The sequence below is a fragment of the Musa acuminata genome, chromosome BXJ2-3 (genome assembly GCF_036884655.1).
Source record: "Musa acuminata AAA Group cultivar baxijiao chromosome BXJ2-3, Cavendish_Baxijiao_AAA, whole genome shotgun sequence".
Lineage (NCBI taxonomy): Eukaryota > Viridiplantae > Streptophyta > Magnoliopsida > Zingiberales > Musaceae > Musa > Musa acuminata.
This window is the reverse complement of record NC_088340.1, coordinates 14523709-14595797: the sequence shown is the minus strand read 5'-3', so window position 1 is coordinate 14595797 and position 72089 is coordinate 14523709. Positions and strand designations below refer to the sequence as shown.

At 36.9% G+C, this 72089-nt stretch overlaps 3 protein-coding genes and 1 pseudogene across 3 annotated transcripts; 1 reads left to right on the top strand and 3 right to left on the bottom strand.

The window, feature by feature from the left end:
• Positions 1-20115: 20115 nt before the first annotated feature.
• LOC135607477 (DNA-directed RNA polymerase subunit beta''-like) lies at positions 20116-22719 on the bottom strand (annotated as a pseudogene).
• A 1627-nt stretch (positions 22720-24346) lies between these two features.
• Positions 24347-28182, top strand: LOC135607476 (ribulose bisphosphate carboxylase large chain-like). The gene has a single exon (XM_065099335.1). The coding sequence runs from the start codon at positions 24510-24512 to the stop codon at positions 25971-25973; it is 1464 nt and encodes a 487-aa protein (XP_064955407.1). The 5' UTR covers positions 24347-24509; the 3' UTR covers positions 25974-28182.
• A 36705-nt stretch (positions 28183-64887) lies between these two features.
• LOC135607475 (uncharacterized) lies at positions 64888-68296 on the bottom strand. Its single transcript, XM_065099334.1, has 4 exons — positions 68016-68296; positions 67655-67936; positions 67414-67573; positions 64888-65197 (listed from the first exon to the last, which is right to left on the bottom strand). Exons 1-4 carry the CDS (start codon positions 68244-68246, stop codon positions 65019-65021), a joined length of 852 nt encoding a protein of 283 aa, XP_064955406.1. The 5' UTR covers positions 68247-68296; the 3' UTR covers positions 64888-65018.
• Positions 68297-68595: 299 nt separating this feature from the next.
• LOC103978213 (ras-related protein RABA4d) lies at positions 68596-72061 on the bottom strand. The gene is made up of 2 exons (XM_009393928.3): positions 71676-72061; positions 68596-69220 (listed from the first exon to the last, which is right to left on the bottom strand). Exons 1-2 carry the CDS (start codon positions 71915-71917, stop codon positions 68758-68760), a joined length of 705 nt encoding a protein of 234 aa, XP_009392203.2. The 5' UTR covers positions 71918-72061; the 3' UTR covers positions 68596-68757.
• Positions 72062-72089: the final 28 nt, after the last annotated feature.

Here is a 72089-nt window from a genome sequence, read left to right as displayed (position 1 = left end):
AATCCTTTTAAACCAAGCTAGGGCCGATGGTGGAACCGACCCCAACTCACTCCCTTCCCCTCTTTACTCTTCCAAAGCTTCTCCACCTCCATTTCTCCCCTCTTAGCATCCCAAATACTCCTCATTTCGAAGCAAAAGATCAACAATCTCTCCTTCTCTTGAAGATCTCACTTAAGGTATTCTCTAAGAAGCCTCTAAATTTTGTTTTTGATTCATTTACTCTTGCTCATTACTATCCTCTTAAATAACAGTAGTTATGGGCTCTAGAAGATCCTCAAGGGACAAAGGGAAGAGGAGATTAGTGGAAACTTTGATCTTACCTTTTTCAATTCAAAATATCATGCTGAAAAATTTTCCTCTTTTGAATTTAGAAGTTCAATAAGGGAAAACATGTAGATTTAGATGAACTAAGAGACTTAGAGATAATCCAATGGTTTGCAAACCTAGATCTACTTCCTATTTTACAAATTAGTGAACCCATCTATCCAAGACTTGTTAGACTGTTTTACAACAATCTACAAGTAGATGAAGAAGAAAGAATGTCTACCTATCTCTTAGGACAACACATCTCCATTACGGATAAATTCATTTGCGACATAATAGGCATTCCCGTAAAAAAATAGAGGACTTTATTTTAGAGGATCGTGGGACAATGAAACAGTTGGGACAACATATGTTGAAGCCTTAGAAACAATTTTTGGTAATCCCAACTTAATGATAGTTCCTAAAAGCTATGAACATCTACTACCATTAAACACTAAAGTACTTCATCATATCCTAACTAGCATCATTCTCCCTAAACAATACCATCATGATGAAGTAAGTCAAATGGAATTAGGAACCATGTATTGGATCATGAAAGGACATAACATCTGTTTTGGATACCTTATCCAACAAAACATGATAGAACTATCTAAGAGAGACATGATGCTTCCATATGATGGTATAATCACTAGAATACTTAAAGCCTACGATATTCCAATCCCACCCGACGAAGAAGTGATGAAAGTAGATAGGTTTAGCATAATAAACAAAAATCTACATCACCGATTGAGATGTGTTTATAGAAACAGTAATTGGGTTAGAATGCCTAGAAGAACCGATCCCCCTCAACCTGAACCAGAACCCGAAACACCAGTCTTTAGGGGCACTCAATCTCCTCCGATCTATCCCTTTGAGGAAACACATCTATTTGAGCAAGCTCCTGCATCATCTATCGAAGACATTGGGATTCGGATGGACCGATTTGAACAAAGACAAGATTGGATTAAACACCGGCAAGATCAAATCCTATCTGAGCTGCAGCAAATTCATCGACAATTTGATTCCTTGTTTAGGCATTTTAATTTTCCATCTCCTGAATAAGCTTGTATATGTACATGTGGACGCTATCATCTCTTGTTGTAACAATTACGTTATTGTAAACTCTTTATAATCACAATGCCTTGATAGCTACTAATCTCTGATATGGTTACTTAATTGGTGAGAATATGCAGGGTTACTTTGAGATGTTTAAATCTCATTATCGGATTTCACGGTGAAATTAAATGTTTCTATAATGCCTACTTTAAAAACCTCGTGTCTTGGTAAATATGATATGAGAAACTAACATAGCAAGAAAATGATGAGAGTGGAGAAAGCTTCGATCAAAAAACTTATAGGGGTATGATAGGAAGTTTACTTTACCTCACTGCAACTAAACCAGATATCATGTTCAGTGTAGGACTTTGTGCTAGGTTTCAATCGAACCCTAAGATATCTCATCTCAAAGCGGTTAAAAGAATACTTAGATATCTTAAAGGTACCACAAATCTAGGATTATGGTATCCAAAATCCAAAAATTTTGAGTTAATTGCTTATGCTGATGCGGATTTTGCTAGGTGTAGACTAGATAGAAAAAGCACATCAGGAATATATCAATTTTTGGGACATTCCCTTGTTTCCTGGTCATCTAAGAAACAAAACTCGGTTGCACTATCAACAACCGAAGCTGAATATATTGCAGCTAGTGCATGCTGTGCACAAGTTGTGTAGATGAAAAACACCTTAGAAGATTATAAAGTCTATCTTAAAAATATTCCCATTAAATGTGATAACACGAGTGCAATATGTTTAACAAATAATCTCATTCAACACTCAAAAACAAAACATATTGATATTAGACATCACTTTATATGAGATCATGCTACTAATCATGATGTAATTATAGAGTTCATAGATACTAAGCATCAACTAGCTGATATTTTTACAAAACCTCTATGTAAAGAACAATTTGATTTTATAAGAAGAGAATTAGGAATGTTGATGTGTCCGAATACATAAACTTGTTAAAATTATTATTCGGACTTTATTGATTGAATGATCAAATCACTTAATTACCATTACATGCCTAAAATAACATGTTGGAAATTAATACAAAAATTTCCATAACAATGAGCATGTTTTCATGATTGTATAGTCTTGTCCGATTGCAAGAAAGTATTAAATTAAATTTTCAGTTCCAATCGGATTTCATGAATACCTTATTCTCTTTCAGACTTAATAAACATATGTCACATATAGTTTGATTCACATCATTGATTTTTGACAAATAGAATCATCTAGCAAATGTATATCTTTTAGACTTATCATGTGAAAAATATTCTCTTTGAGAAATAGATTTGATAATTCCTTCTTATAAAAGAAAGATATTTTTATGTGCAAGGATTTGATTCATATAAATATCCTAATCCTTATAAAGCATGCCTTAATATCCTATCGATTTGAACTACACAAATGGCTTTCCTCCTTCATGCAAAAAGATAATAACAAATAAAAAGGAAGAAGTTTTCACTCTATAATCTTCATGTCATGTTTTTCTTGAGATGTTTGTATAATTTATATCCTATCACTCTATATAGATAAATGACATGAACCTACTTATGGCATCGCACGTATATTTAAAAGTTATTTATATCGTTCTCTTTTTTGTTGATGACAAAGGGGGAGAAATATATGAATTGATGCTATAAATGTCATTATGTTGAAAAAAGCAGATATATGAATTGATGCTATGATTATGCCATGCTTGCATCATCGAAAATATATGACTTAATGATAACTATGATTGCCATATTAGCAATATGCCATGTTTGCATCATGTTAAGATATCAAGAATTTGCATCGTAGTCCTACGTGTTGATATCTTACCATGTGATGAAATGCTATGATTGCTAAAATACTTGAAATGTGTGCATCATGTTAAGATATCAAAATCTTACTTCGAAATTTTACATGTTGATATCTTACCATATGATGAATTGCTATCTTTATCATCATTCACATTTGAAATTTGAAAATGGATGTCAAGCCTTGACATCATACATCATTTTCAGAGAGATAATCATGATGGGAATCATGATGGGACTATTGATAAGGTTAAATGATTTTAACTTATCAATATGTCTCTTGAATTCAAAGGCTTTGAATTCAAGAATGACTTATCTCAATTATGGCACATAGATAGGGGGAGTTAAGGTTAACTCCGTTATCAATTAATTGTCATCATCAAAAAGGGGGAGATTGTTGAATCTCGGATTTTGATAATGACGTCAATTGTCATTTGTTATCTAATCCATATGTTGAGATAAGTGTGCAGGATTAACTATGATGAAAGTAAGACATGTAGTAGGAGTTACGTCGGAGTCAAGACTATGATCACGTTGGGGGTTCAAGAATTCGACGGAAGTTCGGACGGTCGTCGGAGGTTCTGCGGGAACAAATCCGAGAAGTCCAGAAGCTTGCCAAAGAAGCTCATCGGAACTTGCCAAGTGGATCGTCGCAAGTCCAAGAGTTTGTCGGAAGTCCGCAGGAGCATCACCGAGGGTTCATCGGATGATCGACGGAAGCTCACCGGAAGCTCGCCGAAAGAAGCGATTGATGCACCGAAGCAAGTTGCAGTAAATGTCTTAAGAAATTTGTAGTTAGCATGATGATTAAGTTAGAAATGGGAGGTGATCCCATTAACTTAATCTTGGAGCAATTAGGCCCTTGACAGACCCAAATTGGGTCGAATGGATCAGCCCATTCGGACCCAAATTACTTGGCCAGAGGTGGCATCGCCTGGGTCGGCGGTGGCACCACCCAGGGCTCAGTCTCCGAGCTCTGGCTAGGCGGTGCAACCGCCTCTGACAGAGGTGCAACCGCTTGAGCTAGGTCTTTGAGCTCTGGCTGGGCGGTGCAACTGCCCCAGTCAGGCGGTGGCACTGCCTGAGCTCGGTCTCCGAGCTCTGGCAGGAGGTGCAACCGCCCCTGACAAGAGGTGACATCGCCCAGAGGCTCAGTCTTCGAGCTCTGCCAAGCGGTGCAACCGCTAGACCCCGGAATTTCGGGAATTGACAATTTTAAGCTCGGAATTCAAACTGGGTTGGGGCCTATAAATACCCCACCCTTTCATTGCAACCAAAAACCACCGAAATCCTGATCTTACTCTGTGATTTTTAGAGCTCAAAAGTGTTGTATGAGTTAAAAGTTCTCCTTCCTCTTTTCTTCCAAGTTTTGATCTGTCAAGAGAGGAAAGAAAATTCTGTAAGGGTTGTCTCCTAAGCCCGTCAAAAGGAGTGAAACTGTAAAAAGATGGTTGGCCTTCGCCTATTGAAGGAAGGCCTCTAGTGGACGTCGGTGGAGGAAGCCAAAAGTGGATGTAGGTCAAGATTGACCGAACCACTCTAAATCTTGGTTTGCATTTACTTTGAGCATATTATCTTTACTGCAAACCTCCTCAATAACTTACTGCCTTCTGCGCATTTACGATCGTGTTTCAAAGTTCAGTATTTTTCGAATCGACGTTTAGACGTAAATCAGTTTTATCGTACGAACATCATATTTCAGTTTACACTTACATTCTAATTTCCATCATAACTGCAAACTGCCTTCATAGACTTGCTTTAACTGCATCTTGCTTGATCACAAGTTAAAGTGATTTACGAATCGGCTTTTCTACCGAAATCGCTCTTATCGTACGAACGCAGTTTTAATCGTCGAAAGTTTTCCGCTGCACTAATTCAAACCCCCCCCCCCTCTTAGTGCTCTTGATCCTAACAATTATCTCTCCTGATCGAAGCTTCCTGCATTACTCAAAATGTGGATCAAATCATAAACACTATCAATTGGTTTCATCATCAAAATATGATATTCAACATCCTTTAGGAACCCAAACCAATTTATGTAAGCCATACTTTTTGAATGGACATTTATGTGCAAAATGACAATGTCTACCATAAAAATTACATTTGTTTTTAAGGGAAACATGTAATATGGGTCCTTTAACAAAAGTGATTGGCTTTTGTTGAGTGTTACTCACAAAGCCGATTCCTTTTTTTTCTACGAACATGACTCTTCTTGGCAAGAATCATATTTAAAGATTTGCTATCAACTTTAAATTTATCTAATGTTTGTTGTAAAAATAAATTTTCTATTCTAAGTGATTTTAGCTCTTCACGCTTAGTGCAAGGAGTTAACATGCAATTATTATGCTCATTTTTTAATTTTTCAAATTTATTAGCAAGAGAAGCATGATCCTTTTTTAACAACTTATATTTTTTACCAACTAGCTTACATTCATCAAATAAATTATGAAAAGCATCAAGCAATTCATTGTAAGATCAATAAGATTTGATTGAGTCATTTACCTCGTCGTCAAACACCATTAAGGCATAGTTCACCACCTCGCTTTTGATGGATTGCTCCTCATCTTCAGATGTATTCGATTCATCTTATGTCTGTTAGGATCAAGAGCACTAAGGGGGGGGGGTGAATTAATGCAGCGGAAAACTTTCGACAATTAAAACTGCGTTCGTACGTTGAAATCTGATTCCGACGTAAAAGTCATTTCGTGCAGATAATAACTTTGAAAGCTTACGGAAACGTATTTGAAGTAAAGTAAGGAAGGCAATTTGTAGTTAAGATAGAAATCAGAATGTAAGCGCAAACTGAAATATGATGTTCATACGATAAAATCGATTTCCGTCTTAATGCCGATTCGAAAAATACTTAACTATGAAACACGTTCATAAATGAGCAGAAGGTAGTAAGATCGGTCTCCGAGCTTTGCCAAGCGGTGCAACCGCCCCAGTCAAGCGGTGGCACTGCCATGGCTCAGTCTCCGAGCAAGACTGGGCGGTGCAACCGCCCCTGTCAGGCGATGGCACCACCCAGAGGCTCAGTCTCCAAGCTGCCAGGCGGTTGTACTGCCCAGTCTTGCTCGGAGACTGAGCCCAAGCGGTGCCACCGCCTGCTTGGGGCGGTTGCACCAGCTAGCTTTCCTGGGAGACCCTCTCTTGGGCGATGCCACCGCCGACCCTAGCAGTGCCACCGCATAGCAGGAATTATGGTCCGAATAGGTTGATCCATTCAGCCCAATTTGGGTTTATCAAAGGCCCAAATGCCCCCAGATTAAGTTAATGGGATCACTTCCCATTCCTAACTTAATCTACATGCTAACTACAACATTTCTTAAGACATTTACTACAGCTTGCTCCGATGCGTCAATCACTTCTTTCGGCGAGCTTCCAGCGAACATCCGACGAACCTCCGACGATGCTCCGACGGACTTCCGGCAAACTCCTAGACTTGCGACGATCCACTTGGCAAGTTCTGATGAGCTTTTTTTGGCAAGCTCTTGGACTTCTCGGATTTGTTCCCGCAGAACCTCCGATGACCGTCCGGACTTCCGTCGAACTCTCGAACTCCCAACGTGATCATAGTCTTGACTCCGGCGTAACTCTTGCTGCATGTCTTACTTTCATCGTAGTTAATCCTGCACACTTATCTCAACATATGAATTAGATAACAAATGACAATTGACTTCATCATCAAAATCCAAGATTCAATAATCTCCCCCTTTTTGATGATGACAATCAATTGATAACGGAGTTAACCTTAACTCCCCCTATCTATATGTCATACTTGAGATAAGTCATTCTTGAATTCAAGGCCTTTGAATTCAATAGACTTATTGATAATTTAAGAACTCTTAACCTTATCAATTACTCCCATCATGATTCCTATCATGATGAATCTTATTGAAAATGATGTTAAGACTTGACATCCATTCTCAAGTTTTACATTTCAAATATGAATGATGGTAGTAGTTCAACATAAGATATCAACATGTAAATTTACAATTGAAGCTTTTGATTTCTTAACGTAAAGCAAACATTTCAAGTGTTTAGCAATCGTAGCATTTCATCACATGGTAAGATATCAACATGTAAAATTACGATGCAAGTTCTTGATATCTTAACATAATACAAACATGGCATAATGCAAATATGACAATCATAGTTATCATCAATTCATATATTTTCGATGATGCAAGCATAGCATAATGCAATATGGCAATCATAGTTATCATCAATTCATATATTTTCGATGATGCAAGCATGGCATAATCATAACATCAATACTCATAGCATCAATTCATATATCTCTCCCCCTTTGTCATAAACAAAAAGGAGAACGATATAAGTAAATTTTAAGCATAAGTGCGGTATTTATTCATGCCATAACTAAGTTCATGTCATTTTCCAACAATGAGTGATAGGATACCAATTATGCAAACATCTCAAGGAAAACATGACATGGAGATAGCTTTTAATACTTCTTCCTTTTCATTTGTTATTATCTTTTTGCATGAAGGAGGAAGGCTATTTGTGATACTAGCTATTTATGAGTTTACTTTGAATGAAGTTAAAATCGATGAGAGATTAAATCATACTCCATTTTTACAAGGATCAAGATATGTATGTGAAACAAATCCTTGCAAGTAAAAACACTAACATCCATATTTCAAGAAGGAATTTACAAGCAAGAATCATTTTATCAAATCCATTTCTCAAAAAAATATTTTTCACATGATAAGTGTATGGGAGATGTTTTTGCCAATTGATTCCATATGTCAAAAATCAATGATGAGAATCAAACTCGATATAACATATGCTTATTAAGTTCGGAAAAGGATAATGTATCGAGAAAATCCGATTGTTAGGATACAACTAGTTAAGAGAATCCGAAAATGAAATTAACACTTTCATGCATTCGGACATGACTATTCTATAGATTTTCAAATACAATCATGAAGACAAAACATGCTCATTGTTATGAAAATTTTTGTAAACATAATTTCCAACATATAATTTTAGGCATATAATGGCAATCAAATGATTTGATCATTCAATCAATAAAGTTGGAAAAATAAGTTTATGCATTCGGACACATTAACATTCCTAATTCTCTTCTAATGAAATCAAATTGTTCTTCACTTAGAGGTTTTGTAAAAATATCAGCTAGTTGATGCTTAGTATCAATGAACTCTATGATTACATCATGATTAGTAACATGATCTCGTATGAAGTAATGTCTAATATCGATATGTTTTGCTCTTGAGTGTTGAATGGGATTCTTTGTTAAACATATTGCACTTGTGTTATCATATTTAATAGGAATGTTTTTAAGATGGACTTTATAATCTTCTAAGGTGTTTTTCATCCATACAACTTGTGCACAGCATGCACTAGCTACAATATACTCAGCTTCGGTTGTTGATAGTGCAACTGAGTTTTGTTTCTTAGATGACCAGGAAACAAGGGAATGTCCTAAAAATTGACATGATCCTGATGTGCTTTTTTTATCTAATCTACACCCAGCAAAATCTGCATCAGCATATGTAATTAACTCAAAATTCTTGATACCATAATCCTAGATTTGTGGTACCTTTAAGATATCTAAGTATTCTTTTAACTGCTTTAAAATGAGATATCTTAGGGTTTGATTGAAACCTAGCACAAAGTCCTACACTAAACATGATATCTGGTCTAGTTGTAGTGAGGTAAAGTAAACTTACTATCATACCCCTATAAGTTTTTTGATCGAAGCTTTCTCCACTTTCATCAACTTCTAACTCAGTGGAGGTAAAGTTAATAGCATTTGAGCTATTCATATTAAATCTTTTTAGCAGATCTAAGGCATATTTAGTTTGACTAGTAAAGATGTCATTGCTTAGTTGCTTAATTTGTAAGCCTAAGAAAAAGGTTAATTCTCCCATTAAACTCGTTTCAAATTCGAGACTCATGGTTTCAGCAAAAGATTCACAAAGAGATTCATTCGTAGAACCGAAGATAATATCATCAACATAAATCTGAACAATGAGAAAATTATTTTCAAAATTTTTGATAAACAATGTAGTATCGACCTTGCCTTTTGTGAAATTATTTTCAATAAGAAAAGTACTAAGTCTATCATACCAAGCCCTTGGGGCTTGTTTTAAACCATAGAGAGCTTTAGTTAATTTAAATACATGATTAGGGAGGCTATTATTTTCAAATCCGGGAGGTTGTTCAACATAAACTTCTTTATAAATAAAGCCATTAAAATAGGCGCTTTTAACATCCATTTGAAACAACTTAAAATTATTATTACTAGCTTAGGCTAGGAGCAACCTTATGTCTTCTAATCTAGCCACAGGAGTGAAGGTTTCTTCATGATTGATACATTCTTCTTGGTTGAGACCTTTGGCCACTAATCTAGCCTTATTTCTAACCACGATACCAGATTCATCTTACTTGTTTCTAAAGACCCATTTAGTACCAATAACTAAATGGTCATTTGGCCTAGGAACAAGCTTCCACACCTCATTTCTCTCAAATTGATTTAACTCATCTTGCATTGTGATAATCCATGAATCATCTTTCATGGCTTCGTCAATACATTTAGGTTCAATTTGGGAGAGAAAGGCGGCGTTGGCACAAAAATTTTTAAGAGAAGAACGTGTTTGAACCCCCTTAGATGTGTCTCCTAGGATTAGCTCCTTAGGATGAGCATCTACATACTTCCAATCCTTGGGTAAGGGTGTTTCGGAAGTGGATGCATCCAAGTTGCTAGTTGGAGAAGGGGTTTCATTTAAATTCAAGGAATCGAAATTAACATCATCATCAAAATCATTTTTCTTGATTTCGAAAATCTCATTGAAAATAACATGAATGGGTTCTTCTATAATTAAAGTTCTTTTATTGAAGATACGAAAAGCTTTAGAAACCGAAGAATAACCAAGACAAATTCCTTCATCGGATTTAGCATCAAATTTTCCTGAGGCATCTTTTTCATTCAAGATAAAACACTTACACCCAAAAACTTTAAAATATGAAACATTGGGTTTTTTATTATTCCACAACTCATAGGGAGTTTTGGTGAGTAAGGGTCTTACTAGAACTCTATTCAAAATATAGCATGCAGTGTTTACGGCTTCGGCCCAAAAGTATTTGGGTAGGCTATGTTCATTTAACATAGTTCTTGCCATTTCTTATAAATTTTTATTCTTTCTTTCTACTACTCCATTTTGTTAAGAAGTTATGGTTGTATCCATTAGATTCACAAAATTCTTGGAAATCACGGTTTTGAAATTCACCACCGTGATCGCTTCGAATTGATGAAATCATAAAACCCCTTTCATTTTGAATAAGTTTACAAAACTTGGTAAAATATATAAAGCATTCATTTTTGTGTTTCAAGAAATAAGTTCATGTGTATCTACTATAGTCATCTACAATGACGAAGGCGTATTTGCTACCTCCTAAGCTTGATGTAGAGATTGGTCCGAATAAGTCTATATGGATCAATTGTAAGGGCCTAGAGGTGCTTATTTGATTCTTAGATTTGAAACTACCCTTAATTTGTTTTCCTAATTGACAAGCATCACACACATTATCTTTGATGAACTTGATATGAGGAAATCCTCGTACAAGTTCTTTGGATGATATTTGGGTGATTAGTTTCATGCTAGCATGACCTAATCTCCTATGCCAAAGCCAAGCATCCTCATTCAAAACCGAGAAACACATGTCATTGCAAAGATCATTGATGTCAATGGTGTATACATTATTCTATTTTAATGCAATCATATATGTGTTTTTGTGTGGTTTTTCAATGATGCAAGCATTAGATTCGAATTTGACGATATATCCTTTATCACATAATTGACTAATGCTCAAAAGGTTATGTTTTAAACCATCAATTAACAAAACATCTTCAATAAAGAAGTTGGATTTGTTACCTATGGTTCCTTTACCAATGATTTTATCCTTATTGTTGTCTTCGAAGGTGACATAGCCTTCGTCTATGCTAGTGAGCTTAAAGAATTGAGACGGATCTCCGGTCATATGCCTTAAGCATCCACTATCAAGGTACCATCTCTTGCTCCTAGCTTATGATGGTGTATGTCTCTACAAGAAAGGATAATTTTTAGGTACCCATTTGCTTTTGGGTACCTCAAAAACTAATCTTCATTATTTATCATGTTGCATAGAGTTTATCATAGTTCCTTTAGGAACCCAAATTAATTTGTTCGGACTAATTTTCTTGAATGGACACTGATGCGTTTTGTATCCATATTTGCAACAAAAGTTGTATTTGCTTTGGTGTCGACCATGTAAGATGGGGCCTTTTATGTAGGTGGTTGGATTTTGGTGAGGACTTCTCACAAATTCGATTCCACTTCTTTTGGGAACGTGACCCTCGTTTGCAAGGATCATGTTCAAAGACTTGCTACCAACCTCGAATTTCTTCAAGGTGTCCTTAAGTAACAAGTTTTCCTTTTGGATAGTTTCTAGATCATGACATTTTATACAAGAACGTAAACTATCATGATATTCAATTTTTAACTTATCGAAATTGCTAACAAGACTATCATGCTTATTTTTCAGTAATTTATATTTTCTACTAATTGTTTTACATTCATCAAATAAGTCAAGGAAGGCATTTAATAATTCATCAAATGATAAATCTGCATCAATTCAATGTGTTACCTCTTCTCTAAATTTGTTACCTCTTCTCCGATGGCCATTAAGACGTAATGAGCAACTTGCTCAGTGTTGGACTCCTCTTCTTCGGACGCGCTCGAGTCATCCCACGTTGCTTTGAGCGCCTTCTTCTTTGATGTTCTCTTCTTGGCTTGGGGACAATCACTTTTGTAGTGTCCCGGCTTTTTACATTCGTAGCAAATAACTTGGTCCTTTTTGGGTTCAAGTTTATTTTTTGCGTCACTTTTAAACTTGTTTCTCTTAATGAATTTTTTGAATTTTCTTGTTAGAAGTCCCAAGTCATCGTCATAGTCCTCATCACTTGAGTTTTCTCTCAAGTGGTCATCTAAAGTTCTAAGTGTCATATCCTTCCTGTTCTTTGGGAGGATGTCTTCTTGCTCTTCATGAGCCTTGCTAGTCATTTCATAGGTCATTAATGACCCGATTAGTTCTTCAAGAGGGAAGTTTTTTAAATCTTTAGCCTCTTGAATAGTAGTGACTTTAGGGTCCCAACTCTTAGGAAGGGATCTTAGAGTCTTATTTACGAGCTCAAAATCCAAAAAACTTTTGCCGAGTCCTTTTAGACTATTGACGACATCCGTGAAACGGGTTTACATGTCGCCAATAGTCTCGCTCAGTTTCATTCGGAAAAGTTCAAAAGAATGTATCAAAAGATTGATTTTTGACTCTTTCACTCTACTTGTGCCTTCGTGAGTCACTTTGAGTGTATGCCAAATATCAAATGCGGTTTCATAAACCGAAACATGATTGAGCTCATTTTTATCAAGCGCACAAAATAAGGCATTCATAGCCTTTGCATTAAGAGAGAAGGTCTTCTTCTCCAATTCATTCCAATCGATCATTGGAAGAGAAAACTTTGAAAATCCATTTTCAACAAGATTCCAAAGTTCAAAATCCATTGAAATAAGGAAGATCCTCATTCAGGTCTTCCAATAGGTGTAGTCCGTCCCATTGAACATGGGTGGACATGTAATAGAGTGGCCCTCTTGGTTTCCAGCGTATGACATCTCTCTTGGGTTTTAATCTGTTTGAGAGTTAACCTCGCTCTGATACTAATTGTTAGGATCAAGAGCACTAAGAGGGGGGGGGGGGGTGAATTAGTGCAGCGGAAAACTTTCGACGATTAAAACTGCATTCGTACGTTGAAATATGATTCTGATGTAAAAGTCATTTTGTGTAGATAATAACTTTGAAAGCTTACGGAAAGGTATTTGAAGTAAAGTAAGGAAGGCAATTTGCAGTTAAGATAGAAATCAGAATGTAAGCACAAACTGAAATATGATGTTCGTACGATAAAACCGATTTCCGTCTTAACGCCGATTCGGAAAATACTTAACTATGAAACACGTTCGTAAATGAGCAGAAGGCAGTAAGCTATTGAGGAGGTTTGCAGTAAAGATAAGATGCTCAAAATAAATATAAACCAAGATTTAGAGTGGTTCAATCAATCTTGACCTACATCCACTTTTGGCTTCCTCCACCAATGAGGTCACCGACGTCCACTAGAGACCTTCCTTCAATAGGCGAAGGCCAACCACCCTTTTACAGTTTCACTCCTTTTGACGGGCTTAGGAGACAACCATTACAAACTTTTCTCTCCTCTCTTGAAAGATCAAAACATAGAAAAAGAGGGAGAAGAACTTCTATCCTTTACAACACTTTTGAGCTCTAAAAATCACAGAGTAAGATTGGATTTTCGGTGCACTTTCATGCAGGAAAGGGTGGGGTATATATAGGCTCCAAACTGGTTTGAATTTGGAGCTCAAAAATGTCATCTCCCGGATTTTCGGGGTCCTGGCGGTACTACCGCTTGACTGGGGCGGTACAACCACCTAGCAGCTTGGAGACTGAGCCTCTAGGTGGTGCCACCGCCTGATAGGGGCGGTTGCACCACCCAGTCTCGCTCGAAGACTGAGCCCTGGCGGTGCCACTGTTTGACTGGGGCGATTGCATCGCCCAATCTCGCTCGGAGACCGAGCTCAAGCGGATCCACCACCTGTCAAGGGCGGTTGCACCACCCATTCTCTCTCGGAGACTAAGCCCAGGAAGTGCCACTGCCAGCCTAGGGCGGTTGCACCGCCCAACTTTCCTGGGAGACCCTCTCCTGGGCGGTGCCACCGTCGACCCTAGCGGTGCCACCGCCTAGCAGGAATTCTGGTCCGAATGGGTTGATCCATTCAACCCAATTTGGGTCTGTCAAGGGCCCAATTGCCCCCAGATTAAGTTAATGGGATCACCTCCCACTCCTAACTTAATCTACATGCTAACTACGACATTTCTTAAGACATTTACTACAGCTTGTTCTGGTGCGTCAATCGCTTCTTCCGACGAGCTTCCGGTGAACTTCCAGCGAACATCCGACGAACCTCCGGTGATGCTCCGACGGACTTCTGGCAAACTCCTGGACTTGCGACGATCCACTTGGCGAGTTCCGACGAGCTTCTTTTGGCAAGCTCCTGGACTTCTCGGATTAGTTCCCATAGAACCTCCGACGACCGTCTGGACTTTCGTCGAACTCTCGAACTCCCAACGTGATCCTAGTCTTGACTCCGGCGCAACTCCTACTACATGTCTTACTTTCATCGTAGTTAATCCTGCACACTTATCTCAACATATGAATTAGATAACAAATGACAATTGACTTCATCATCAAAATCCGAGATTCAATGTCGTCTTGAATGTTTTCTTCTTTTTTGGCAACTTCTTCGATTTATATTAAGTTGTTGTGTCATTTTTAAGTTTATTTTTAGAATTAGTCTTTTTTATAAACTTTTTCAATTTTTTGTCAAAAGTTTTATGTCATCTTCACTTAAGCTTTCACTCGAGTGGTCTTTAACTGTTCGAAGTGTCAAATCCTTCATGTTCTTTAGAAAGTAGCTCTCATGCTTATCATGTTCAATACAAGTCATTTCATAGGTCATTAATATAACATCCCTCATTATAAAATTTTCGTATAAGTCTCTAGTTGTAATGTAAGTATCTATTTTAAATTCGATAAAAGAGCCAAAGTATAAATCTGAGAACTTATTCATAAGATTTGGGGATTTGTTCAAAAAAAAAAACCTGAGGACCTATATGTAAACCTTGAGGACCTAATCATAAATATAATAATACAAGGACTAATCTACAAAATACATAAAATTACAAAACCCACCGCTTAAGCCTCTCTGCCTTCATTCTCAAGAAACTTGAGAAGGCAGCTGCATGGAAGAAGAGAAGAAGAGAGAAAGAAGAATAAAAAAAAAAGGGAGGAAGAAGAAGAAGAGAAATTTGGGGCTTTGAGGTTTCTTGCTCAAATCTTCCCATTTGGGGTCATAATTCTTAAAGGCAAGTGTTCTAATCTCATCCTATAGAAATATTAGTCTTTGTTCTCATATTGATTCTAAATAATCTGAAAGATTTCTGCTTAGAACCTGATCTTTCTCTTGTTAGACACAAAACCATAAATCTGAAATTTTTCGGTAAACTGACCCCTGTAGATTATTTCAGCCATAATTTTTAGCACCAAATGTAGATTTAGGCAGGACCTTATTCATTTGAAACTAGACTCTTATAGCTTTCTTTTGACACTCATATTGAAAATTTTGGACACCGAATACTTACCCAAACTTCTGTTTCAAATGAGCCTATGGATGCTACAAAACAGGGATTGAAATTTTTGACCTTTCGATACTAAAATGCCTATAAGTCCCTATTGGAAATTCTGATTTACACCAAACTAACTTCATTTGAAACTAAACTTGTAGATCTTTTGATATATAGATTGAAAATTTTGGAATTCAAATGCCTATCTTCCTATATGTTGAAACCGACCCTCTGAGTTCTGCAAAACAGTGATTTTATTTTTTACCTTTGGTTACGAAATCAATGGTAACTCCTTGTTGGAAACCTTGATTCATACGAAACTTATTTTATCATAAACTAGATTGAAATATATTTCCAATGATACTTTTTTAAGTAAATTGGAGCACAATTGATGGTTTAAATCATTTGTTCAATGTGCCTCTCAAATTCTATTAGAAATCGAGCTTTGGTCGATTTCGCATTATCTGTTTTCATTCATTTGGAAATAGATTTCATTCAGTTCCCTTCACTCGATTGAGGCTTATATTAATGCTTGAATTCGGGTTTACTCTTGTCTATAAATTATTTACATTCTTGAAACATATTGTGTAATGTTTATGCTATATCACATTGACTCATATAGGCACATGTATATCTCATTGTTCTGCATTTGCTTTCGATATGTGCCTATTCCAGTTTCATTCCTTTAGATATCGAATTCATCTAACCTTCTTATTTGAATTGAGCTGTATGTGATTGCCTGGAATTCATGTGTGCTCTTGCTTCCATTTCCTTTCAAATCTGAATATAATTGTGAAAGATTATTGCTTACTTCGTATTGACTCGTAAAGGTACATATACGTTTTCTTGTTCCGCGTGTGCTTCTGATATGTGCTATTTATTGTTCATACTATCATTTTGTACTCTGGTGTTTGTGGGATATTGTGAACCTTTGCTAGAAATAGTGAAGGGAGTTATGCATAGAGCCTATGATGCTCTGTTGGCCCTTATGACTTCACTCTGACGTGGGTGGATCGAGCTCCCAAACGTGGGAGACTTATGTTTGGTGGTCATTCAGAAATGGATGTACCATATTATGTTATGGTTCCACTTCACCTTTTGTATATTTGATATGATATCCAAAGCTTTGGTTATGTGTTTCTATACATGCTTTAGATAAGAATGATATGAATGCAATGTCAAATTTGACGTTTGAGCTTCTATTTCGTATTCGTTCTTTGATATGCTCCAAAATTGTCCATATGCCATTGATATGTTCCGAAATATCCCATTTGTCATTGATATGCTCCGAAACATTTCATACGTCATTGATAAGCTCCGAAATGTTCCATTCGTTATTGATATGCTCTGAAATATTTCTTCTGTTATTGGGATGCTCCGAAATATTCCATATGCCGTTGATATGCTCCGAAATGTTCCATATGTTATTGATATGCTCTGAAATGCTTCATCTGTTATTGGGATGCTCCAAAATATTGCATATGTCGTTGATATGCTCTAGAATATTTCGTACGTTATTGATATGCTCCAATTACTCTATGCTCCATTTGTTTTGGAACCAAATATATTTTGATTGAAATGACATATATGATTTTGTATCTAATAAGATGGTATCCTTGAGAATTCTTGTATTCTGTCTTGCATTATGATACCTTACTTGTTTGTAATCGTTCTTTTTGTTCTGAATATGCTTTGTCACTTGCTGAGCTGTTTTTAGCTCACTTCATTTTTATATAAAATCTTTCAGGCCAGCTTGTCACTTTTTAAGATGTTTGAATTGGGCTGAGGCAGTGGAGAGCTATTCAGAATTATGGGCAAGTCTTGTTGGTTATTATGTTATTATTGTATAAGTATATTTTGTATGTAATGAAATGTTATCGATGAACCGAAATGGATATACCTTGTAAAAGTGTTAGAAGATCTCTCTTATTTGGAATTTCGGAACATTAAGTCTAGTTTACGATGATATGAACTTGTGGTAAATGGTTGGAGTTCTGATTGATAAATTACTTAGCTTGTGGATTTATAAATGTTGTGCATGTTTGTTAAGTTAGCTTGGGTTATCATAAATGTGAATTATCGAGTGATGTGATATATGATTATAAACTGCACAGGTTTTATAGATGTGAATTTGATAGAATATTTTTCAATGTCCTCAAATGATAGTTTGGATCTTGGATTGGTTTGTGATGAAAATTTTAATATTATCGATATTTTTGAGGGGCATGACAATTAAAGACCCAATAAGTTCTTCAAGTGAAAAATTGTTTAAGTCCTTTGTCTCTTATATTGCCATCACTTTCGGATCCCAACTTTTTGGAAGGGATCTTAGCATTTTATTAACAATTTTAAAATTAGAAAAATATTTACCAAGACTTTTTAAACCATTAACGACATCCGTAAAATGGGTATACATGTCAACAATGGTTTCGCTTGGCTTCATTCGAAATAATTCAAAATCATGTATCAAAAAATTTATCTTAGATTCTTTTACTCTATTTGTGCCTTCATGAGTTACTTCTAGTATGTGCCAAATCTCATGTGTTGTTTCGCATAAAGAAATATGATTAAACTCATTTTTGTCTAAGATGCCAAATAGAGTGTTCATAGCTCTAGCATTTAAAGAAAATATCTTCTCTCCAAATCATTCCATTCATTCATTAGTTTGGAAGATATTTGAAAACTACTTTCGATAATATTTCATAAATTCAAATCCATATAAAGCAAAAAATCTCTCATTTGAGTTTTTCAATATGTGTAGTCCATCCCATTAAACATAGGAGGACAACTGATAGAAAGGCCCACTTAATTGCCAATATAAGTCATTTCTCTTGGATGTTAAACCAAATGAGAAAAACATGGCTCTGATACCAACTGTTAGGATCGAGTCGGCACTAAGAGGGGGTGAATTAGTGCTTACGATAAAAACATCAATTTTGAAAACTTTTTGATAAAAATCGATCGGAAAGATGTTAACTTGAAAACATGTTTGTAAGCATAGAGAAAGTAAGAGACTAGTTTGCAATGTGAGAATAAAAAGCAAAACAAAAATGTAAATCAAATTTATATTCATGCATATTATGCATGATTTCAAAACCATTCAAAATCACTAATTCACCCCCCCTTAGTATCGACTCAATCCTAACACTAAGTGTCATGTCCTTCCTATTCTTTGGAAGGTTGTTCTCAAGTTCATCATGTGCTATACACATCATTTCATATGTTATCAAGGACTTGATAAGTTCTTCAAGCAAAAGTTATTAAGATCTTTTGCTTCTTGTATTGCCAATACTTTAGGACTCAACTTTTTGGAAGGGATCTTAATATCTTGTTAACAAGTTCAAAATTAGAAAAACTTTTACCAAGTGCTTTTAGACCATTGATGACATCCGTAAAATGGGTGTACATATCTCCAATAATCTCTCTTGGGTTCATACGAAACAACTCATAGCAATAAACCAAAAGATTAATTTTCGACTCTTTAACCCTACTTGTGCCTTTGTGTGTGACTTCAAGTGTGTGTCAAATCTCATGTGCAGTTTCGTATATAGAAACCTGATTAAATTTGTTCTTATTAAGAGCACAAAATAAAGCATTCATCACTTTAGTATTCAAAGCAAAAGTCTTCTTTTCCAAAGCATTCCATTCGTTCATTGGTTTGGAAGACTTCTCAAAACAACTTTCAACAATGTTCCATAAATCAAAATTCATATAAAGTAAAAAGATTTTTATTCTGATTTTCCAATACGTGTAGTTCGTCCCATTGAACATAAGAGGATGAGTGATAGAAATATCATCTTGGTTGCTAGCAAAAGTCATCTCTCTTGAGTATTAAACCAAAAGGAGATAAACCTCGCTCAGATACCAAATATTAGAATCGAGTCGACACTAAAAGGGGGGTGAATTAGTGCTTACGATAAAATTTTCATCGATTCAGAAAATTTCAATGATTTTCAAAAGCTTGATTCTATGAAACTTGTATCAGAATTGATATCGAAAGTGTGTTTCACTTGAAATAAATGTAATAAGTAATTAAAAACATAGAATAGTAATAACAAAGAGCAAAAGAGAGTGCACACCAAATTTATAGTGGTTCGGTCGTCGTGACCTACATCCACTCCCGATTCCTCCTCCGTTCAGACCACCGGTGTCCACTAATGGTCTTCCTTTAATGAGCGAAGACTAACCACCCTCTTACAATGCTTCCTACTTTTCACGGGTTTAGGAGACAACCCTTACAAGCCTCATACCTCTTCTTGAATGATTACAAAACTAGAAAGGGAGGAGGACACTTAGCAATTTTATAACTCAAAAGCTAAAGATTTTTGTTCATACTTTCGTGCTCTTTCATGCAGGAAAGAGTGGGGTATTTATAGGCTCCAATGGCTTTAGAAATAGAGCAAAAAAGTGTCTCATATCGGGTTTCCGGGGTACTAGCAATACCATTATCTAATAGAGCCTCGAAGACTGGGCTCTAGCAGTACCATCGCTAGATAGGGCGGTACCACTACTTGACAGCATTAATTGCCAATGGTACCATCGCCCAATTTGGGTAGTACCATTGCCCAGACCAAATAGGAGGCTAAGCCTCAAGCGGTTCCACCACCTAGTCTAGGCGGTGCCATCGCTTGACATGGCTTCAAGTGGCTGAATGGGCCATATAATCAGCCCTATTCAATACCAAATCAATACTCGGACCAGATAGTTAAGTTAAAAGACAGATAGTTAAAAGTGAAAAGATAGTTAAAGTAAAAGAATCTACTCTTAGGAATCATGAAATCGCGTAAACGATTGTTCTGATGTCTCATGGAAATGGGACGTAAGAACAAAATAATTCTCTATGGTGGAACAAAATATCTCTCATTTCCAAATCGAATAGATTCTTTCTTTTGATTTCCAAATAAATGTTCTTGTCTTGCCTTGAACGATGCACTAATTTTTTGAATCCGGTACCAACGGGTATAATCCCACCCAGAACAACGTTCTCTTTCAGGCCTTTCAACCAATCAATACGACCTCGTAGAGCAGCTTTTGCTAAAACTCGAGCGGTTTCTTGAAAACTTGCTTCGGATATGAAATTTTGAGTATTCAAAGATGCCCTCGTTATTCCCAATAGGATTGCCCGATAAGAGATCGCTTCGTCCAAAGCGCGCCCCGCTCGTTCCGCTCGCAACAATCCGATTAATTCCCCAGGTGAAAAAACATTAGACATTCCATCTTCTGAAACCAACACTTTTGATGTTACTTGACGTACAATAATCTCTATATGTCTATTATGGATCTGTACCCCCTGGGATCGATAAACCTTTTGGATTTTATTAACCAAAGAGATACGACTTTGAACTATGGTTAGCTCCGCTTGAATCAAGAATCCCCAGGGGATTCCAAGAATTTTTGGTATACCTTCGTTCCAACCTTCAACTCTCCTTTCGAGGTTCATCGATATTGAATCAATAGAACGTACTTCTAAGATTTGTTCCACTTTTGGAAGACCTTGCGTTATGTCACCAGATCTCGATTTTTCATATATAAATGTAACTAATGTATCTCCTTCGTAAAAGATTTCTCCATAATGGCCATGAACAGTAGCTCCTGGAGTGGCCAAATAGGGCTTAGCCGATCTTATAACTAAGGAGTCAACATGAACAATTATGATCTGACCAGATTTTTCTACGTGTGGTTCGTATTTGAATAGACATACATTTTCACAAAAAAATTGTCCAAGACGAATTTTTTTAGATGTCTCTTCCCAATAATCGTGATGGAGAAAGTGCCAATTCAAATGGAATGGATTCAAAATGATGTTACTGTATGGATCGGGGTTATAAATCCTCCTATTTTCATCTATTAAACAGTATTTAAGTACTTGAAGTACTTGGAAAGTCTGTTGAAAATTGTCAAGTAGCAAATATTTCTTTAACAAGATCTGATTATAAGTTATTAAATGGTAAGATGAATAGAAATTTGCTATTTTAGGTACAATAGTGCCTAAGGGACCCAGCAAATCCTTAATTGGGATTATGGGATCCGATTCTTTTGTCATATTGTTATATTTTGAACCATTGAATGGGCCAATTCAAAAACAATTGGATGATGACAAAATTATCAAAGATTGGCATTCCTTATTTCGATTTAACAATGTACCAATAGTACCTTGATGTTGGGTAAGTGATTGAATCCTGGCCTTGTAAAAAAAAGGATTGATATTTGTGCGATCTAATCCATTATCGGAAATCAATCCTGAACTTGCCCTATCATATCTTTTTCCGGTATACGAAATAGTGGACTTGACTAACTCAATTCTTATGAAATCTCGAATCAGATCATTTGTTCTTACCTCAACAAAGGAAGCATGAACCTCTTCCGGAGAACCTTTTTGCTCTTGATCCCAATTCAATACTAAGCAAGTCCGAACTAATTGAATACTTGTGTGAGAAATTCCTCGAATTGACTTGCCATTTCCATGAAGGATATAATTGACAACTCTAAGTTGGACATTATCCTTTTCCCGCAGGAGATCTTGAGGAAAAAGTGTTGCTAAATTTATGCCATCAGCTATTTCATATGTGACTACGGGTCGAACCAAAACAAAATACTTTTTCTTGGTAGGTGTGATCCGTTGGACATAGATCCAATTTTTCCATTTTTTTGATTCCTTAGAAATTTTTTTTTCTGTTTCCGGTGGTATCAAAATGCCGCTGTGCCTGGATATCTTATCTGCCTCTCCAGGAAAATAAATATCTCCGGAAAATATTTTTAGTTCAATATATTTTTTTTTTCTCTCCACTCGGACTAATCCGCCTACTCGACTTCTTGTATTTAAAGCGAGTTGTGTATCTACTCCAATGATACTATTGTTCCGGACCATTATCAACGAAGATCCGGGTAAGATATGCACTTCTTCGAGAATGAAAAAAAACCGATCTACTTTCGTTTGGTATTTCGGACTAAATTCTTTTGGTCCTCGATACTCAATCAAATCCTCTTTTTTTATGATTGAATTGACCTCTACGGTTCCATATTTAGTAATTCCTGAATTGCTTCTTCTGTATCGTGGATCATCAAAATAAGCAAGAATACTATTTCTACGTAAAATACCCTGTTTTGGTATTTCGATCGAAATACCAAAACAGGGTATTAGTTCTTTCTCTCGTTCTTGATTGTATTGTAATGGGATGATGAATCTATTTCTTCGCTTTTTCGCCAAGAAATAAGAATTCCCTTGGATAATAGAAGGATATATGAAATTCAAATGACCATTAGACATCGTTTGATTAGGTCTTATTGAATAGTCAATAATTTTCTTATCTTTTTTACCAGAAGTATCCAACAATTTATGTCTTATTCGACCATTAGTCATTGATAGGTCAAAGATATATCTTTCTTCGACAGAAAAAGAATAAACATTCATTTGATCTTGATCCTTGTGGAGCGAAAAAGACACTATACTGGATCTGCACGGACCTCCCGCTAATATCCATAAATGACTCGTTTTTTATAATAGATGAACATTACCATATGTATATTCAGGTGCATGGTGGACATCGGTACTCCAGTGCATTTCTCCCTCTGATTCAGAATAAATATGTTTTCGTACCTTCTCTTTAAAATGAAAAGTGGACGTTCCAGCACGAATCTCAGCAATCACTTGTTCTGATTCTACATATTGATTATTTTGAACTAAAATAAAACTTTTTGGTGGAATATTTACATTATGTAGAATATCCCGACTCTCAATAGTTACATACAAGTCTATAGAACATAGAAAAGCAGGATGCCCATGACGGGTACGTGTGGGATGAACCAAATCCTCATTGAATTTTATTTTTCCATTAGAAGGAGCTCGTACATGCTCGGCAGTACCGCCTGTGAATACTCCACCGGTATGAAAAGTTCTTAATGTTAGTTGAGTTCCTGGTTCCCCAATTGATTGACCCGCAATAATACCTACAGCTTCTCCCAATTCGACCAGGTCGCCATGAGTAGGACTCCGACCATAACATAATTGGCAGATCCAAGATGTACTCCTGCAAGTAAAGGGGGTTCGAATATATATTGGTTGTGCTCGAAAGGTTATGAATCGATTGACAAGTCCAATCCCAATATCTTGATTTCGAGTGGTAAGGCATCGTAGACCGATATATATATCGTCCGCTAATACACGACCAATTAGTGTTTGGACAAAAATTTTTTCCGTCATCCCATTTCAAGGACTCACGGAAATACCTCGGATAGTGCCACAATCTGTTCTACGTACAATAATATGTTGAACTACTTCAACAAGTCTACGTGTAAGGTATCCAGCATCTGATGTTCGTACAGCAGTATCTACAACTCCTTTGCGGGCTCCATAACAGGAAATTATATATTCTGTCAAAGAAAGTCCTTCACGTAAATTGCTTTGAATGGGTAAATCAATCATTTGTCCTTGGGGATCCGACATTAATCCTCTCATACCTACTAATTGGTGTATCTGAGATGCATTTCCCCTAGCTCCCGAAAAGGACATTAGATATACTGGATTAGAAGGATCAGTCATCCGAAAATTAGGATTCATTTCTTGTCTCAAATATTCACTTGTAGCATACCATATCTCATTATTTCGATCTAATTGGCCATTGTTCTTTTTTTTTTTAATAGATATTGGATTTCCGCCTATCTATTCTTTATACCCTTTTAGGATGAATTATGCCTATTTTCACATCTAGGATTTACATATACAACATATATCACTGTCAAGAGTGAATTTTTCTTAGTATTTGGATTCAAAATAAGAAGGAGATCCATTTGATTTTATTGTAAACTTGCAAAACAAACATTGGGTTTGGGTTGCGCCATATATATCAAAGAGTATACAATAATGATGTATTTGGAGTATACAATAATGATGTATTTGATGAATCAAATACATGGTCTAATAATGAACCATTTCATTTTAACATAACATTGAAATTAGTTGATAATATTAGTTGAATATTTTTTTTCTTTTTTTTTTGAAAAATTTTTGTCAAAGGTTTCATTCATGCATAATCTATATCGAGTAGACCTTGTCGTTGTGAGAATTCTTAATTCATGAGTTGTAGGGAGGGACTTATGTCACCACAAACAGAGACTAAAGCAAGTGTTGGATTTAAAGCTGGTGTTAAAGATTACAAATTGAATTATTATACTCCTGACTATGAAGTCAAAGATACTGATATCTTGGCAGCATTCCGAGTAATTCCTCAACCTGGAGTTCCGCCCGAAGAAGCAGGGGCTGCGGTAGCTGCCGAATCTTCTACTGGTACATGGACAACTGTGTGGACTGATGGACTTACCAGTCTTGATCGTTACAAAGGGCAATGCTACCACATCGAGGCCGTTGTTGGGGAGGAAAATCAATATATTGCTTATGTAGCTTATCCTTTAGACCTTTTTGAAGAAGGTTCTGTTACTAACATGTTTACTTCCATTGTGGGTAATGTATTTGGTTTCAAAGCCTTACGAGCTCTACGTCTGGAGGATCTGCGAATTCCCACTTCTTATTCCAAAACTTTCCAAGGCCCGCCTCACGGCATTCAGGTTGAAAGAGATAAGTTGAACAAGTATGGTCGTCCCCTATTGGGATGCACTATTAAACCAAAATTGGGATTATCTGCAAAAAACTACGGTAGAGCGGTTTATGAATGTCTACGTGGTGGACTTGATTTTACCAAAGATGATGAAAACGTAAACTCACAACCATTTATGCGTTGGAGAGATCGTTTCTTATTTTGCACCGAAGCACTTTTTAAAGCGCAGGCCGAAACAGGTGAAATCAAAGGACATTACTTGAATGCTACTGCGGGTACATGTGAAGAAATGATGAAAAGGGCCATATGTGCCAGAGAATTAGGAGTTCCTATCGTAATGCATGACTACTTAACTGGTGGATTCACTGCAAATACTAGCTTGGCTCATTATTGCCGTGACAACGGCCTACTTCTTCACATCCATCGCGCAATGCATGCAGTTATTGATAGACAGAAAAATCATGGTATGCATTTCCGTGTACTAGCTAAAGCATTACGTATGTCTGGTGGAGATCATATTCACGCCGGTACAGTAGTAGGTAAACTGGAAGGGGAACGTGAGATGACTTTAGGTTTCGTTGATTTATTACATGATGATTATATCGAAAAAGACCGAAGTCGCGGTATTTTCTTCACTCAAGATTGGGTCTCTATGCCAGGTGTTCTGCCCGTGGCTTCAGGGGGTATTCATGTTTGGCATATGCCTGCTCTGACCGAAATCTTTGGGGATGATTCCATACTACAGTTTGGCAGAGGAACTTTAGGACACCCTTGGGGAAATGCACCTGGTGCAGTAGCTAATAGGGTGGCTTTAGAGGCGTGTGTACAAGCTCGTAATGAGGGACGTGATCTTGCTCGTGAAGGTAATGAAATTATCCGTGAAGCTAGCAAATGGAGCCCTGAACTAGCCGCTGCTTGTGAAGTATGGAAAGAGATCAAATTCGAATTCGAACCAGTAGATAAGCTAGATAAAGAGAAAAAGTAAGTGTGCATAATTCAGTAATTCCTGTTTGTTCTCCTAATTGATTGCAATTAAAGTCGGCCCAATCTTTTCCTAAAAAAAAGATTGGGCCGATTGCCGAATAAAAAAAAAAAGAATGAGCATTCTATACTATGTATTTGCATATATCTTTTATATGTACAGATGTACAGATCTTACCTATATATATACAAGATAAGATCGAAGACTAAACAACTCAATACTTCTATTGTTTGTTGTTGGATCCATAGGATTGGATTAATTATGGATCCTTGGGATTGGTGGACTTTTTTATATCTCCTAGTTTCAGGCCATAGATCAAGCCAAGGGAAAGGCTCCTTTACCCATCCTATATATTGTCTTTTTCGTTCCATGTTAAAATAGAAACTTAATTATTTGATTATACGAGAACAAATTCTTTATTCTTTATTTATAGAAATAAACAACTATCTCTATTTTCGATGAGAATTTGTACATCACATGGAAGAAAGCTGTGTCTTTCTATTTTAAAATTTATAAAAAGATTCTATCAATATATATTGAAGTGATACCTCGGCTTCCCACAAAAGAGAATCATTTCTTTCAATACTTACTCGTTCTTTCAATACTTACTCGTTATTAATTAACAATCCTAATGATTAGGATTAGATTCGTATGCTTAATTCTGATAAGAAATCAAATAGTGAAAGTAAAATGATTATCCATCGAATGTATTGTATTTCATCAAATAGGGGGTAGAAAGACTCTATGGGAAAATGGTGGTTCCGTTCGATGTTGTCTAACGAGAAGTTAGAACATAGGTGTGGGCTAAGTAAATCTAGGTGTGGGCTAAGTAAATCAATGGATAGTCTTGATGGTATTGGACATACCAGTAGAAGTGAACAACCTATTCTAAACGATACGAAGAACGATACGAAGAAAAAGATTCCTAGTTGGAATCATAGTGGTAATTATAGTTTCACTAATGTTGATTCTTTATTTGAAATCAAGGATATTTGGAGTTTGATCTCTGATGACACTTTTTTAGTTAGGGATAGTAATGGTGACAGTTACTCTGTATATTTTGATATTGAAAATCAGATTTTTGAGGTTGACAATGATAGTTCTTTTCTGAGTGAACTAGAAAAAAAACTTTCTAGTTATTTGAGTAGGGGGTCTAAGAAAAAGAATCACTACTATTATCATTACATGTATGATACTCAATCTGGTTGGAATAATCACATTAATAGTTGCATTGATAGTTATCTTCGTTTTGAAGTCAGTATTAATAGTTCTATTTCGGGTAGTACCAACAATTACAGTGACAGTTACTTTTATAACTTCATTTGTACTGAAAATAGAAATAGTAGTGAGAGCGGTAGGTCTAGTAAAAGAACTAGAAAAAATTTCAATGATTTCCATGAAGAGGTGGAATCCGATTTCCATGAAGAAGTAGAATTCCACGAAGAAGTAGAATCCGACTTCCATGAAGAAGTAGAATCCAATTTCCATGAAGAAGTAGAATTCCACGAAGAAGTAGAATCCAATGATTTCAATGAAGAAGTAGAATCTGATTTCAATGAAGAAGTGGAATCCGATTTCAATGAAGAAGTGGAATCCGATTTCAATGAAGAAGTGGAATCCGATTTCAATGAAGAAATAGAATTCCATGAAGAAGTAGAATTCCATGAAGAAGTAGAATCCGACTTCCATGAAGAAGTAGAATCCAATGATTTCAATATAAATAAAAAATACAAACATTTATGGGTTCAATGCGAAAATTGTTATGGATTAAATTATAAAAAAAATTTTAAGTCAAAAATGAATATTTGTGAACAGTGTGGATATCATTTGAAAATGAGTAGTTCAGATAGAATTGAACTTTCGATTGATCCCGGAACTTGGGATCCTCTGGATAAAGATATGATATCTATAGACCCCATTGATTTTCGTTCAAAAGAGGAACCTTATGGAGATCGTATCGATTCTTATCAAAGAAGGACAGGTTTAGCTGATGCTATTCAAACAGGCATAGGTCAAATAAATGGTATTCCCGTAGCAATTGGCGTTATGGATTTTCAGTTTATGGGAGGTAGTATGGGATCCGTAGTAGGCGAGAAAATTACTCGTTTGATCGAGTATGCTACTAATCGATCTCTACCTGTCATTATTGTGTGTGCTTCTGGAGGAGCACGCATGCAAGAAGGAAGTTTGAGCTTGATGCAAATGGCTAAAATATCTTCTGCTTCATCTAATTATCAATCAGATAAAAAGTTATTCTATGTATCAATTCTTACATCTCCTACAACTGGTGGAGTAACAGCCAGTTTTGGTATGTTGGGGGATATCATTATTGCTGAACCTAACGCCTACATTACATTTGCGGGTAAAAGAGTAATTGAACAAACATTAAAAAAGGTAATCAACCCTATTAAAGGCCTAGTTGGCTCCTAATTGAGTTAGTAGGATTTCCCTAAAACTAACTCGAATTGAAACTCTAACTACGATAATTAAGGCTAGATAATTACTATGCAAGCAATCCAAGTTGTCTAGCACGTCAATTGTTTATCCAAACTCTCGGTGAACTTCTGACGAACTCCCGGCGATCTTCCGACGAACTCCCGATGAACTTCTGACGAGCTTTCGGCAAACTCCCGGTGAACTTCTAGCGAGCTTTCACTACATCGTCTGATCCTTCGGTGTATCCCCCAATTCATTTGGACCGATGCCCGATCATTGACTCTAACCCAACTTCGATTCTTCTTTAATAACTTTGCCTTTCTCATAATCGTAATTAGTCCTGCATCACTTATCTCAACACATGGAATAGACCATTAATTCACTAATTGATTTCATCATCAAAATTCGAGATTCAATAATCTCTCCTTTTTTTATGATGACAACTAATTGATGATGGAGTTAACCTTAACTCCCCTTAACTATATGTTATATTGAGATAAGACAAACTTGAATTCAAAAGAAATCATAACCTTTAAATTTAAATGAAACTATTTTGATTATCGTGATCAAATGTAATATATCATATTATGAATCATTATAGTTTCAAATTATCAAAATGTAATATGTAAAATGTCAAAACATTACAACTCATCACTTCATGCATGATACAAAAAGAAATCAACATTACTTTGGCCATAACATACATGATACTAATGTTGGGAAATGTTGGGGGCGACATCACATGCGCAGCGAAAAAATATAAAATAAAATCCTCAATTCCCAAAGATATGTTCGTCGTCATACGAAGATTGGTGCGCAAAAATCCGCAAAATAGTAAATCACGTGTGAGACAAATTATGTTACCTAGGGTGATCGTATATCCCTGAATCCCTATAAATCTCTAGGAGAGGGTGAAGGAGGTCAAGCTCCCTCCTTTCTAGCGGTGATCCACACAGCAGGGCTGTGACGATGCTTCTCAAAACTCCAGGCCTGCTTTTAGGTGGAGAGGGGGAGGAGAATAGGAGAGGCAAGCAAAAGGCTCTAGCCTATAAACCATTGATTCCCTCCTATTTATAGAGGTCCCTTATAAACTTAACCCTAATGGATCCCCCCCTATTGGGTATTGGATCTCCATCCAACTACCCAAGCCTCTTAGATTAATGGATCTCCATCCAATAATCTCTCATGGACTCTTATTGGATCTTACACATAGGATCTAATAATTCATGGGCTTATTGGATATCCAATAAGATAAGGGCTCCAACAGATATCTCATATCCGAACCTCTACTCATCACAATGCCTACCATATGTGTGTGACCCTCTAGGCCCAATATCGAGCTGGCCATGAGTCATGCCTGTCAAAACTCCTTCTGACTCAATGAATTATTATCTTCATAATAATTCACCCGACTCATCGACTGCGGACGTACTAGGCCACTACGCTGTAGTCCCCAAATGATACAAGGGAATCCAATCCATTAGACATATATGTCCTTAGTTACCGTGTACCTATAGTCCCTTATCCATCTATTATCCAAGAGACCGTATACCGGGCAAGGTCCTGTCAGACCCATACGGTTTCTATTCGAGTCTCACTCTAATCGGATTCTCCCGGAGAACTCTTTCTCTCTCAATCTGAATGACACTAGCTAGGGATTTGTTTGAGCAAGAACACATGAGATATTCCTCTCATGACACCGAGAATTGATGATCCTCTATCGACACTCAATAGCCCTCATAATGTTGATTGCTACTCCCGATGACCGGTTGTGCTAGATTTGAGACATCTAAACCTATAAGTCTGGTATCAAAGAGTAGAGCACTCATGTAGGACATCTTTAGTGTCTCAAGTCTAAGGACCAGATACACCACTAGAACTATGGAATCGTTGTATGACAATAAAGCATCATCAACCATTCAACATTCCGTAAGCGGATCAATCAGTGATCTTATTCTCCCATGAGCACATGTACTATATCCCTAGTGTCCCCACACGAACAGCTATGAGACCAGTTGCATCCATCATATGGACGGATATACAGCACACCAGTCTGTCTGGTTATCTCGATATCCCTCTCGAGTAACTTATGACCAAGATTATTTAGGATCTATGTTTAAAGGTGAATCGGTCTCATTATCGTGATCTCATCATGATCCAATTCTCATTACACAGATCCAAGGACATCACTATATATATATATATATATATATATATATATATATATATATATATATATATATATATATATATATATATATATATATATATATATATATGCAACAAGCAATATAAAGTGATAAATGCCAAAATATAATAAGTAAAAAGACTATATGTCAAGTCACACATGTCATTACTCACGTGATTGATTTGCAGGGCACATATGACTAGTAACCAAAGCATTCATCATTTCATGCATTGCATCATATCAAAGTATGTATAACATCATGCATGGTAACATTAAAGAGTACATGGAAGAATCCATTGCATCATATCAAAGTGTGCAAAACATCATGCATGGTAACAATGAAGAGTATATGGAAGAATCCATCGACTTCTCCCCCTTTGTCATCAATAAAAAAAAGACATACACAAGCTATTCTGGTGATGGTAAATCGAAATGCCTAAATAGAGTATTAAGCTGTCGATGAATTTCCTACATCTCGGTTAAGATTTGATCTTGACGTAGTTCAATTTGATCCAATTGAGTCATTATGATATCGGAAGATGAGGAGCGTGCTGGCTCTGTTGGAGGTGCTACCTCAAAGGGACTAGTAGGAGGAGATTGACTTTCCCTATATATAGGTGTTTTTGGTTCAGGTTCAAGTGGGGGAGGGTCAGTCCTCCAAGATAATCTAGTCCAAACCTTATTTCTTACTATACATCTTAATCTTCTTAATAGGTTTCTATTTATGACATTAAATCTATCTAATTTCAAGGTTTCTTCGTCCGGTGGAATGACTATATCATGTGCATGCATTAGTCTAGTAACCGAGCCACCATATGGAAGCATCATATCTTTTGTTGATAATTCAATCATATTTTACGTATTAGATATCCAAAACAGTTATAATGTCTTACCATAATCCAATACATTGTTCTTAATTCCATTTTACTAACTTCATCAAGATGGTATTGTTTTGGAAGTAGAGTACTTATTATGATGTGATGAAGTAATTTGTGTTGAAAGGTAGCAAATATTCACAACTTTTTAGAACGATAGATGAATTTGGATTACCAAAAATGGTACCTATAGCCTCAGAATCTATGATCTCAACTGATTCTATGTCACATTATCCTCTAAAGTAACAACCCCTTCTTTTCTCAGGAATTTCTATTAAGTTGCAAATCATGCTATCCGTAATGGGCATAAGATGCCTTAAGAGATAAGTGGACACCCTATCGTATTCATCCACATGCAAGTTATTGTAAAATAACCAAACAAGTCTAGGATAAATGAGTTCACTTATTTGAAGAATTAGAAGGACATCTAAGTTAGTGAACCATTGAATTGGTTCTAAATCACTCAATTCTTCTACATCAACATATTTTCCCTTATGTATACTTCTAGACTCAAAGGTTGGGAATTTAAGTGCATGTTGAGGGGAATCAAAGAGTATGGAGTCAAAGGTTTTATCTAATCTCCTCTTTCCTTTGTCCCTTTATGATCTTCGAGATGACATTGGGACTATATATATTAAAAAGAATAAGAGACAATAACAAGTAATAAATGAGAGAAACAATTGGGTTTAAGAATTACCTTTATAGTTTAACCTTCTTGTGATAACCAAAAAGTGGTTTTGAGATTGATCCTTAGCTTTGTAAATGATAGTAGTTTTCTTGAGTTTCTAGAGGGAGAGTAAGGGGAATGAGGGGTTTAAAGCAATTTAGAGGGGTGTAGAGAGGGTTGGGGGCGGTTCTACCGTCAACCCTAACTTAGGTTTTTATAGGGTAGGGTTACACGCGGTGGTACTGCCTATAAGCTGTGCGTACTGGCGGTGCCACTGCCAATCTAGCGGTGCCACTGTCGATGCACTATTTTGCTGTTGATTATCTTTGTCTATCATTTTTGCTGTTCTTTTAAGATACGTCAAGCAAACACTCATGCCTCCTTTTCTTTTGAGACAAGTAAGATCACAATCATTATATGGTGCAAACACTCATTTGCATAAATATCATATCAAATCATTCCATGAAACAAAGTTCTACTTTTGTAAATAGAAAAAGGAAGGATTCATATGGAAAATATCAAATATACTAATGATCCATGAATTAGATGTTGAATCTCGTATTTTGATGATGAAACCAATTGATAATTGTGTTTATGTTTTAATCTGCGTTTTGAGTGACATAGGATGCTTCGATCAGGATGAGATAATTAAAGCAGGAAAAATCATGTTGTGCCGGAGGAACATGTCAGAAGATTGGACGTCGGGTCGGTGGATCGGTCGACGTATCGATAGAAGGCTTCGGGTCGTGGACTCAGGCATCGGGCCAAGAAGAGCTGGTATTGTGCCAAGGATATCGGAGTTACGGGGTCAACTAGTCGATTGGGCAATAGGCCGCAGGAGAGGATGATGCAATGAATAATCAGACGAAGCATCGAGGGACCAATTGTTAGGATCGGAGCGGCACTAAGAGGGGGGGGTGAATTAGTGCAGCGGATTAAAACTTCGGTTTTAGAAAAATCTTTCGTACGATAAGAACAGAACTTGAAAGGCTTAACTTGAAAGCGTATTCTTGAAGTTGCGCAGCAAAGGTAATAAGGAACTAAAGCATGTAAGAAGGTTTGCAGTAATGTAAATAGCAATAATGAAATGCAAACCAGAGATTACGCCGATTTTAGAGTGGTTCGGTCAAATGACCTACATCCACTTGCGAGGCCCCTCTTCGATGAGGCTCTCACCTTCCACTAGCAAATCTCTTGAAATGGAAGGGTAAATACCCATCTTAAAACCTTTTACAAGCAGTTCAACCTCTTACAAATTTTCAATAAGAAAGAATGAGGAGAACTCTCTAGAAAATTGAAAACAAGACTTGCTAAGACTTTCTAAGACTTTTCTCTCAATCAAATGCTTCTCAAAAGTTGTAATCACAACTGAGATTTGAGGGGTATTTATAGGCCTCAAGAGGATTCAAATTTTGGGCTCCAAAATTTGAATTCTCTTTGGGTTCCCGATGCTGGCGGTGCCACCGCCCAGCCAAGTGGTGCCACCGCCCAGTGCTCGGGTGCTGGACGGTGCAACCGCCCAGCCTAGGAGGTGTCACCGCCCAGCTCTCGGGTGCTGGGCGGTGCCACTGCCCAGCCAGGCGGAGCCACCACCTAGCTCTCCGGTTCATTGGTTTGGCTTAATTTTAGCCTAAACCAAATCTGACTTTGGGCCCAGTTGGCCCCTAACCAGGATATAGGATTATCTCTTAATCCTAATCCTAATTACAAGTGAACTACATAACAAACACATCCTAAGCAAGTTTTCAACCGCGAACGTCGAGTCTTGTTCCAGCGAGCTTTCTGACGAACTTTCTTCCGACGGACTCCCATCAAGCTCCCGATCTTGTGATGACTTTAATGAGTAGCCGAGCCTTCTCGGTGATCTCTGTGAACCTCCGACGATCTCTTCGGCGAACTTCCGAAAATTTCGATAGGTTCCCGATTTCTTCTCGGTTGGTTCCGGCAGCATCTCCGACGATTCTTCGGACTCTTAAACGTCCATCGATCTTGACTCCGGTATTCGTGCTTTGTGTTTTCTGGTTATCGTAGTTAATCCTGCACACTTAACTCAATAATATGGATTAGATCAATTAACCCATCAATTGATTTCATCATCAAAATCCGAGATTCAACAATCTCCCCCTTTTTGATGATGATAATCAATTGATGACGGAGTTAAACATAACTCCCCCTATCTATATGCCATATTATGAGAAGATGAAAACACTTGAATTCCATCCATAGAATTCAAGCATAAACCGATAAGTTCTAACCGTAGAACTTATCGTCATTCTCATTAAGCAATAGTAAATACAAAACTTCGATGAAAATCATGATAAGAGACAATTTTTACTACGATAGAAGATAAAGATTTTCAACATGAATTTCATGATGTAGATGTAAGGCATGCCTTCAATATGATCAATCAATCTTGCGATATTTTCAAGGATTTTGCAAGGCATATAAGACATTCATATCACACAAGTTTTTGTAATTCATATAAGTCATGCTATCGTTATGGTGTAAGTCATCACTTAGTCATCACTTCTCCCCCTTTGTCATCAACAAAAAGAGACAAGCCAGCTAATTGATGATCATAGAAAAAAGGTTTAGCATTTAATAGGAACCAAAGTTAATCATTCAAATTTGCCAGAAATAGTTTATCCAAAAGACATCATCATTTATGCAGATCAAAACAGTAGTTATCTAAAAGGTGTTAGGATCGGAGCGGCACTAAGAGGGGGGGGTGAATTAGTGCAACGGATTAAAACTTCGATTTTATCAAAATCTTTCGTACAATAAGAACGGAACTTGAAAAGTTTAACTTGAAAGCGTATTCTTAAAGTTGCGCAGCAAGGGTAATAAGGAACTAAAGCAGTAAGAAGATTTGCAGTAATGTAAATGACAATAATAAAATGTAAACCAGATATTACGTCGATTTTTAGAGTGGTTCGGTCAAATGACCTACTCCACTTGCGAGGCCCCTCTTCGATGAGGCTCCCACCTTCCACTAGCAAGTCTCTTGAAATGGAAAGGTAAACACCCCTCTTACAACCTTTTACAAGTAGCTCAACCTCTTACAAATTTTCAATAAGAAAGAAGGAGGAGAACTCTCTAACAAATTGAAAACAAAACTTGCTAAGACTTTCTAAGACTTTTCTCTCAATCAAAATGCTTCTCAAAAGTTGTAACCTCAGCTGAGATTTGAGGGGTATTTATAGGCCTCAAGAGGATTCAAATTTTGGGCTCCAAAATATGAATTCTCTTAGGGTTCCTGGTGTTGGAGGTGCCACTGCCCAGCCAGGCGGTGCCACCGCCTGGCGCTCGGGTACTGGACGGTTCAACCGCCCAGCCAAGGAGGTGTCACCGCCCAGCCAGGCGGTGGCACCGCCTGGCACTCCGATTTCACTGGTTTGGCTTAATTTAAGCCCAAACCATATCTGACTTTGGGCCCAGTTGGCCCCTATCTAGGATATAGGATTATCTCTTAATCCTAATCCTAATTACAAGTGAACTACATAACAAAAACACATCCTAAGCAAGCTTTCAACCGCGAACGTCGAGTCTTGTTTCGGCGAGCTTTCCGACGAGCTTCTTCCGACGGACTCCCATCAAGCTCCCGATCTTGTGATGACTTTAACGAGTAGCCGAGCCTTCTCGGTGATCTCCGTGAACCTCCGACGATCTCTTCGGCGAACTTCCGAAAATTCCGATAGGTTCCCGATTTCTTCTCGGTTGGTTCCGGCAGCATCTCCGACGATTCTTCGGACTCTTAAACGTCCATCGATCTTGACTCTGGTATTCTTGCTTTGTGTTTTCTGGTTATCGTAGTTAATCCTGCACACTTAACTCAATAATATGGATTAGATCAATTAACCCATCAATTGATTTCATCATCAAAATCCGAGATTCAACAATCTCCCCCTTTTTGATGATGACAATCAATTGATGACGGAGTTAAACATAACTCCCCCTATCTATATGCTATATTATGAGAAGATAAAAAACACTTGAATTACATCCCATTGGATTCAAGCATAACCCGATAAGTTCTAATCGTAGAACTTATCGTTATCCTCATTAAACAATAGTAAGTACGAAACTTCGATGAAAATCATAAGTTAAATGATAAGGGATGAATTTTGCTACGACAGAAGATAAAGATTTTCAACATGAATTTCATGATATCGATGTAAGGCATGCTTTCAATATGATCAATCAATCTTGTGATATTCTCAATTATTTTGCAAGGCATATAAGACATTCATATCACACAAGCTTTTGCAATTCATATAAGTCGTGCTATTAAAATGATACAAGTCATCACTTTTCTCCCCCTTTGTCATCAACAAAAAGAGAATGAGACTTGAAGCACATAATTTATCATACAAAGATTTTATCATTCTAAATTAAGTATGCTAAAATATTTACGCAGAGTTCATCTTAAAGGAAAATTCAGCATTCATCCATATTATCAAATCTCTTCTTTTTATAAATAACAGAAATTGTAGATGTATAAAGAAGAGATTGAGATAAAAAAAATTTGAAGTAGTAACTCCAATAAGTCAAGATCATAATTCGAATACAAATCCATTCAAATTCAATTCGTCAACTTGAAACTCATAATCAAGCCATAAAAATCAATTTCGAGATTCAAATTATCATAAAATCATTAATCTTGATCAGATGGAAGCGGTGTTTGACTCAAGATAGGATAAGATAATTTAACAAGTCACCGAGGAACGGAGAGAGAATGAAAAACTTTATGGAAAATCCATTCAAACAAGTTTATTCTTAGGGACAATTTAACATACCTAATTCCCTTCTAATGAATTCAAATTGGTCTGAATTCAAAGCTTTTGTAAATATATCTGCTAATTGATGCTTTGTGTCAATGAATTCTAGAACAACATTATTGTTAAGGACATGATCGCGTATGAAATGATGCCTAACGTCGATGTGCTTAGTTCTAGAGTGCTGAATTGGATTTTTAGTAAGACATATGGCACTAGTATTATCACATTTTATGGGAATGTTTTTAAAGTGAATTCCATAGTCTTCTAATGTATTTTTCATCCAAATGACATGTGCACAACAAGCACTTGCAGCAATGTATTCGGCTTCCACCGTAGATAGTGCAACTAAATTTTGTTTCTTGGAAGTCCAAGAAACAAGTGCTTGTCCTAAAAATTGGCATGTTCCGGATGTACTTTTTCTATCTATCCTACATCCACCAAAATCGGCATCTGCATAAGCTATTAGATCGAATTTTTCAGATTTTGGATACCACAATCCTAAATTTGGAGTTCCTTTAAGATACCTAAATATTCTTTTAACACTCTTAAGATGAGATAATTTAGGATTAGATTGATACCTAGCACAAAGTCCTACACTAAACTTAATATCCGGTCTAGTCGCGGTGAGGTAGAGTAGACTACCTATCATTCCCCTATATGTTTTTTGATCGAAATTTTTACTATTTTCATCCATATCTAACTTAGTCGTAGTACTCATAGGGGTGTTTATTGCTTTTGAATTATCCATGTTAAATCGTTTTAACAATTCTAATGTATATTTGGATTAGTTAAGAAATATACCATCACTAAGTTGTTTGATTTGTAATCCTAAAAAGAAAGTTAATTCACCCATTAAACTCATTTCAAATTCATGACTCATACATTTGGCAAATGATTCACATAGTGATTCATCCGAAGAGCCAAAAATAATATCGTCAACATAAATTTGCACAATAAGAAAATTATTTTCAAAATGTTTAATAAACAATGTAGTATCAACCTTGCCTTTGGTAAAATTATTTAAAATAAGAAAGGAACTAAGCCTTTCATACCAAGCTCTAGGAGCTTGTTTTAAGCCATAGAGAGCTTTAGTCAATTTGAATACATGATTAGGAAGAAGAGAATTTTCAAATCCGGGAGGTTGTTCGACATATACTTCTTCGGAAATAAAACCATTCAAGAAAGCACTTTTGACATCCATTTGAAATAGTTTAAAATTATTACTACTAGCATAGGCAAGGAGCATCCTTATAGCTTCTAATCGAGCCACGGGAGCGAAGGTTTCTTCGTAATCGATACCTTCTTCTTGGTTGAAATCTTTGGCCACTAATCTAGCCTTGTTTCTAACCACGATACCATTTTCGTCTTGCTTGTTTCTAAAGACCCACTTAGTACCTATGACTAAGTGGACACTTGGTCTAGGAACAAGCTTCCATACCTCATTCCTCTTAAATTGGTTCAATTCTTCTTGCATTGCAATGACCCAAAAATCATCTTTTAAGGCTTCGTCAATGCATTTAGGTTCAATTTGAGAAAGGAAAGCGGCGTTAGCACAAAAATTCTTGAAAGAAGAACGAGTTTGAACCCCTTTTGTTGTATCTCCTATAATTAGCTCCTTTGGATGAGCATCTACATACTTCCATTCTTTGGGTAAAGAAATTTCGGAAGAAGATGCATTCAAATGGCTATTTTGAGGAGGGGGTTCGTTTAAATTCAAATTATCAAAATCAAGATCATCATCAAAATCATTTTTCTTTAAATCAGAAATTTCATTAAAAACTACATGAATAGACTCTTCTATTACTAAAGTCCTTTTGTTAAAGACACGAAAGGCCTTATAAACGGAGGAGTAACCAAGAAAAATGCCTTCATCGGATTTAGCATCAAATTTACCTAGGGCATCCTTTTCATTTAAAATGAAGCATTTACAACCAAAAACTTTAAAATAAGAAATATTTGGTTTTTTTGTTATTCTATAATTCATAAGGAGTTTTTGATAGAGATGGTCTTATTAGGACCCTATTCATGATGTAACAAGTCGTATTTACGGCTTCGGCCCAAAAATATTTGGGTAAATATGTTCATTTAACATAGTTCTTGCCATTTCTTGTAGGCTTCTATTTTTCCTTTAACTACTCCATTTTGTTGAGGATTTCTTGGAGTTGAGAAGTTATGATTGTACCCATTAACTTCGCAAAAATTTTGAAAGTCACGGTTTTGGAATTCACCACCGTGATCACTCCGAATTGATGAAATCATGAAGCCTTTTTCGTTTTGAGTGAGTTTACAAAACTTAGAGAAACACTTGAAGCAATCACTTTTGTGAGCTAAGAAATAGGTCCAAGTGTATCTAGAGTAGTCATCCACAATCACAAAAGCATATTTGCTTCCACCTAGACTTGTTGTATCAATTGGTCCAAATAAGTCCAAATGGATCAATTGTAATGGTCTAGTGGTGCTAATTTGATTTTTTGGTTTGAAGCTTGTTTTAATTTGTTTGCCTAGTTGACATGCATCGCATACCTTATCCTTAATAAACTTCATATTCAGAATCCCTCGTACTAATTCTTGAGATGAGATTTTAGATATTGTTTTCATGCTTGCATGACCTAATCTCTTATGCCAAAGCCAAGCATCATCATTTACGACGGAGAAACACATTTCATTACCTAGTTCATCAAGATTGATGGTATAGACATTATTTTGTTTTAAAGCAATCATAGTCATGTTATGATTTGGTTTTTCAATAATGCACATATTTGATTCAAATCTAACGATTTAACCTTTATCGCATAGTTGACTAATACTTAAGAGATTGTGTTTCAATCCATCAACTAGTAAAACATCATCAATGGAAAAACTAAATTTGTTACCAATAGTTCCCTTGCCAATGATTTTGCCTTTGTTGTTGTCTCCGAATGTGACGTACCCTTCTTCTTTGCTAGTGAGCATAGAGAAATGAGATGGATCTCCAATCATATGTCTTGAGCATCCACTATCGAGATACCATCTCTTGCTCCTAGCTTGTGGGTTTGTCTACAAAAGAGGATGATTTTTAGGTACCCATTTGATTTTGGGTGCCTCAAAAATTTACCCACTAACCTTGTTATTTATTTTTGAATCCTTTATAGTTCCTTTAGGAACCCATATTAATTTTTGTGAACTAATTTTCCTAAATGGACATTTGTAGGCAATATGTCCGGATTTGCAACAGAAGTTGCATTTCATATAAGAGGAAACATGTAATGTAGGTCCTTTTATGAAAGTGGTAGGATTTTGATGTAATCCTTTTACAAATCCAATTCCATTTTTATTTGTGATGTGACCCTTGTGTGCAAGGATCATATCTAATCCTTTGCTACCAACCTTAAACTTGTTTAAGGTTTCCTTAAGAAGCAAATTTTCATTTTTTATTGCTTCTAAATGCTCACACTTAGAGCATGGAGGAGTTTGAAGACTATCAAACTTATCTTGTAGCAAAGCATGCTCTTTCTTTAAGATACTTAACTTCTTGCTAACAGTTTTACATTCATCAAATAATTCATGAAAAGCGATAGAGAGTTCTTCAAAAGATAAATCTTCATTAAATAAATCACATACCTATTCTTCTAAAGCCATTAGCGCGTAATGAGCAACTTGCTCGGTGTTGGACTCCTCTTCTTCGGACGCGCTTGAATCATCCCATGTTGCCTTGAGCACCTTCTTCTTTGATGTCCTCTTTTTGGCTTGAGGACAATCGTTCTTGTAGTGTCCCGGTTTTTTGCATTCATAGCAAATCACTTGGTCTTTCTTTTGTTCAAATTTATTTTTTGTATTATTTTTAAGTTTGTTCTTTCTTAAATATTTTTTAAATTTTTGAATCAAAAGTGCAATGTCATTGTCACTGTCCTCATCACTTGATGTTTCTTTCAAGTGGTCTTCTTATGATTTGAGTGTCATATCCTTCCTGTTCTTTGGAAGGGGGTTCTCGAGCTCGTCATGAGCTTGACATGTCATTTCGTAGGTCATTAGAGACCCAATGAGTTCTTCAAGAGGGAATGCTTTAAGGTCTTTGGCCTCTTGAATGGCCATAACTTTTGGATCCCAACTTTTAGGGAGGGATCTTAAGATTTTAGTTACTAGTTCAAAGTTAGTAAAATCTTTACCAAGAGCTTTGAGTCCATTGATGACATCCGTAAATCGGGTGTACATGTCTCTGATGGACTCACTTGGTTTCATTCGGAAAAGTTCGTAAGAGTGCACAAGGATGTTGATTTTGGAATCTTTCACTCGGCTAGTGCCTTCATGAGTGACCTCAAGAGTTCTCCAAATATCAAAAGCCGAATCACACATTGAAACACGATTAAATTCAGTTTTATCTAATGCACAAAACAAGGCATTCATAGCCTTTGCATTTAAAGCAAAAACCTTCTTCTCCGATTCATTCCATTCGCTCATCGGAAGAGAAGATTTTTGAAATCCATTCTCAACAATAGACCAAAGCTCAAAGTCCATAGAAATGAGGAAGATCCTCATGCGAGTCTTCCAATATGTGTAATCCGACCCATTAAACAAAGGTGGTCGTGCAATAGAGTGGCCCTCTTGCATGCCGGAGTAAGCCATCTCTCTTGGGTATTAAACCAAATATGAGAGATAACCTCGCTCTGATACCACTTGTTAGGATCGGAGCGGCACTAAGAGGGGGGGGTGAATTAGTGCAGCGGATTAAAACTTTGATTTTATCAAAATCTTTCGTACGATAAGAACGGAACTTGAAAAGTTTAACTTGAAAGCGTATTCTTAAAGTTGCGCAGCAAGGGTAATAAGGAACTAAAGCAGTAAGAAGATTTGCAGTAATGTAAATGACAATAATAAAATGCAAACCAGAGATTACGTCGATTTTTAGAGTGGTTCGGTCAAATGACCTACTCCACTTGCGAGGCCCCTCTTCGATGAGGCTCCCACCTTCCACTAGCAAGTCTCTTGAAATGGAAGGGTAAACACCCCTCTTACAACCTTTTACAAGCAGCTCAACCTCTTACAAATTTTCAATAAGAAAGAAGGAGAACTCTCTAGCAAATTGAAAACAAGACTTGCTAAGACTTTCTAAGACTTTTCTCTCAATCAAAATGCTTCTCAAAAGTTGTAACCTCAGCTGAGATTTGAGGGGTATTTATAGGCCTCAAGAGGATTCAAATTTTGGGCTCCAAAATTTGAATTCTCTTAGGGTTCCCGGTGCTGGAGGTGCCACCGCCCAGCCAGGCGGTGCCACCGCCTGGCGCTCGGGTGCTGGACGGTTCAACCGCCCAGCCAAGGAGGTGTCACCGCCCAGCTCTCGGGTGCTGGGCGGTGCCACCGCCTGGCACTCCGATTTCACTGGTTTGGCTTAATTTAAGCCCAAACCATATCTGACTTTGGGCCCAGTTGGCCCCTAACCAGGATATAGGATTATCTCTTAATCCTAATCCTAATTACAAGTGAACTACATAACAAAAACACATCCTAAGCAAGCTTTCAACCGCGAACGTCGAGTCTTGTTTCAGCGAGCTTTCCGACGAGCTTCTTCCGACAGACTCCCATCAAGCTCCCGATCTTGTGATGACTTTAACGAGTAGCCGAGCCTTCTCGGTGATCTCCGTGAACCTCCGACGATCTCTTCGGCGAACTTCCGAAAATTCCGATAGGTTCCCGATTTCTTCTCGGTTGGTTCCGGCAGCATCTCCGACGATTCTACGGACTCTTAAACGTCCATCGATCTTGACTCCGGTATTCTTGCTTTGTGTTTTCTGGTTATCGTAGTTAATCCTGCACACTTAACTCAATAATATGGATTAGATCAATTAACCCATCAATTGATTTCATCATCAAAATCTGAGATTCAACAAAAGGAAGGATCAGTTATCGTTCAATCGATGACAAACTTTGAACTTGTTTAAAAGCAAACAGAACAGAATAAAAAGATACATCAATTTAATCCTTAGGAGGTAATCCACAGTGCTGATACATGATATCTATTTTTTCATTCATTTGTCATAGTGTCTTCAAATTTTCAACTTGTTGATTCTGAATTTGTACTTGCTGTGATTTGATTTGAGACAGTTCCGCCATAATGAGATCTTTAGAGGAGGAAACAGGAGCTAAAGGTGCTGCGCCAAAAGGACTAGGAGGAGGAGATTCATTTCCCATAAGAATTGGTGTTTCGGGGTGTTCTATTGGTAGAGGAATTGGATCCGTCCTTCTATGCTGCCTAACCCATATGCCATTGCTAAAAGTACACCTAAGTCTTTTCAGTAGGTTTTTATTTATTATGTTATATCGATTATTGTGAATAGATTCTTCATCGGGTGGAATGCAAATGTTATAGGCATGAAGAAATCTAGTGATTAACCTCCCATATGGCAATATAGTATCTTTAGCCATAATATCCTACATGTGTTGGCGAATTAAGTACCCAAAATAATTATGCTGACCGATCATAATCCAATACATGGTTCCTATCTCTATTTGACTTATTTCGTCAAGATGAAATTGTTTGGGGAATATGATGCTTGTGATAATGTAATGAAGAATTTTAGAGTTGAAAGGCAGTAAGTGTTCACAGCTCTTGGGTAGGAAGTCAAGGTTTGGATTTGCAAAAATTGTTTCTACGGCTTCGGTATAGGTTGCTCCTATTGTGTTGACGTCCCATTTACCTTTAAAATAGCATCCCCTATCTTTTTCAGTTATGCTAATTAGCTCACAAATAGTACTGTCAAATATTCTAATGGGTGTTCCTAGAAGGTAAGTGCTTAGGCTATCGTTGTCCTCATATAGGTTGGCATAGAACAATCTAACTAATCGCGGATAGATTGGTTCATCTATTTGTAGTAGAGGTAGAGCTTCTAGGGGTGCAAACCACCTGATAGGTTCTAAGTCCTCTAGTTCATCCAGATCAACATATTTTCCCTTATGGATACATCGTGTTTCAAATTTTGGAAAGCTAAGGGCTACCTCTTTTGATCTAAAAAGATCATGGTCAAATGAATCTCCTTCAATCCTTTTTCCTTTTGATCTCTTAGGAGCCATTATCTAGACAAGATGATAATGAAATTGTGAAAAATAAGCAAGGGAAAGAGGAAAGAAAAGAGGGAATGGGATACCAAAAAGAGGGATTTCAAGTGTTACCTTATGGAGATTATATTGAGAGATGGAAAGCTTGGACCACCAAGAATCCTTCTCCAATGCTTCTAAGAATTAGAATGAGGGTCAGAGGGAATGGGAGAGGGTTTTGAGAGCCTTTTTTTCGGGTTGGGGGCGGTGTCACCGCCGGCCCTAACCCCTCGGGTTAATAAGGGTCGCTCGGTCGGTGCCACCGCCAAACCGAGCGGTGCAACCGCCGGATCTGGCGGTGCCACCGCTGGCATCCCGCGGAGGAAAGAAAAAAAATTTTTTCTTCCTCCCTTTTGTTTAGCTTCTTCCCTCAAGATCATAAGTTATACTTTAATGGATCATTTTGAATTGAAGAAGAAGGAAGAAATCAAATCCACAAAAGAAAGGAAAAGGACGAGTCATTTTTCGTGAAGCTCATTTTAGGGACAATTTAACATGCCTAATTCCCTTCTAATGAATTCAAATTGATCTTCGTTCAAAGCTTTTGTAAATATATCTGCTAATTGATTCTTTGTGTCAATGAATTCTAGAACAACATCATTGTTAAGGACATGATCGCGTATGAAATGATGCCTAACGTCGATGTGCTTAGTTCTAGAGTGCAGAATTGGATTTTTAGTAAGACATATGGTACTAGTATTATCACATTTTATGGGAATGTTTTTAAAGTGAATTCCATAGTCTTCTAATGTATTTTTCATCCAAATGACTTGTGCACAACATGCACTTGCAGCAATGTATTCAGCTTCCGCCGTAGATAGTGCAACTGAATTTTGTTTCTTGGAACTCCAAGAAACAAGTGCATGTCCTAAAAATTGGCATGTTCCGGATGTACTTTTTATATCTATCCTGCATCCGCCAAAATCGGCATCTGCATAAGCTATTAGATCGAATTTTTCAGATTTTGGATACCACAATCCTAAATTTGGAGTTCCTTTAAGAAACCTAAATATTCTTTTAACACTCTTCAGATGAGATAATTTAGGATTAGATTGAAACCTAGCGCAAAGTCCTACACTAAACATAATATCTGGTCTAGTCGCGGTACTCATAGGGGTGTTTATTGCTTTTGAATTATTCATGTTAAATCGTTTTAACAATTCTAATGTATATTTGGATTGGTTAAGAAATATACCATCACTAAGTTGTTTGATTTGTAATCCTAAAAAGAAAGTTAATTCACCCATTAAACTCATTTCAAATTCATGACTCATACATTTGGCAAATGATTCACAGAGTGATTCATCCGAAGAGCCAAAAATAATATCGTCAACATAAATTTGCACAATAAGAAAATTATTTTCAAAATGTTTAATAAACAATGTAGTATCAACCTTGCCTTTGGTAAAATTATTTAAAATAAGAAAGGAACTAAGCCTTTCATACCAAGCTCTAGGAGCTTGTTTCAAGCCATAGAGAGCTTTAGTCAATTTGAATACATGATTAGGAAGAAGAGAATTTTCAAATCCGGGAGGTTGTTCGACATATACTTCTTCGGAAATAAAACCATTCAAGAAAGCACTTTTGACATCCATTTGAAATAGTTTAAAATTATTACTACTAGCATAGGCAAGGAGCATCCTTATAGCTTCTAATCGAGCCACGGGAGCGAAGGTTTCTTCGTAATCGATACCTTCTTCTTGGTTGAAACCTTTGGCCACTAATCTAGCCTTGTTTCTAACCACGATACCATTTTCGTCTTGCTTGTTTCTAAAGACCCACTTAGTACCTATGACTAAGTGGTCACTTGGTCTAGGAACAAGCTTCCATACCTCATTCCTCTCAAATTGGTTCAATTCTTCTTGCATTGCAATGACCCAAAAATCATCTTTTAAGGCTTCGTCAATGCATTTAGGTTCAATTTGAGAAAGGAAAGCGGCGTTAGCACAAAAATTCTTGAAGGAAGAACGAGTTTGAACTCCTTTTGTTGTATCTCTTATAATTAGCTCCTTTGGATGAGCATCTACATACTTCCATTCTTTGGGTAAAGAAATTTCGGAAGAAGATGCATTCAAATGGCTATTTTGAGGAGGGGGTTCGTTTAAATTCAAATTATCAAAACCAAGATCATCATCAAAATCATTTTTCTTTAAATCAGAAATTTCATTAAAAACTACATGAATAGACTCTTCTATTACTAAGGTCCTTTTGTTAAAGACACGAAAGGCCTTAGAAACGGAGGAGTAACCAAGAAAAATGCCTTCATCGGATTTAGCATCAAATTTACCTAGGGCATCCTTTTCATTTAAAATGAAGCATTTACAATCAAAAACTTTAAAATAAGAAATATTTGGTTTTTTGTTATTCCATAATTCATAGAGAGTTTTTGATAGAGATGGTCTTATTAGGACCCTATTCATGATGAAACAAGCCGTATTTACGGCTTCGGCCCAAAAATATTTGGGTAAACTATGTTCATTTAACACAGTTCTTGCCATTTCTTGTAGGTTTCTATTTTTCCTTTCAACTACTCCATTTTGTTGAGGATTTCTTGGAGTTAAGAAGTTGTGATTGTACCCATTAACTTCGCAAAAATTTTGAAAGTCACAGTTTTGGAATTCACCACCGTGATCACTCCGAATTGATGAAATCATGAAGCCTTTTTCGTTTTGAGTGAGTTTACAAAATTTAGAGAAACACTTGAAGCAATCACTTTTGTGAGCTAAGAAATAGGTCCAAGTGTATCTAGAGTAGTCATCCACAATCACAAAAGCATATTTGCTTCCACCTAGACTTGTTGTATCAATTGGTCCAAATAAGTCCAAATGGATCAATTGTAATGGTCTAGTGGTGCTAATTTGATTTTTTGGTTTGAAGCTTGTTTTTATTTGTTTGCCTAGTTGACATGCATCGCATACCTTATCCTTAATAAACTTCATATTCGGAATCCCTCGTACTAATTCTTGAGATGAGATTTTAGATATTGTTTTCATGCTTGCATGACCTAATCTCCTATGCCAAAGCCAAGCATCATCATTTACGGTGGAGAAACACATTTCATTACCTAGTTCATCAAGATTGATGGTATAGACATTATTTTGTTTTAAAGCAATCATAGTCATGTTATGATTTGGTTTTTCAATAATGCACATATTTGATTCAAATCTAACGATATAACCTTTATCGCATAGTTGACTAATACTTAAGAGATTGTGTTTCAATCCATCAACTAGTAAAACATCATCAATGGAAAAACTAAATTTGTTACAATAGTTCCCTTGCCAATGATTTTGCCTTTGTTGTTGTCTCCGAAGGTGACGTACCCTTCTTCTTTGCTAGTGAGCATAGAGAAATGAGATGGATCTCCAATCATATGTCTTGAGCATCCACTATCGAGATACCATCTCTTGCTCCTAGCTTGTGGGTTTGTCTACAAAAGAGGATGATTTTTAGGTACCCATTTGATTTTGGGTGCCTCAAAAATTGACCCACTAACTTTGTTATTTATTATTAAATCCTTTATAGTTCCTTTAGAAACCCATATTAATTTTTGTGAACTAATTTTCCTAAATGGACATTTGTAGGCAATATGTCCGGATTTGCAACAGAAGTTACATTTCATATAAGAGGAAACATGTAATGTAGGTCCTTTTATAAAAGTGGTAGGATTTTGATGTAATCCTTTTACAAATCCAATTCTATTTCTATTTGCGATGTGACCCTTGTGTGCAAGGATCATATCTAATCCTTTACTACCAACCTTAAACTTGTTTAAGGTTTCTTTAAGAAGCAAATTTTTATTTTTTATTGCTTCTAAATGCTCACACTTAGAGCATGGAGGAGTTTGAAGATTCTCAAACTTATCTTGTAGCAAAGCATGCTCTTTCTTTAAGATACTTAACTTCTTGCTAATAATTCTACATTCATCAAATAATTCATGAAAAGCGATAGAGAGTTCTTCGAAAGATAAATCTTCATTAAATAAATCACATACCTCTTCTCCTAAAGCCATTAGCGCGTAATGAGCAACTTGCTTGGTGTTGGACTCCTCTTCTTCGGACGCACTTGAATCATCCCACGTTGCCTTGAGCGCCTTCTTCTTTGATGTTCTCTTTTTGGCTTGAGGACAATCGTTCTTGTAGTGTCCCGGTTTTTTTCATTCATAGCAAATCACTTGGTCCTTCTTTTATTCAAATTTATTTTTTATATTATTTTTAAATTTGTTCTTTCTTAAATATTTTTTAAATTTTTGAGTCAAAAGTGCAATGTCATTGTCACTGTCCTCATCACTTGATGTTCCTTTCAAGTAGTCTTCTTGTGATTTGAGTGTCATATCCTTCCTATTCTTTGGAAAGGGGTTCTCGAGCTCGTCATGAGCTTGACATGTCATTTCGTAGGTCATTAGAGACCCAATGAGTTCTTCAAGAGGGAATGCTTTAAGGTCTTTGGCCTCTTGAATGGCCGTAACTTTTGGATCCCAACTTTTAGGGAGGGATCTTAAGATTTTAGTTACTAGTTCAAAGTTAGTAAAATCTTTACCAAGAGCTTTGAGTCCATTGATGACATCCGTAAATCGGGTGTACATGTCTCCGATGGACTCACTTGGTTTCATTCGGAAAAGTTCGTAAGAGTGCACAAGGATGTTGATTTTGGACTCTTTCACTCGGCTAGTGCCTTCATGAGTGACCTCAAGAGTTCTCCAAATATCAAAAGCCGAATCACAAATTGAAACACGATTAAATTCGTTTTTGTCTAGTGCACAAAACAAGGCATTATAGCCTTTGCATTTAAAGCAAAAACCTTCTTCTCCGATTCATTCCATTCGCTCATCGGAAGAGAAGATTTTTGAAATCCATTCTCGACAATAGACCAAAGCTTAAAGTCCATAGAAATGAGGAAGATCCTCATGCGAGTCTTCCAATATGTGTAATCCGACCCATTAAACAAAGGTGGTCGTGCAATAGAATGACCCTCTTGCATGCCGGAGTAAGCCATCTCTCTTGGGTATTAAACCAAATATGAGAGATAACCTCGCTCTGATATCACTTGTTAGGATCGGAGCGGCACTAAGAGGGGGGGGTGAATTAGTGCAGCGGATTAAAACTTCTGTTTTAGAAAAATCTTTCGTATGATAAGAACAGAACTTGAAAGGCTAAACTTGAAAGCGTATTCTTGAAGTTGCGCAGCAATGGTAATAAGGAACTAAAGTATGTAAGAAGGTTTGCAGTAATGTAAATAGCAATAATGAAATGCAAACCAGAGATTACGCCGATTTTAGAGTGGTTCGGTCAAATGACCTACATCCACTTGCGAGGCCCCTCTTCGATGAGGCTCCCACCTTCCACTAGCAAATCTCTTGAAATGGAGGGGTAAATACCCCTCTTACAACCTTTTACAAGCAGTTCAACCTCTTACAAATTTTCAATAAGAAAGAATGAGGAGAACTCTCTAGCAAATTGAAAACAAGACTTGCTAAGACTTTCTAAGACTTTTCTCTCAATCAAATGCGTCTCAAAAGTTGTAATCTCAGCTGAGATTTGAGGGGTATTTATAGGCCTCAAGAGGATTCAAATTTTGGGCTCCAAAATTTGAATTCTCTTTGGGTTCCCGATGCTGGCGGTGCCACCGCCCAGCCAAGCGGTGCCACCGCCCAGTGCTCGGGTGCTGGACGGTGCAACCGCCCAGCCCAGGAGGTGTCACTGCCCAGCCAGGCGGTGCCACCGCTTGGCTCTCCGGTTCATTGGTTTGGCTTAATTTTAGCCCAAACCAAATCTGACTTTGGGCCCAGTTGGCCCCTAACCAGGATATAGGATTATCTCTTAATCCTAATCCTAATTACAAGTGAACTACATAACAAAACACATCCTAAGCAAGTTTTTAACCGTGAACGTCGAGTCTTGTTCCAGCGAGCTTTCCGACGAACTTTCTTCCGACGGACTCCCATCAAGCTCCCGATCTTGTGATGACTTTAACGAGTAGCCGAGCCTTCTCGGTGATCTCCGTGAACCTCCGACGATCTCTTCGACGAACTTCCGAAAATCCCGATAGGTTCCCGATTTCTTCTCGGTTGGTTCCGGCAGCATCTCCGACGATTCTTCGGACTCTTAAACGTCCAACGATCTTGACTCCGGTATTCTTGCTTTGTGTTTTTTGGTTATCATAGTTAATCCTGCACACTTAACTCAATAATATGGATTAGATCAATTAACCCATCAATTGATTTCATCATCAAAATCCGAGATTCAACACCAATGACATGCCGGACAACTTAGTTAATTGCTTAGGATTAATTATCTCGATCGAAGTTTTGCTTTACATGTGCAGGATTAACTACGATGAAAGAAAGACTTGCAGCAGGAGTTGCACCGGAGTCAAGACTATGATCACGTTGGGAGTTCGAGAGTTCGATGGAGGTCCGGACGGTCGTCGGAGGTTCTGCGGGAACAAATCCGAGAAGTCCAAAAGCTTGCCAAAGAAGCTCGTCAAAACTCGCCAAGTGGATCGTCGCAAGTCCAGAAGTTTGCCGGAAGTCCGCCGGAGCATCGCCAAAGGTTCGTCGGATGTTCGCTGGAAGTTCACCGGAAGCTCCCCGGAAGAAGTAATTGACGCACCGGAGCAAGTTGTAGTAAATGTCTTAAGAAATATCGTAGTTAGCATGTAGTTTAAGCTAGGAATGGGATGTGATCCCATTAACTTAATCTGAGGGCAATTGGGCCCTTGATAGACCCAAATTAGGCCGAATGGATCAACCCATTTGGACCATAATTCCTACTAGGCGGTGGCACCGCTCGGGTCGGCGGTGGCAGGAGATGGTCTCCCAGAAAAGCTGGGCGGTGGCATCGTCTGGGCTCAGTCTCCGAGCAAGATTGGGCAGTGCAATCGCCCTAGTTAGGCGGTGGCACCGCCTGGGCTCAGTCTCCGAGCGAGACTGGGCGGTGCAACCGCCCCTGCCAGGTGGTGGCACTGCCCAAAGGCTCAGTCTCCGAGCTGCCAAGCGGTTGTACCGCCCAGTCAGGAGGTAGTACCGCCAGGACTCCGAAAATCCGAGAAAAGACACTTTTGAGCTCCAAATTCAAACCAGTTTGGGGCCTATATAAACCCTACCCTTTCCTGCATGAAAGGGCAACCAAAGACACCGAACATCCAATCTTACTCTGTGATTTTTAGAGCTCAAAAGTGTTATAAAGGCTAGAAATTTTCCTCCCTCTTTTCTTCCAAGTTTTGAGCTTTCAAGAGAGGAGAGAAATTCTGTAAGGGTTGTCTCCTAAGCCCGTCAAAAGGAGTGAAACTGTAAAAGGGTGGTTGGCCTTCGCCTATTGAAGGAAGGCCTCTAGTGGACATCGGTGACCTCGTCGGTGGAGGAAGCCAAAAGTTGATGTAGGTCAAGATTGACCGACCACTCTAAATCCCAATTTGCATTTACTTTGAGCATTTTATCTTTACTGCAAACCTCCTCAGTAGCTTACTGTCTTCTGCTCATTTACGAACGTGTTTCATAGTTAAGTATTTTCTGAATCGGCGTTAAGACGAAAATCAGTTTTATTGTACGAACATTATATTTCAGTTTGCGCTTACATTCTGATTTTCATCATAACTGCTAACTGCCTTTATATCTTTGCTTTAACTGCATCTTGCTTGATCACAATTTAAAGTGATTTATGAATCGGCTTTCATACCGAAATCGCTTTTATCATACAAACGTCGTATTCCAGCTTGCTATTACATTCTGTTGTCTATCTTAAACTGCAAACTGCCTCTATATATTTGCTTTAACTGCATCTCGCTTGATCACAAGTTAAAGGGATTTATGAATCGGCTTTCTTACCAAAATCGCTTTTATCGTACGAATGCAGTTTTAATCATCGAAAGTTTTCCGCTGCACTAATTAACCCCCCCCCTCCCTCTTGGTGCTCTTGATCCTAATAATTGGCATCAGAGCCCGGTATTTCTCATTTTGGATTTACACCCAAGAGAAACGGCTCTTTATGACTTTCAAGAGGGCTTATCAGTTGTTCATCCACCGTTGTTTAACGGATTGGACTACACTTATTGGAAAACTCGAATAAGAGTTTTCTTGATTTCTATGAATTTGGATTTATGGAATATTGTTGAAAACGGTTTCAACTTCCCTCTAAACCGATAAACGAATGGTCTGATTTGGAGAAGAAGTATTTTTCTTTAAACGCAAAGGCTATGAATGTCTTATTTTGCGCTTTGGATAAAAATGAGTTCAATTAGATTTCTACGTGTGAAACGGCTTTTGATATTTGGCGAACACTTGAAATCACGCACGAGGGAACTAGTAGAGTCAAAGACTCGAAAGTTAACATTTTATTGCATGATTTTGAGCTTTTTCGAATGCAACCAAGCGAGACTATAAGCGAAATGTACACCCGTTTCACGGATGTCGTCAATAATCTAAGAGTTCTTGGTATATCTTTTTCAAATTTTGATCTCGTAAGCAAGATCTTAAGATCCCTTCCAAAAAGATGGGATCCTAAAATAACCGTAATACAAGAGATAAAAAATTTAAATATTTTTTCACTTGAAGAACTTATCGGCTCATTGATAACATATGAAATGGTGCGCAATGGACATGATGAACAAAACAACCTTCCAAAGAACAGGAAAGATTTGGGATATAGAATATTTGAAGACCACTCGAGCATAAGCTCAAGTGATGGTGAACAAGAACTACAAATTAAATTTAAAAAATTAAAGAAACAAAAATTTATGAATAAAAAGAACGGAACTACTTGCTTTGAACGCAAGAAGAAGAACACAAAGTGGGATGAATCGAGCTCCTCCGAAGACGAGAAGAAAATCAACAAAGACGAGGTGGCAAACTACGCCTTAACCACTTTCAATGATGAGGTAATCGAAATCCCCCTAATTTATTTTAAAATTACTTGATGCTTTCAAGATGTATTTTCTTTTTTAGTTTAGAATTAATTTTCTTCAAAATTACATGTTTAAAAATAAAAATACAAAAATTATGATCATGTTAGTAATTTCGAAAATGATAATATTGCATATTTTATGATAAACAAACAAAATGATTTTGATTGAAAATATGAAATCATGGTTAAGAAGTAATAATGTTTATCATGTTGATTTCCATTGTTATTTCTCGATTCTTAATGAAATCATATTTGATTCGAAGTAATGCATAAAGTTGTAATGAAAATATTAAAATTTTGATACCATGATTTGACGATTTTGTGCATGAGATTTTAAAGTTATACATGATGATTTTTGTGGTTTATTGATCTTGATGGTTTTTATGATGAAATTCATTTTTCGATCCTAAACGTTGATGCATGTTTTCATAAATGAAAAAAGCATGCTTCTATGAAATAAATCACATAAATTGAAATGGCTAAAAAGAGAAAAGCATGTTTCTTGAAAATTCTTTTTCTCTATCTTATTAACTTTGATGAATCTATTTGATCATCTTTTTATGAATTTCTTAAAAATAATTTTGATTTGACGATTTGAATTTGAACGAATTTTTATCGATCTTGGTTTATTGGAATTACTTGATATCTTCTTTATGAATCAAAATCTTATATCTCCTACGTTTTCTTTTACCATTTCCTAAAGAGGAGATCTATAAAACTAACCATAATCTTGATAATTATGTTTTGAAACTTTATGTAAATCAAGATCGTTCACCATGACTTCTTACATTTTATTAAAGAAATTATTTAAATGAATCATGTCTTTTGGTATTTACACGATCCTTGAGATTTTATCTTTCATGACATGATGTGATTGTATTTATGGCTTGTATGCCTTGAAATGATTAAAATATTTAATACTAATTTGTTATTCTCCTCTTCTTTCTTGTTTACAATGATAAAATGAGGAGAAATTTTGATCATACATGATAGGATATAATTGCTATAATGAGAATTTTACACTATTACATGCCTTAATAATATGTTGGAAATTATATGTTTTGGATACAAAAATTTTCATGATCATGAGCATGTTTTATCTTCATGATTGTATTTGAAAATCTATAGCAAAACCTTGTCTGAATGCATGAAAGTGTTAAATTTTATTTTTGGATTTTCTTGATCCTAACAATTCAGTTTTGAAAATCTATTGATCTTGATTTGATGATTTAAATGAGCTTTATCTTGATTTTTTGATATTTATAAATTAGATTTCTTATGCTTAAATCAAGATTTTATATGCATGAATTAATATATTGTTCTCTTACAAGATTGAATGAATTCTATCTTTTTCATGATCTCCTAAGAATTCTTTATGTTATTTATTTAAGAAGAGATTTGTTAAAATGAATCATGGTTTCTCTTGATTTTTCAAAATTATAACTTGAGTATTCATTTTATAAATCAAGATTGTTTATATGTTCTCTCATGATATCTTTCAAGGCTTATGACTTGAATTTTGTTATGTAAAATTCTTTGAATGTATAAAATAAATCTCATCACCTAATAATTCTTCTTGATATTCCTTATGTGATGATATGAATACATGAAATATTCATTAATTTATTTTGATGTACACAAATAAGAAGTTTCGATCATGAATGGTAGGATGTAATTTGACAAAATTGGTACCGTCATGATGTGAAATAAATGATGATTTGGAATCATGCATTAATGATGATTTTATGATTTGGTATGATGCATGCAATGATGAAATATTCATGAATTTGAAATGATGCATGCAATACTTATGACAATGATGTACATGTATTGCATATGATGTATATCATGAATGCTTTAAATGATGAATGTTTGGTATCATGATCAACATGTTGATAAATGCTTAAAAATTTTATTGTTTGAGTATCATGTATGATATGCTCATTAATGATGATTGATTTATTTTTCGGTATCGTGAATGAAAAATAAGGTTTTTAAAATTGTGTATGTTTTAATTTGAATATATAATGATGCACAAATAAGATTGATACTTACCTTTGTCATAATCTGAAAATTGATATAAGGGTCTTCCCTTCTTTTTTACAATGACAAAGGGGGAGCAAGAATTTCTAGCGTGAACATCATGAAAAGAGGCAAACTAGCTAGCTTGCACAATTCAAGACGAAAGCAAAAATTCCACTTCTCAAAAGAGAAGAAATTGCTATCTTGAACATCACCGATAATTGCTAGCTTGAAATCTCAAGAAAATACAAAAATATTCTATCTTGTCTATCTCGAGATGCTAAACATGCTAAACTTGCACTTTGCAACGAAAGCAAAATTGCGAGCTCAAACATTGCAAAAGAAGCAAGAATCATGAGCTTACACAAGAAATCTATCTTGCATTAGCTTTCGAAATCTTTGCTAGCTTGTATTTAGTAAAACTTGCATATCGTAAAAATTGCTAGCCTGTAGTCTAAAGAGAAGCAAACAGTTGCTATCTCATGAAAAGCAAACATGCTAAACTTGCACATCTTTAATTGCTAGATTGCATGATGATAAAATTTGATACTATGTTTTTCATGCAATAAGTTGAACCTATATTCCAAACACAAGAATAGTTGGACTTCTCCTTTTTGTTGATGACAAAGGGGGAGAAGTATGATGTTATGCATAAGTTCATGATGACGTGTTGCAAGTATTCATGATGAATATTGCAATGACTTGAATTCAGTTTGAATTCAAGGTTGTATCAATATGGTATATTGATAGGAGGAGTTTGTTTAAACTCCGGGAGTTAAGTTTAACTCCGTCATCAATTGATTGTCATCATCAAAAAGGGGGAGATTGTTGAATCTCGTATTTTGATGATGAAACCAATTGATAATTGTGTTTATGTTTTAATCTGTGTTTTGAGTTATGTAGGATGCTTCGATCAAGATGAGACAATTAAAGCAGGAAAAATCATGTTGTGCCGGAGGAACATGTTAGAAGATTGGATGTCGGGCCGATGGATCGGTCGACGTATCGACAGAAGGCTTCGAGCTGTGGACTCAGGCATCGGGCCAAAAAGAGCGGGTATTGTGCCAAGGATATCGGAGTTGTAGAGTCAATTGGCCGATTGGGCAATAGGCCACAAGAGAGGACGATGCGCCGAATAGTTGGACGAAGCGTCGAGGGACCAATGACATGCCGGACAACTTGGTTAATTGCTTAGGATTAATTGTCTTGATCGAAGTTTTGCTTTACATGTGCAGGATTAACTACGATGAAAGAAAGACATGCAGCAGGAGTTGCGCCGGAGTCAAGACTATGATCACGTTGGGAGTTCGAGAGTTCGACGGAAGTCCGGACGGTCGTCGGAGGTTCTGCGGGAACAAATCTGAGAAGTCTAGGAGCTTGCCAAAGAAGCTAATCGGAACTCGCCAAGTGGATCATCGCAAGTCCAGAAGTTCACCGGAGCATCGCCGAAGGTTCGTCAGATGTTCACCGGAAGTTCGCCGGAAGCTCGTCGGAAGAAGCGATTGATGCACCGGAGCAAGTTGCAGTAAATGTCTTAAGAAATATCATAGTTAGCATGTAGATTAAGTTAGGAATGGGAGGTGATCCCATTAACTTAATCTGGGGGCAATTGGGCCCTTGATAGACTCATATTGGGCCTAATGGATTAACCCATTCGGACCAGAATTCCTACTAGGCGATGGCACCGCCAAGGAGATGGTCTCCCAGGAAAGCTAGGCGATGCAACCGCTCAGGTCAGGTGGTGGCACCACCTGGGCTCAGTCTTCGAGCGAGACTAGGCGGCGCAACCGCCCCAATCAGGTGGTGGCACCGCTTGGGCTCAGTCTCCGAGCAAGACTAGGCGGTGCAACTACCCCTGTCAAGCAGTGGCACCGCCTAGAGGCTCAGTCTCCGAGCTGCTAGGCAGTTGTACTGCCCTAGTTAGGAGGTAGTACCGCCAGGACCCCAGAAATCCGGGAAAAGACACTTTTGAGCTCTAAATTCAAACCAGTTTGGGGCCTATATAAACCCCACCCTTTCCTGCATGAAAGGGCAACCAAAGACACCGAAAATCCAATCTTACTCTGTGATTTTTAGAGCTCAAAAGTGTTATAAAGGCTAGAAGTTCTCCTCCCTCTTTTCTTCCAAGTTTTGATCTTTCAAGAGAGGAGAGAAATTCTGTAAGCGTTGTCCCAGAAGCTCGTCAAAAGGAGTGAAACTGTAAAAGGATGGTTGGCCTTTGCCTATTGAAGGAAGGCCTCTAGTGGACGTCGGTGACCTCGTCGGTGGAGGAAGCCAAAAGTGGATGTAGGTCAAGATTGACCGAACCACTCTAAATCTCGGTTTGCATTTACTTTAAGCATCTTATCTTTACTGCAAACCTCATCAGTAGCTTACTGCCTTCTGCTCATTTACGAACGTGTTTCATAGTTAAGTATTTTCCGAATCGGCATTAAGACGGAAATCGATTTTATCGTACGAACATTATATTTCAGTTTGCGCTTACATTCTGATTTCCATCATAACTGCAAACTGCCTTTATATCTTTGCTTTAACTACATCTCGCTTGATTACAAGTTAAAGTGATTTACGAATCGGCTTTCATACCGAAATCACTTTTATCGTACGAACATCGTATTCCAATTTGCTATTACATTCTGTTGTCTATCTTAAACTGCAAACTACCTCTATATATTTGCTTTAACTGCATCGCGCTTGATCACAAGTTAAAGTGATTTATGAATCGGCTTTCTTACCAAAATTGTCTTTATCGTACGAATGCAGTTTTAATCATCGAAAGTTTTTCGTTGCACTAATTCACCCCCCCTCTTAATGCTCTTGATCCTAACATTACATATCTTTTTTTATGAATTACAAAGAGAAGGAATGATAGTAAATGATCTCAAAAAAGAAAACTAAATTTTCAAAAGTCGAGAAATTCGAAAAATATAAAAGAGGAACTCATGTATCCGAATGATTTAATATATCTAATTATCTTCTAATAAAATTAAATTATTCCCCATTCAATAGTTTTATAAAAATATCAGCTAATTGATGTTTAGTATCAATAAATTATAAAGATATATCATGATTATTAATATGATTTCTAACAAAATGATGCCTAATGTTAATATGTTTAGTTCTAGAGTGTTGAATAAGATTTTTTGTTAAACATGTTGCACTAGTGTTATCATATTTTATAGATATGTTTTTTAAGTGAATTTCATAATCTTCTAATGTATTTTTCATCTATATAACTTATGCATAACATGCACCTACTGCTATATACTCAGCTTCAGTTGTAGATAATACAATCAATTTTTGTTTCTTAGAAGATCAAGAGACAAATGCATGACCTAAGAGTTGACATATTCCGAATGTGCTTTTTCTATTTATTTAACAACCAACAAAATCAGCATCGGCATAAGTAAGTAACATAAAGTTTTTAGATTTTGGATACTATAATCCTATATTAGGACTTCCTTTTAGGTATCTAAAAATCCTTTTAATAGCTATTAAGTGAGATTGTTTAGGATTAGATTGAAATCTAGTACATAGTCCAACACTAAATATAATATCAGGTCTAGTTGCTGAGGTATAATAAACTATCTATCATACCTCTATAAGTCTTTTGATCAAAATATTCTCTATTAATGTCTATATCTAATTTTGTAGAAGTACTCATTGGTGTATTAATAGCTTTAGCACTATCCATATTAAATTGTTTCAATACTTCTAAAGCATACTTAGTCTGATTACTAAATATTTCATCACTTAATTATTTAATTTATAATCCTAAGAAAATAGTTAATTCACCTATTAAGCTCATTTCAAACTCTTAGACTCATACTTTTGGTAAATGATTCACGCAAAGATTCATTTGAAGAACCGAAAATGATATTATCAACATGTGTTTGGACAATGAGAAAATTATTTTTAAAATATTTAATAAACAATGTAATATCGACCTTATCTTTCATAAATTATTTTCAAAAAGGAAAGAACTAAGCCTCTCATACCAAGCCCTAGGGGTTTGTTTTAATCCATAGAGAGCCTTAGATAACTTAAACACATGATTCGAGAAAATTACATTCTCACATCCAGGTGGTTGTTCAACATAAACTTCTTCGGAAATAAAACTATTAAGAAAAACACTTTTAATATATATTTGAAATAACTTAAAATCAATACAACTAGCATAAGCAAAGAGAATCCTTATTGCTTCAAATCTAGCCACAAGAGCGAAGGTTTCTTCATAATCGATACCTTCTTCTTAGTTGAAACCTTTGGCCACTAGTCTAGTCTTATTTCTACCCACGATATCAAGTTCATGTTGCTTATTTCTAAAGATCCATTTTGTACCAATTATCAAATGGTCACTAGGTCTAGGAACAAACTTCCACACCTCATTTCTATCAAATTGATTTAATTCATCGTTCATTGCAAACACTCATAAATCATCTTTTAGGGCTTCGTCAATGCATTTAGGTTTAATTTGAGATAAAAATATTGCATTCGCACAAAAAATTTTAAAAGAAGAGCAAGTTTGAACACCTGTTGATGTGTCTCTAATGATTAGCTCCTTAGGATGAGCATCTATATAATTCCAATCCTTAGGTAAGGATTCTTTGGAAGAAGATGCATCCAAGTTACTTGGGGGAGGAGAGTGTTTATTCAAATTTAAAGCATCAAACTCAAAATCATCATCAAAATTATTTTTCTTAAATTCGGGAAGCTCATTAAAAACAACATGAATGGATTCCTCTAAAACCAAAGTTATTTTATTAAAGACACAAAAGAATTTAAAAATAGAAGAATAACCAAGAAAAATGTCTTCATCGGATTTAGCATCAAATTTTCCTAAGATATATTTTTTATTTAAAATATTTAAAACTAAAAACTTTAAAATATGAAATATTAAGTCTTTTATTGTTCCACAATTCATATAGAGTTTTGAAAAGTAATAGTCTTATGAGAACCATGTTTATGACATAGCATGTTGTGTTAACAGATTCGGCCGAAAATTATTTGGTAAGGCTATGATCATTTAACATGGTTCTTGTCATTTCTTATAAGCTCCTATTTTTTCTTTTAACTACTCTATTTTGTTGTGGAGTTCTTGGAGTAAAGAAATTATGGTTGTACCTATGTGACTCATAAAAATTTTAAAAATTACGGTTTTGAAATTCACTACCGTGATCACTATGAATAGATGAAATCATAAAACTCTTTTCAATTTGAACAAGTTTACAAAATTTTTAGAAATATTTAAAACAATCATTTTTGTGATCTAAGAAGTATGTCCAAGTGTATCTACTAAAATCATCAATAATTACAAAGGCATATTTACTACCTCTTAGGCTTGTTGTATTAATTAGTCCAAATAAATCCATATGTATCAATTGTAGTGGTCTAGAGGTGTGTATTTGATTCTTTGATTTGAAACTACTTTTTATTTGTTTTCTTAATTGATATGCATCATAAAATTTATCTTTGACAAATTTAATGCTAAGCATTCCTCTTACAAGTTCTCTAGATGAAATTTGAGAGATTAATTTTATGCCAGCATGACCTAATTTGATGCTATACATTCCTCTTACAAGTTCTCTAGTTGAAATTTGAGATATTAGTTTTATGCTAGCATGACCTAATCTCCTATGACAAAGCTATGCATCATTGTCTAAAGTCGAAAAACACGTTTCATCGTAAAAATCATCAATATCAATAGTATTCATATTATTATTTTTTAATACAATCATAGATCTATTTTTATGTGGTATTTCAGTGAAACAAGCATTAGATTCAAATTTGATAATATATCTTTTATCACACAATTGACTAATGCTTAGTAGATTATATTTTAAATCATCTACTAGTAACACATCTTTAATTAAAAAGTTTGATTTGTTACCTATATTTCCTTTCCCAATAATTTTCCTTTGTTGTTGTCTCCAAAGGTGATAAATCATTCGTCTTGGCTAGTAAACTTAGAGAAGTATGTTGAATTTCCGATCATGTGCCTTGAGCATCCACTATCAATGTACCATCTCTTGCTCCTGGCTTGTGATTATAGACATATCTACAAAAAAGGGGGTTTTCTTTTTGGTACCCATTTAACGTTGGGTTTCTTATAAATAGATCTACCTATTATTGAGTGATTTATGGTTCCTTTAGGAACCCAAACTAATTTGTGTGGACTATATCTTTTAAATAGACATTTGTAGGCAAAATAATCATATTTTTACAAAAATTATATTTTTCTCTATGAGACATGTAATGTAGGTCTTTTAACGAAGATAGTTGGCTTTTGTTGAGTGTTACTCATAACACCAATTCATTCCTTTCTATGAACATAACCCTTATTAGCAAGGATCATGTTTAGAGATTTATTTTTTATTTTAATTTTTTATAACATTTCTTATAGTAAAATATTTTCTTTCTTAAGTGAATCTATCTCATCACACTTAGTACAATAAGCTAGCATACTATAATCATGCTCATTTTTTAATTTATCAAATTCACTAACAAGAGAAGCATGCTCTTTTTTTAATAACTTGTAATTTTTACCAACTAGCTTATATTCATCATATAGATCATTGAAAGCGATAAGTAAATCATCATAAACTAAATGAGATTCGATTGAGTCACTTACCTCATCATTGAGCGCCACTAGAGCATAGTTAGTAACTTCTTTTTTGTTGGTTGGCTCCTCATCTTTGGATGAACTTAAATCATCCCAAGCTGCTTTGAGTGCCTTCTTTTTATTTGATTGCTTCTTCTTCACTTGGGGACATTCATTTTTGAAGTGTCCCGGCCTCTTGCATTTATAGCAAATTACTTAGTCCTTTTTTAATTCACTTTTGTTCTTAGTGTCTTGTTTTATTTTTGAGATTTTTTTAAACCTTCTTGTAAGAAGTGCCAAGTCATCATCATTATTATCATCATCACTTAAGTTTTCACTTAAGTGACCTTCTTTAGTTCTAAGTGTCATGTCCTTCCTGTTCTTTGGAAGGTTGTTCTCAACTTCATCATATGCTATACATGTCATTTCATAGGTCATCAAGGACCCGATAAGGTTTTCAAGCGGAAAGTTATTATGATCTTTTGCTTATTGTATTGTCGTTATTTTATGATCCCAACTTTTTGAAAGAGATCTTAATATCTTGTTAACAAGTTTAAAATTAGAAAAATTTTTAATAAGTACTTTTAGACCATTTATGATATCTGTAAAACAGGTATACATGTCTCTAATAGTCTCGCTTGGTTTCATATGAAACAACTCATAAATATGAACCAAAAGATTAATTTTTGACTCTTTAACCCTACTTGTGCCTTCATATGTGACTTCAAGTGTATGCTAAATCTTATGAGTAGTTTTGCATATAGAAACCCAATTAAATTTGTTCTTATCAAGAGCATAAAATAAAGCGTTCATCGCTTTAGCATTCAAAGAGAAAATTTTCTTTTCCAAATCATTCTATTCGTTCATTGGTTTGAAAGACTTCTCAAAACTACTTTCAACAATGTAGTTTTGAGACTTATCAAACTAATTTTCCAATACATATAGTTCGTCCCATTGAACATAGGAGGAAGAGTGATAGAAATACCCTTTTGGTTGCCAGCAAAAGTCATCTCTCTTGGGTATTAAACCAAAAAGAGATAAACCTCGCTCAGATATCAACTGTTAGGATCGAGTCAGCACTATGAAGGGGGTGAATTAGTGCTTATGATAAAAATTTTATCGATATAGAAAACTTCAATGATTTTAAAAAGTTTGATTAGATGAAACCCATATCGAAATTGATATTGAAAGTGGGTTTCACTTGAAGTAAATGTAATAAGCAATTAAAAACAAAGAACAGCAATAACGAAGAGTAAAAGAGAGTACACACCAAATTTATAGTAGTTCGGTCGTCGTGACCTACATCCACTCCCAATTTCTCCTTCGTTGAGGCCATCAACGTCCACAAACGATCTTCCTTCGATAGATAAAGACCAACCACCCTCTTACAATGCTTCCTCCTTTTCATGGGTTTAGGAGTAACCCTTACAAGCTTCACACCTCTTCTTGAATGAGTACAAAACTAAAAAGGAAGGAGGAGGACACTTAGAAATTTAACAACTCAAAATCTCAATATTTTTGTTCACACTTTTGTTCTCTTTCATGCAGGAAAAAATGAAGTATTTATAGGCCCAATAGCTTTAGAAATGGAGTCAAAAAGTATCTCATCCTGGGTTTCTGGGGTACTGGTGGTACCACCGTCATTATTGGGTGGTACGACCTCCAACAGACTGACATTAGGTAGTACCATTGCCTGATAAAGCCTCGAAGAACAGGCTCTGGTGGTAGCATCACCTGATAGGATGGTACTATTGCCTGGCAGCATTAATTGTCGGTGGTACCACTACCCAAACCACTTGGGAGGCTGAGCCTCAAGTGGTTCCACCGCCTAGTCTAGGTGGTGCCACAACCTAACGTGGCTCCAAATGGCTAAATAGACCATCCAACCGGCCCAATTCAGCCCTATTAAAGGCCCAACTGGCCCCTAATTAAGTTAGTAGGATTTTTCCAAAACTAACTCGAATTGAAACTCTAACCACGACAATTAAGGCTAGACAATTACAATGCAAGCAATCCTAGTTGTCTGACACGTCAATTGTTTATCCGAACTCTCGGTGAACTTCCGGCGAACTCCCGGTGATCTTCCGATGAGCTTTCGGCGAAATCCTAGTGAACTTCCAACAAGCTTTCACTGCATTATCCGATCCGTCAATGTATCTCCCGATTCATTCGGCACGATGCCTGATCATTGACTCTAGTCCAACTTCGATTCTTCTTTAATCGTTTTGTCTTTCTTATGATCGTAGTTAGTCCTGCATCACTTATCTCCACATATGGATTAGATTATTAATTCACTAATTGATTTAATCATTAAAATCCGAGATTCAACAATCTTTACACTCACTCCAGACTTCATCTCTTATCACTTCTCATCTCTTATCACTTAATGTCATAACAAAACTCAAGATGAAGGAAGAGACTCAAATAGAGAGTTACAACACTTCACAGACTCAAGAATAAAGCACCATTAACTAAGTCAGAGTGAGATATTTATAGCTCTAAAAGACTTCCAAAATGAAGTCAAAATTTAAATTTTTGATACTTCAAAATACAAATAATACTATCATTGACTTCGGATATTACTACCATTGTAATCTTTGAAATAGAGCTACAATACTATACTCTTACGATACTTTTGTCGTAATTTTTGACACGAAGCTATAGTACTAGACTCCCGCAATATTATCACTGTAATTTTTTTTCACGAAGCCCTAATATTATACTTCGATATTACTATCATTTTTTGATTTGACATTACAAAACTTGACTTTGATGTTAAGCCATATGTATTTTAAGCCATATGTATTTTGATATGACATTACAAAATTTGATATGACATTACTACCATTGCTATAGGTATTTTAAGCCATATGTTTTGCCTTTTAATAATTCAAATTCAACTGCCTAATGATTTTCATGATAAGTGAAATTTATTTTAGTCCAATACCAACTCAAATTGGCCAAAAATTACCTCGACCAAGACCTTGACTCATCAACTACTCATCCATCATATCTTCGAAGCTTTTAGCACATTGCCCACTCTTCTAGCATGTTATCCGATTTTTTGACATTTCGTATGAACCTTCGACACATCATCAATCCTTCAACATGTCAAATTCTCTACAGTGACTGATCTTTCGACACGATACTTGATTTTTCTAACACGATGTTTGAATATCTAGTATGAAGTCCGTTCTTCAGTACGTCGATTAATCCTCCGACTCAATATCTCATTTTCGACACGATAATCTTCCGACACAATTTCTAACTCTCCTACTGGACATTTATCCTTTCAATGATCCAAGTTTATAATCAAAGTATTCCTTATATCACTTATCTTAAAAACATATTAATTTATTAAATTTATCAATTGATTTTATCATATCGAATTTCAACATATATATCATTTGATAAATGTACAAGTAAAAAGATTATGAAGAGTTCATAGTTTTGATACAATATAATCTCAAGATTGGAGAACGGAGAATGTAAAAGCAGAGATGAACAACTACTTCAAGGCCAGTTGGTGAATTCGAACACTTTAAAGACTATATCAATACCAGTTGGAATCTGCCATACAAACAGTAGAACATTTAAGCCATTCAGCGCAATGTGGAGGTTCCTGGCCGTCTCATTTCCTTTCTGCATTGCCGGCACAAGTGCAGCAGCTAATGCCCACAACACTGTTATCCCTGCAACATGTATGCAACAATGTTAAGATAACCACGGTCATCGAGGTACGAGAATAGCATAATTCATATCATTGATCGATAGCTACAGAAACTGTGTCAAAAGTAGTGTCGCCAATCACAGAATCCAAAAATTGGCACTGGAAACAAGTTATTTTCAATACTTACATCTACAAACAGTTCTAACACAAAAGACCATGCGATACATGAGAGCAACTTGGTTACATGATGGTGCTTATAACCTATCAGTATTACTTTAACAACAAATCATATCTAACCACAAGGGGAAAGTAGAAAAGAATGAATTTATGGATAAGACCATTGCATTAAATTAATCACAATGGAAACAACATATTTTGTTGGAAAATGAGAATTCCTTTCCTGTGCTCACCTTTTCTCCATTTCTCACATGAAAATAAAAGTAAGTGCCTCTTATCAGAGCTTACTTTTATGAAGTGAAACTATGAACTTACATACATATGCCTAGTATATACAATAGCAAATTAAAGGCGAGCTATTTGGATGGCCCCTGTATTGAAGGTAGCCATCTTACCAATCATTCACCTCATTCTTTGTAACTCTACATTACAACCTCAGAGATCTCAATCTTCAGAACCTTACATTGTAAAGATGTTCCATAGATATATCTGCATCTCAAAATTTCACTAAGAAAAAGTCCAACCGTTTGGTGCTTATGATAGCTGCTGGTGGATCCTCACTTCAAGAAACCTGATGACACTTTCCACTGTGCTACTTTCATGTGCATCTGAGTGTTTGCGTGTTCTCTGGTATATGAATCAGATATTACTTGTACACTGAAACTATAAGCTTACATAGATATACCAAGACCAAATTGCAGATGAGCTATTTGGACCAACCATGGATTGAAGTAAAGGCAGGCCATAAAGTTTGGTATAACCATCTTCCGAATCATTCACTTTGTTCTTCAGAACCCTCAATTACCATCAAATTAAGAGAACTCAATCTACAGAATAATACGCTGCAAAGATGTTCCTAACTATTGGTATATCTGCATCTCTTTCCTAATCACCAAGGGTTTTTTATTTTATACAATCCTTGAACTGGTGGCAATCACAATTTTTTTTCATACATTGGCAAGGCTTTATTTGCAAGAATTCAGACCTAAATTTGATCAACCATAGTATCCCGACTCGTATACACAATTTTTCATTGAATTACAGCAGTAATGGACTAAAGTATCAGATTGACCTTCAATCGATGTTTCTTTCAGAACTGTAGAGGCTTATTTTCTTGTCATAATGCATCCTGTTTTATTGTCCTATATCATCAAATTCAACAATGAAACATTGAGCAGATAAATGTTTTCAAAATATCAATAGAACTTGCATGATTTGATAATTAATAGAGAGATTCAGACAACAGTGTCTCTGTGAAATTGGCCGACAAGCAAAAAATCGAAGGTGGGCCACAAAGAATAACACGCTATCAGCTTTGCACCTAATTGTTGGACAACTTGAACTTGTAATCGTTCTTCAATCGGAAACAAATTTGAAAGTTATCCATCTCATTGAAAAAAACTGGCAGGCAGATAAGCATTTGAGAGGTCCATAGGTACATATCTGAATACATGTAAAATGGATACATGACAAGCTACATGATCAACAACTGTCAAACCTCTCCAAAACACTGACCTGAAATTTCCATTTATGAATTGCAGAACTCAGTCAGACATCATGCAATTTTGTTTGATATGATGAGAACATTCGGGTCAGTCAGACTCTGGAAACTCCAAACTCCAATTTTTTGGGGCTGTTTAAACCGAGTTTTCACAGAACACCAACTGTTTCCATTTGATTTATAGCATCAGCAATCTGAATTGGTTATCAGGATTCGATCGGTTACTCTACAATTTCAGTCACACGTGACTATTCCCATTCTTTCCAAATTGATTTCCTGTTAAACTAAAGCATTTCTGATAATTTAATCCGGATAGATAAGCAGATATGACAATGGCATTCAATTTCAACTACAATCTCAGATTCCATAACAAATCATGAACTTGCAAATCATGGTATAGATGAAGTCTTAACACTGGTCACTTTCCGAACATTGAAAAGAGAAATTAATCATGAGCTCTGTTCTTGGTGAGATCAGTGTCTACATCATTCATCCACTGAATTGTTTCGTTTGGACATCAGAAACTATACGAGGAAATGTAAGGAAGAAGAATAGCATACCAGCACCAGCGAACAAATGGGGGCCGGGGAAGAGCTTTCCGGTCCGAAACCATGTATTGAGGCACCCACCCACCGCCTCCAACACCCCAAACGCCAGCAGTATGGACCCGGCGTTGAAGTGCCGCTCCCTGTAAGATCCCTTCAGCAACGCCTTCCTCTCCTGAAATCGCACAAGCACAACTAAAAATCTGATCATTAGCACAAAGACCTACCGAGATTTAGGGAGAGGAACGAGACGTACCTCGGTGAGCTGCTGAATCTTCGCTTCGATCGGAGACGGAGTCGGCGGTGGCGGCGGCGGTCCGCCGTCTGCCCCAGCGGCGACGGGCGTGGGGACAGCGGGCGCCACCTGCTTCTTGAGCTCGTTGATCTCGTTCTGGATGGTCCGGACCCGCCGCCACTGCCATCCCAAATATCCCGCCCAGAGCGTGTACACGAAGAGGCTGCCCATCACCACCGGGTGAACCAACGCGAAGGTCCGCCCTTCCAAGATCCCGAACTCCCCACCCACCGCGAGCGCATCCTTCGAACCAAACAGAACCACTGCTCCAGCTGAGGCCGAGATCAAAGTGGACAGATAGAGAGGAAATGACGTAGCTCACCTGAGGATTGAGGAAGAGAGGAAGGGAGAATGCAACGGCGGCGGCGGCGGTGGCAGGGAGGGGTGGGGCGATCGGGAGCAGGTGTTGGGGGCCAGAGGCAGAAGGAAGGGGGCCGAGGTGGCGTCGCGGCGGTGGTTTGAGGAATGGCTTACTGCTAGAGGAGGAAGGATTTGGGTTTGGGTTTGCGTTTGGGAGGAGGTTGAGGAGGCCGATCGTCGCGGTGGTGGCCATCGCAAGGAGGTGGCGCGGACGGCTTCGGGCTCGTGGGCACGATAAGAGATGAGAGAGGGGTGTTAAGACACGAGCTATAGGGATATGGTTGGCCGCGAGACACGATGACGCGTGCTGTCCGTGCGCTGAGAGCGAAGGATAAGAGGGGGATTTCATTGGCCACGCGACGTGATGGATTGTGCCGTCCGGTATGCGTTCATTTTTGCCTAGCATTTCCCCTAACATGTTGCGGAAACACAAACTTTGTATAATATATAACGTGTTTGAAGAATTGCTTCGTTGAAGTGGCGGAAGGAAATTTGTAGGCAATAAACCTTTCTTCAATCAGACGGCCATACGATTCATACACTGATACTGAATGATTCATACACTGATACTGAATGTGGGGTAAATTTGTACATTCATTTCATCGAACACTTGGATTACAAATCATAACCATGACTTTATTCTCACGACCTTGCCATATGAATCCTTGCAAACAGAAGCCATGAGAAGCCAAGTAGTGGATGAATCACAAGCAAGCACACTGTGTCCCTTTTCTCATAGCACTAGTTTCCATCATTGACACTTCCGAAAGAACCGATAACGTGGTTCCTTTCAAGGTCAAGACATCATTCGTAGCATTCCTTGTTGCTTCATCACACTCCAATGCCTTCCTCGAGATCACACCATATATCTCCTCCAGAAGCCTCAGGAAAGCAGTCTCCACATTGTCCCCGCTAAGTGCTGATGCTTCCGAGAAGAAGAGTCCTTGTTCCTCTGCAAACTCCATGGCATCTTCAGTCGAGACGACCCTGTTCTTGGCAAGGTCAGACTTGTTGCCTATCAGCATGACAACGATGGAGTTGTCAGCATTTGCTCGCAGTTCGTCGATCCACCTCACGACATGGTCGAACGTCTGCCGTTTCGTGATGTCGTAAACTAACATTGCTCCAAGAGCTCCTCTGTAGTAAGCACTGGTGATGGCCCGGTACCTGCACAAGAAGACTTGATCATGCACACATACAAGGATTTTGTCTGTCTCAAGATTGTTAAGAAGTTAGAATTATACAAGACAACCATAAGCTTTTGGAAACAAGGGAACAAGTAACAGAAAAAATGGTCACAGTGCGATATGTTCTACTGATACAAAAGCTTAGAGAGCATCTCAGTGTTATCATAGGCAGATGGACCGAGATCAGAGTTTATGGTGGTAGTAAATAATCAACACTAGAGAAGTCATGAGTCAGTTTCACAGCATGGAAATATATGGATAGGAAAGGAGTACAGGGATCAAAAACCTTCATGACATACACTGGCTCATGACCCTACATGCTCGAAGAGTCCCACCTGCTACTCGCAGTGTAGTATGATGAACATTTCTGACATGATTCATGGGAACTGCCTAAGCTTCTTATATACAATATATGTATTTATTTAAAGCCCAGATGGGTCATAATTTATTTCAGTGCATTAGAACAACAGGGAACAAGCTAAGTTTCATGCTGCATGTGCAGTGTTCATCTACGCTAGAGAGGGCTTCCCTTCATAATGGAAGCAGTGTAGTTGGACTGGGGTGGGTCAGTTCTATTAACTGCTGCCAGAAGATTGTCATTCACTGAGTAAATAATTCTCACTCAAGTATTTAGTACAAATCGGTTTCTTATAGACCCAATACAATCAATAGGTCAGGGGAGGTCAATTCTGACTCAAAAAATTAAGATTGAACATGATCATTTTCTTGGTAAACAATATGCACTCAAATATTTGGTAATGCTGTTTTCTTATTGTCCCAAAAAAGAAAAAAACGAAGGGCCAGGGAAGGTCACCTGTGACTCAAAAAATCAAGATTCAACCTGGTCATTTACTTAGCGAATAATACTGAATAATACTAGCTCAAATATTTGGTACAAGTTGTTTTCTTATAGACCCTAAAGAAAAACAAAGTGGGGAGAGGTAAATTCTGATTCAAAAACAAAGATTATTAGAGTTTCGGACTGTTTTGGGCTAAGTTAAAGACATATTCGGTCACCCACCATAAAAGGGTCAAATGGTGGCACCATCAGACTGGGCTGTTGTACTACCCAAACATAGTCTCCCAGATTGTGTCAAGCGATGGCATCGCTAGTTTGGGTGGTGGTATTGCCCAAACACAGTTTCCCAAATTGTGTCAGGCAATGGTACCGTTAGATTGCGCGGTGGTACCGTCCAGTGGTAGTGCTACAAGCAATGATATCGCCAAGACTTAGGAAACTCGGGATGAGATTTTTTTTTGCTTCATTTTTTAAGCCAATTAGGGTCTGAAAATACCCCAGTTATTTCTGCTTCGAAGAGCATGAATTTAAGTAGAAAAAGAGGAAAGAATACTTGAGAAAAAAAATTGGAAACTCTCTTAGGATTTAGAGTCTCTTCCTCCTAGAGTTATAAGTTTTCTAAGGGAGGAATGAGGTCTAAAAAAGAGGTGTAAGAGGTTCTCTCCTGAACCTGTGAAAAGGAGAAAGTGTTGTAAGGGTAGTTAATCTTCGCCCGTTGAAAGAAGATCAGTAGTGGAAGTCGTTGGCCTCGAGTGAAGAGGAATCGGGAGTGGATGTAGGTCACGACGACCGAATCACTATAAATCTGGTTTCATTTACTTTATGCTTTTCGTTTATATTGTAAACTGATTTATCGAACGAGAATTTTTAAACCGACGTGATTTTATGAAAGCACTAATTCACCCTCCCCCTCTCTCAGTGCCGATACGGTCCTAATAAATAATACTCACTCAAATATTTAGTACAAATTATTTTCTTATAGACCCCAAATAAAAGGATCATTAGAGTTAGGAGAGATAAATTCTGACTCAAAAATAAAGATTCAACACGGTCATTCTCTTGGTGAATAATACTCACTAAAATATTTGGTACAAATTATTTTCTTATAGACCCCAAAGAAAAAGATTATTAAGGCCAATTCTAACTCAAAAACTAATACAAGCTCAAATATTTGGTACAAGTTGTTTTCTCTCGTAGACCCAAAATTGGGATCAGGGTAGGTCAATTCTGCCTCATTAACCAAGATTGGTACAAGATCATTAGGGTCAGGGGAGTAAGTCAATTGTGGGTCATTGTGATGCTTGTGAACCCAATGGATTTCCTTTTGTCATCAAGGAAGTCATATGCTTCACAAACCATCAAACATGTGAAGATAAAAAGATGGCGACGAGAACAACATCCACCGGTCTGTGTCACAGTCAACCAAACCCATACGCATCCTCTCATCATCATCAACAAGATCATGTTTTGATCCATCTTGTTTCTTATCAGGACCAAATGCACACTTGTGTAAGTGAAGTTTGATAGACAATGAATCAAACTGGAATCAGGTGCAATCTATGAGTTCCCGACTCCAAGAAAGAAAAAGGAATCTTAAAAGCTTGAGATTGAGATGGGGGGAGGGAGGGGGGGGTACCGCTCTTGGCCGGCGGTGTCCCAGATTTGGGCCTTGATGCGCTTGCGGTTGAGGACGAGGGTTCGAGTTTGGAACTCGACGCCGATGGTGGACTTGGAGTCGAGGAAGAACTCGTCCTTGGTGAAGCGGCCGAGCAACTGCGTCTTCCCCACCGCCGAGTCGCCGATCACGACGATCTTGAACACGTAGTCGATCTCCTCCGCCTCCCACTCCTCTCCTCTATCCTCTTCCCTGGTCATCATCGTCACCGCCACCACCACCACCACCACCTCTCCGCCTCCCGTTAGTAAGTTGGAGAGCTTACTACTTGACGAAGAGGGAATGCAGGCTCTATACAGCGCATTAGGTGGATTCTATTAATGATGTTGCCTTAAGACAGAAGGCTTATTATGTTAACAACACCCCCGCAAAGCT

What these genes read in the sequence shown, in the direction of transcription:
- LOC135607475 (XM_065099334.1), bottom strand. Translation starts at nt 68,246, where the DNA reads ATGGCCACCACCGCGACGATCGGCCTCCTCAACCTCCTCCCAAACGCA. An exon ending in CTCTCTTCCTCAATCCTCAG is followed by an intron (nt 67,937 to 68,015) that starts GTGAGCTACGTC and finishes TTTGGTTCGAAG; the next exon opens with GATGCGCTCGCGGTGGGTGG. An exon ending in CCATTTGTTCGCTGGTGCTG is followed by an intron (nt 65,198 to 67,413) that starts GTATGCTATTCT and finishes TACATGTTGCAG; the next exon opens with GGATAACAGTGTTGTGGGCA.
- LOC135607476 (XM_065099335.1), top strand. Translation starts at nt 24,510, where the DNA reads ATGAGTTGTAGGGAGGGACTTATGTCACCACAAACAGAGACTAAAGCA.
- LOC103978213 (XM_009393928.3), bottom strand. Translation starts at nt 71,917, where the DNA reads ATGATGACCAGGGAAGAGGATAGAGGAGAGGAGTGGGAGGCGGAGGAG. An exon ending in GACACCGCCGGCCAAGAGCG is followed by an intron (nt 69,221 to 71,675) that starts GTACCCCCCCCT and finishes CTTCTTGTGCAG; the next exon opens with GTACCGGGCCATCACCAGTG.